The sequence below is a fragment of the Artemia franciscana genome, chromosome 7, assembly GCF_032884065.1.
Source record: "Artemia franciscana chromosome 7, ASM3288406v1, whole genome shotgun sequence".
In the NCBI taxonomy this organism is placed as follows: domain Eukaryota; kingdom Metazoa; phylum Arthropoda; class Branchiopoda; order Anostraca; family Artemiidae; genus Artemia; species Artemia franciscana.
In genome coordinates, this window is record NC_088869.1 from 38,244,646 (window position 1) to 38,316,734 (window position 72,089).

Here is a 72,089-nt window from a genome sequence, read left to right on the forward strand (position 1 = left end):
GGGTCATTCTTAATGAATTGGGATAAAATTTAAGCTTTAGTGTAAAGAGCGAGGTACTGACGATGGGGCGAATCCCCTCATATCTATATATATAAAAATAAGTTGTCTGTGTGTGGATCTGTGGATGGATCAGGTGACGTCATGTTTCGGCTGACGTCATGAAATTAGTTGCCGTCATTTTTGTTATGACGATGCTTAGTATATTGTAAAACACATTAATTTGGTTAATAATATACCATTTAAAACACCAAAATGAACATGCTGGAGTAGTCACTCGGTGAGAGAGGGTGTCAGAACGGAGAATGAAGGTCCCAGGTTCAGATCCTGGTTAGGCTAAAAAAGGTAAAAAACTAAAAACTAAAAAAAAACTGAAAAAACTAAAAAAAGGCAAAAACTACAAAAAAAACTAAAAACTAATAAAAAAATAAAAAAGCCGAAAAACTAAAAAAACTAAAGAAACTAAAAAAAGGAATAAACTTAAAAAACTAAAAACTAAAAAAAAAACTAAAAAAAAGGAAAAATGAAAAATAGAAGAGAAAAAGAATACTAATAAAATTAAAAATAAAAATAAAAAAAAATAAAAAAGATAAAAAGCTAAAAAAAGGTAAAAACCAATAAAAACTAAAAAGAAAAAAAGGTAAAAAACTAAAAAAAAAAATCATCTAAAAAACTAAAAAAAAAACTAAAAAACGTAAAAACTAAAAGAACTAAAAAAGTAAAAAAAAAAACTAAAAAAAGGAAAAAACTGAAAAATAAGCGGGATATAAAACAGGGGGATATAAATGACGACCGGGACACCGGGACATAAGGAATATAAATGAATCAGAAAATACAACTCATGTTTCCAAATGACGTCGTTTGGAGCCCAAATTAAAAATCCAGATCAATTTATGTCTACTTTCAAAGTAAAAGGGCAAATTTATCATAGAGCAGGGTCTCTTCTACCATTCTCAGGCGAGAATCATAAATTTTTACAATTGTACTTCATCAGTGATAGAAATTCTGAATTGAATGCACGTTGCGAAATTTCTCCCAACATTGAAAGGACAATCGTTTCCCAATTACAACACCTTTTCAACGAAAATAATAATTTAGTGCGTCTGTTCAAAACAGCCATCGATTTGATGCCTACTTATACGCATAAAATTGTTATTTCCGCTGACAAAACGCCTCCTGGCCAACACGTGCGTAGATACAATGCTCCAACTATCGACGAAGTGGCCATCGTTATGGTCGGTGATCAGTTTTTACCTCGAGATATTATTCTCAGGGTTTCCACCACACGTGCTACAATTAAAAATAGGCCTACCAATAATACTTTTAAGAAATATAAACCCACCAAAGCTTTGCTATGGCACTCGACCTGCCGTAAAAAAAACAATGGAAAACCTAATAGAGGCCACAATCTTGACAGGGCCTTTTGAGGGTGAGGCTGTTCTTATTCCTCGCATTCCCAAGATTCCAACGGATCTGCCTTTTCAATTTAAAAGATTACAATTCCCAATTCGATTAGCATTTGCAATCACCATTAACAAAGCTCAAGGTCAATCATTAGAAAAATGTGGTATAGATCTTAATACTGATTGTTTTTCCCATTGACAATTGTACGTTGCATGTTCGAGGGTCGGTAAACCTGACAATCTATTTATATGCAGCGACAATTGGACAGCGAAGAATGTTGTATATTCGCAAGTTTTACGCAGTTAATTTGTATTTTATCTATCTATCTATCTATCTATCTATATAAAAACGAGTTGTATGTATGCATGTTTGTTTGTTTGTAAAAAGAGCGTTTGCATATGATGTCATTATTAGTACATACGGCTTTGTATATGCAGAGACAATGGGAAAGCCAAGAATGTTGTATATTCGCAATTTTTACGTAGTTTAACTCCTGCAGACGAAATGAATGCTTGCCTAAAAAATTCTAATTTATAGGCACACGTAAAAATATTAAAATTAACTACAAATATACGTGTCCGATTGCAAAACGATGACTCTGGTCAAACAGTAGACTCAATTTCAGGACGTATACAACTACCTGCTGATTTCTGTAATTTAGTGACGTCCAAAAATGAATTGATTGAAAAAGTATTTCCGAATATTCTAAAAAATTATAAAAATAATAAATGGCTAAGTGAAAGAGCGATTCTCGCACCCAGAAATATAGACGTCCACGAAATCAACAATATTGTTTTGAACAAGATTCGAGACCAGGCAGTCCTTTACAAGTCAGTCGACACAGTTTTGGAACCAAATGAAGCGGTTAATTATCCATCTGAATTTTTAAATTCCATAGATCCTTCAGGGTTTCCACCACACGTGCTACAACTAAAAATAGGCGTACCAATAATACTTTTAAGAAATATCAACCCACCAAAGCTTTGCAATGGCACGCGACTTGCCGTAAAAAAAAAACAATGGAAAACCTAATAGAGGCCACAATCTTGACAGGGCCTTATGAGGGTGAGGCTGTTCTTATTCCTCGCATTCCCATGATTCCAACGGATCTGCTTTTTCAATTTAAAAGATTGCAATTCCCAATTCGATTAGTATTTGCAATCAACATTAACGAAGCTCAAGGTCAATCATTAGAAAAATGTGGTATAGATCTTAATCCTGATTGTTTTTCCCATGGACAATTGTACGTTGCATGTTCGAGGGTCGGTAAACCTGACAATGTATTTATATGCAGCGACAATTGGACAGCGAAGAATGTTGTTTATTCGCAAGTTTTACGCAGTTAATTTGTATTGTATCTATCTATATAAAAACGAGTTATGTGGATGCATGTTTGTTTGTTTGTAAAAAGAGCGTTTGTATATGACGTCATTATTAGTACATACGGCTTTGCATATGCACAGACAATGGGAAAGCCAAGAATGTTGTTTATTCGCAATTTTTGCGTAGTTTGAAACACATATATAAATCTATCTATATTCACAGGTGGGACACAGGGACACAACTACAATGGCGCATAACTAATATGGCACGTAACGACTTACGCGCGCGGGGGGGCTTGGGGGGGCGCGAAGCGCCCCACCAACTAGGTGTCGGGGTGGCGCGAAGCGCCACCCCAACAGCTAGTATGTAATAAAACATGAGAATACAAAAGTTCTTTACGTAAGCTAATTTATAAGTTACGTAAATCTTTTACAAATAAAAAGATTCTTAAAAAATTAAAAGTTCTATTTGCCTTTTTAATTAACAAAAAAATCGGAGGGCAACTTGGCTTCGTCCCCCGCTCTTTTTTTCTCAAAATCATTCGATCAAAATTATAAGAAAGCCATTTAGCCAAAAAAAAAAAAAAAATGCAAATTTCGTTTTGATAATTCCTCTGCGGAGAGCCAAAATCAGAACATGCATTGATTCAAAAACGTTCAGAAATTAAATAAAAAAAACAAGTTGTTTTAACTGAAAGTAAGGAGCGACATTAAAACTTAAAACGCACAGAAATTACTTCGTATATGAAAGAGGCTGCTTCCTCATCAACGCCCCGCTCTTTACGCTAAAGTTTTTTACTGTTTTAAAAAGAAGAATTGAGAGAAAGAGTCAAACTTTAGCGTAAAGAACGGGGCGCTGATGAGGAAGCAGCCTCTTTCATATACGAAGTAATTTCTGTGCGTTTTAAGTTTTAATGTTGCTCCTTACTTTCAGTTAAAAAAACTTGTTTTTTTATTTAATGTAACTTATAATGACTGTATCGATCCTTTATGTATTATTTTTAATTTCTTATAACGCTATAGATATGATCACTTTTGAAGTTAAGCTAAAAAAAAAGTTTCATTTCAGGACAAAATTTAAACTTTAACCCGAGAGCTGAAATAAAATTATTTTATTTAAAATTTTCAGGTATTATTCTAGTTTTGATTGACAAATTAGATTTTTGAAAAAAACCTATAAAAGCTATTGCATTTTATACAAATATATCAACATGCTTTCAATAATGTTAAAAATCCTATTTTGATCTATGTATGCAAGACGATGTTAATAACATTTGCCACTACAGTTTTATAGACAAATGAAGTCTTTGATAGAAAATTGATTCTATTTAAAAAATAATCTTTTAAAAGGCACTAGGTACAAAGGTACTAGATGTGGCAACCATGATTTAGAATTCGAAAGATAAGCGTGTATAAATTTTGCATTCACTTATTACGTCATATATGGTTACAACCTACGATTATGAAGTCACTCATCAAGCTTAAACACGCAAATGTAGTTTTATGTAAAATATTTTATTTTAAATGTACTTTTTATTACAATTTTTTTAAATGTATGTATTATAGTACAAAAGGCACTAGGTGTGGCGATCTTCTTTCAAATGAGCAAATGAGCTCTATGATGTTCCGGTGCCCTACTAGCTGAGGAGGAAGAACGTAAAAAAAGATATCTTTGATGCTGAATATTTGAAGCAAATTTTCTTGTTTTTCAAGCCAGTAGATTTTACTCATTATTCAAGCAAAGGCGCTGTAAGTTTCCTAGATAGGGGTTTCAGATAAAACGATTCTAATAGTATAATTTGTGTTTAGATGACTCCATTTTTTTTTTAGTTATCGACTATTGTATTTCTTTGCATTGGAGGTGATCGTCTCTTACTAGGTTGCTAGCTACCGCTGCAACCCGGACAGTACTTCATTTCCATTAATCGTTACCTTAGACTTTTTTCCCCATTCGCTTAGCTTTATCATCTATTTGGATTCGTTCATCATCTTGTATAGTTTCACAGACGCTCTATATACCAAAAACTTCCTTTCCAACTGTCTTCCATGAATTATTTTTGCTTCAATTACGTTCTTAATTAACTCACTAACAATAAGGTGTTTTTCATTGCTTATACCTCTGAAATATTTATACCCGTGAAATATCTTGTATACGAAAATACAGTTTTTCAAAAAATTCATGTATTTAAATATTATTTTTCGTTAATTACAAAAGGCACTAAATTTAAAATTTTTCATTAAAATGAGCCATTAAACAGCTCTCTTTGATGTTCTGGTGCCCTGCTAACATTGGAGTAATAAGAGGGAGAAGATGGCCGGAGATGTTGCTGTGCTTCATTTTCATTCATCATTAACCATATATTTTTTCCATGCCTTTTGCTTTGTCCTTTCAAATTCATCCGTCATCTTGTATAATTTCGAATGAAGTCATAAATACCAAAAACGATCGATCACCTCTATGAAAAATTTACCTTAATGTATATCAAAGTGACGTCATTCATTTCAATGTTTTTTTCAAACACTAAGGATCTAGCCAAATTTTTCAAAGTCGTTACCTATTTATATAATTTTTTCAAGCCACAAAATGTTAGTTTGTAAAATTTTCAGGAAAAATGTTCGCGCCATTTTCGAGAAAAAATATAGCTATGCTTGTATATAAAATTATTGCTCGCTTAAATGAATTGGAAAATAAAGGAATCCTATAGATGAATAAATGAGTCCTAAAACGAATAGAAATTAGCATAAACAGAAGCATGGCCACCAAATCATCATTTGCGCTTTTCTAACACAGAATATATTCTGCCGATTTTCTGACATTGAAGACGGGAAAATGAAAATCGCTGAGACTGCCAGGAATTCAAATCATTGTACATTAACTAATCAGTCTACTTAGCTTTTATTTTGATAACCATGTCTTTGTGTTTTCCCACTAGTTAACCGTAAATAGATTTGGGTCCTATAGAGGGTTGCAGTGCGAAACTCTAGGTGAATCGTAGAATAAGCAATTTTTAGGCCTTCTCCTACCCCCTCCCTTTCATTTCCAAACGCGAGGTTCACTTGGCTCCACTAGCACCCATTGAAAGTTTTAAAATGATATTCTATGCCAGTCTAGAGATGTTGCAGATACGCTATTCTGGTAATCTCCAACCAAATAGCGTCTCTTGATTTACCTTACTACTTAGACGTGAAGAAATTATAATTTTCATCAGGTCTTATCGTGCAAAATCACAACATTTTCAGCAACTCTCTCCCCCCCCCTCAACAGTGCCTTGAAATTTTAAGTATATTTTCCAAGCCGTTCCTGAGATACAACAGATACCTTATTTTGATATCCTTTGTAAGTACAATTTCTTTAAATTTACTCCTGTCCCCTCCCTCAGGTCAAAATTTAAGGTCCACTCGGCACCCAATATTGTCTGAAAGTCTTAACTCAATCTCCAAGCCCTTGTTGAAATATTCGAAGACCCTTTTTTGTTAAACTAGGCAAGCCTAGTGTCTTTCGATTTTCAGCGCCATTGTAGTTGTGTCCCTGTGTCCCACCTGTGAATATAGATAGATATATATATGTTTTTAACTACGTAAAACTTGCGAATATACAACATTCTTCGCTGTCCCATTGTCTGTGCATATAAATAGATTGTCATGTTTAGCGACTCTTGAACATGCAACATATAATTGTCCTCAGATCTATACCGCATTTTTCTAATGATTGCCCTTGAGCTTTGTTGATGGTGATTGCTAATCGAACATTCCCTGTGTCCCCGTAATCATTTATATATCCCCCTGTGCCCCCCGGCATCCCCGTTGTAGTTGTGTCCCGGTCGTCAATTATATTCCCTGTGTCCCGGTCGTCATTTGTGTCCCAGTGTCCCAGTCTGTAATTTCTCTTTGAGCGTCTTGGTCGTCATTTATATTCCCTATGTCCCGGTCGTCATTCGTGTCCCGGTCTGTAATTTATCTTTGAGTGTCCCAGTCGTCATTTAAATTCCCTGTGTCTCGGTCGTCATTTGTGTCCCGGTGTCCCGGTCTGTAGTGTCATCTTATAATGACGTCATATACAAACCCACAAACAAACATGCATACATAGAACTTATTTATTTATATATATATATATATATATATATATATATATATATATATATATATATATATATATATATATATATATATATATATATATATATATATATATATATATATATATATATATATATATATATATATATATATATATATATATATATATATATATGTGTGTGTAGTTTCTGTTTTAGTTTTTTTTTAAGTTTTGCAGCTTTTTTAGTTTTTTACCTTTTTTTCTTTTTAGTTTTTTACCTTTTTTATTTTTTTCCTTTTTTTAAGTTTTTTCTTTTTAGTTTTTTTTTTTTAGCTTTTTTCGCGCCATATTAGTTACGCGCCATTGTAGTTGTGTCCCTGTGTCCCACCTGTGAATATAGATAGATAGATATATATTTTTAACTACGTAAAACTTGCGAATATACAACATTCTTCGCTGTCCCATTGTCTGTGCATATAAATAGATTGTCATGTTTACCGACTCTTGAACATGCAACACATAATTGTCCATGGGAAAAACAATCCGTATTCAAATCTATACCTCATTATTCTAATTATTGCCCCTTGAGCTTTGTTGATGGTGATTGCTAATCGAACATTCCCTGTGTCCCGGTTGTCATTTATATATCCCCCTGTGCCCCCTGGCGTCCCCGTTGTAGTTGTGTCCCTGTGTCCCGGTCGTCATTTATATTCCCTGTGTCCCGGTCGTTATTTGTGTCCCGGTGTCCCAGTCTGTAATTTCTCTTTGAGTGTCCCTGTCGTCATTTATATTCCCTGTGTCCCGGTTGTCATTTGTGTCCCGGTATCTAATTTCGTCAGTCGACAAACATGACGTGAGTCGACAAACAACTTCATGACGACATAATGCTCAATCCTTATAATGCCGTCAGTCGACAAACATGACGTCAGTCAACACACAAACATGACGTCAGTCGACACACAAACATGACGTCAGTCAACACACAAACAAACAACTTATTTTTATATATATAGATGTCCCGGTCGTCATTTGTGTCCCGGTATGTAATTTCGTCAGTCGACAAACATGACGTCAGTCGACAAACAACTTCATGACGACATAATGCTCAATCCTTATAATGACATCAGTCAACAAACATGACGTCAGTCGACACACAAACATGACGTCAGTCAACACACAAACAAACAACTTATTTTTATAAGTTGTTTGTCCCGGTGTCCCGGTCGTCATTTGTGTCCCAGTCTGTAAATTCGTCAGTCGACAAACAACTTCATGACGACATAATACTCAATCCTTATAATGACGTCAGTCGACAAACATGACGTCAGTCAACACACAAACATGACGTCAGTCAACACACAAACAAACAACTTATTTTTATATATATAGATAGATAGATAAGACCCTTTGTTTTCTTTTGGCACAATGACTACAAAAAAAGGGAGTATTTCTTTAATTGAAAAAATTAACTGAAGATGGCGTTTCAAGCATTAATCACGGTCATCCTATTTTGGTTTCTGACGCATAAAGCACCTAATATTAGGTTTGTTACAGTACAAGCCAATTGGTCCACATATTGAGATTATGGAATCGCAAAATAAATTTCACACAATTTCAAAAGGCTTAAGAATAATGACAGTCAATGCAACTCTTAAAAGAATTTAACTAGAGCGACCAAAAAACTTACAGCTAAACCAAAACAATACAACAGTATTCAACACACTATCCGCTGGACCATGCAAGCTATATACGGGATAAAAAAGCTAATTGGCATTAAAATACTTTTCAAGAAGAATGGCAATTTAAAGAGTCAGGATAAAAAGGAAGGTCTCCAAAGGGATCTTTCACCAGTTGACAATCAAGCAGGTGACATCGAAGATGACGAAAGTTCAGCATCCGGCATCAGTAAATCTATAGAAACCAAATTGATACACAAAAGTACACCAGAAGTAAAGCAAATATTTGAACTGCAGGAGGCTAAAGACACTAAAATGCATGACGATTCAAACAGCCAGGATAAAAAGGTAGGCCTTCAAAGACTTTTTTCAGCAGTTGACATTTCAAGTGACATAGAAGATGACGTAAGTTCAATATCCAGCAGTATTGAATCTGTAGAAGCCGAATCGATGAACAAAAGTACACAAGAAGAAAAGTATATTTTTGAATTGAAAGACGTTTTGGAAAAAACCAGTTGCCAACCTATGTCAGATAGTTTCTTATTTACGTATGGCTATTTTTCCACACCTATGCCTTACAGTTTAGCAAATACAGAAGACTGTTTTTCCACATCTATGTCGGGTGCTCTAGCACTTAGAGCAGACTGTTCTTTCGCAGAACTTGCACAAAAGGCTAAAGATGCCATCAGGAGAGGCATAAGGCCAATAAAAGTTCCCGAGAGGTCTAGTGGTCGCTATTTCTTGAGAGATGAACAGAAAAAATATATTGCTGTTTTTAAACCAAAAGATGAAGAACCATGTCCTTACTTTTTTGGGCGCAAGTGTTTGCTTCGTAATCAAGGGTATCTTTCAGAAGCAGGAGCATATCTAGTAGATCAGAAACTTAAACTTGGTATAGTACCAGAAACAAGAGTAGAGGCATTCGCTTGCAAGAGATTTCATTATTCGAAGGTTACTAAAATTAAATTGGCTGCTAAAAAGGCGGCTAACTCTATGATTCACAACAACTCAGAGGATACGCACAAATTCATCTTTCTTCCAGGTAAAGTGGGGTCAATGCAGCTTTTTATTGAAGGTTGCAAAAATGCAAAACACTGGCTTGGAAAACCCGAGTTCACGACACTTGATGATCCAGTAAAGCAACAGTTTCAGGAGCAGTTTGAACGACTCGTAATTTTAGACTACATTATTCGAAACACAGACAGAACTCTAGAAAGCTGGTTAATACGGTGTGAAAAGGAGGAACTTCAAAAAAATGATGAAGTTTATTTAAATAACTTTAGAATTGTAAAAGTAGAAATTTTTGCAATAGATAATGGACTGGCCTTTCCTTTCAGAGATCCAGATTCACTTGGAGGCTACCACTTCCAATGGGCTGAACTGCCTTATGCTAAAAAACCCTTTACTCAAGCAACCATTGATGCTATTTTACCTTTGGTGTCTAAAGAAAGTTTCATCCAGGAGCTGCGTCAAGATATATTAGACCTTTTCAAACTTGATAAGAACTTTAACATTATATTATACGAGAAACAAATGAGGGTTTTGCGAGGACAAATCTTAAATGTACAAGAAGCTTTAAGTAAAGGAAAGACACCCGAAGAGCTAGCTGAAATGCGCCATTTGGAAAAACGTAAGCGTAGTGGGCATGTGGAAAGTGTCAATACAGAACCTAGACATTTTTAAGACTTTCAAGTCGGATATGTTAAAAAGTCAAAATACAGCTGCTGATAACATGCAATTTTATGTTTAATTGTATTGCTTGTCTTGGGAGGCATTGTCCGATGTTTCAAATTATCTTTCCATTGGCTGTGCAACATCCGATGTGTTTGTTTAATCATAAACAGGCATGTCGTATATTTTCTCATTGAACGGACGAGAGTGATGATTTTACCTATCTCTCACTGTTGCAGGTCAAATGTCTAAAATAATATCATTTTAAGACTGGAACCATAATCAAAGGCTACTTACTCAACATGCATATATAACTATTTAGCAGCCTTCCAAGTTTTTGTCAAACAGTTCGCGAAGCAGCCTTTAAGTAAAGGGCGACCCGTTCCACTAGTAACCAAAACACTAAAAAAAATTGACTTTAGAAACAATGTGCATAAAACAAACCTCTATTCTATATTTATTCCAAATATGTAAAGTGAATTAAGCTTAAATCTACTGATCAAAAGCTATTAGCATAAGTTAATTTATATAATTTCCAAAAGAGTGGGTGGACACCCCTCAAAAGTGATCTGATCTTGATGAAATACATACTACCTAATGTTAATTACTCAAGAACAGCCAAACAAATTTTCAAGGCCCTATTTACAAAGAATAGAAATTCTTTTGTTTTTGTGTCATGGGTTTCCCTAACCAAGGAATGATTGTATTTTGATTATTTTGCGTATCAATAAAACCCATTTTTTTATGATTCTAGATATACACCGTTCCTTAAGTTTAAAAGTTCCCACTGAAAGTTAATAGCTTAGGTAAATTCATAATTTAATCAGAAAAATGGGGCAAATTTAGTTAAGCTAATGCAACTGAAATCATTAAAGTACAGAAACATAACCAAGTGTGGATAGAATGCAGAAATGAGGGGGACTGGCAGCCCTCCTCGTATACAGGACAATTCCTCATCGTTTGTTTTTAATGTTGCTCTTTGCTTTCATTTTTATTCTTTTGCTTTATGTTCGTACATTTTTAACTTAAAATTCAGACCCAACAAAAATAATTAATGTCGCTCTTTAATATTCTTTGAAAAAAAAAACAGATTTTTGAATTTGACCTCAGACAAACCTAGGATTAGGGTTATTGATGCAATTCTGCAAGCTCAGCCATCGTAAGTCTGGGGAGCTTATGGTTAAACAAATTTCCACGTATCACCTGAATTTCAGATGTCAAGTGAGGTGGAAAATGGCTGCTCCTCCTACGTTTACAAGCAAGTCTAGACACTATGCTTTCAGCTTCACAAAACACACCGACTTCTAGCTAGCAAAATGATCAGTTCACGTTATTTTTGCCACCTCACTCGACCCTCACCTTTGATCCTCGCAAGACCTAAGTTGTTCTTTTTTTTTAGTTTTCAGTGATGATTCCGAAAATAGTATACAGTGATTCTAATGATTTCAAGATTGTTTTGCAAACAATGTTGTGGTTCTAACGTGTTACCTGATCTTTCAGTAGGGAGCGAAACAATGTAACAATCTATTTACTATTTCATATAATCTAGAACCATCAGCATGGTTTCATGATTTCCAGAATCAGTATTAGGATTGAGGAAAATTTCCCCACTTCTTAGGATGATTCCACTGTCAAATTTTCATTTTAAAAGAAAGCAACATTTTCCTTGAGGTTCTCATGAAAAGTTCGATATTTGTGTAGCACAGAAAAATTATCACTGCTTTTGAGCATTTTACTACCTCATGATCAGAGGTTCGCAACTATTAAAGTAAAAATTTAATTTTTTCCCCGAAATTGAGATTGCAAAACGAAAAAGAAGTTCAATTGGAGTTTCACAAGGGACGAGGGATGTCACATTTCAACAAAACATCAGAAAAAGTAAGCGTAAGAAACCTTGTTATGCCTTTGGTGGGTCTGACCAATCTAGTGCCTGCGGGGGAGAGAATCCCAAAATGTTCGACATCATGACATCTACCAGAAGGGGTAGTTGAATATAAGCTAAATTTGGTGGAAAATAAGAACAAGTTTCATAGATGAGGCTTTTGAGGGTCCATATTCGGTTTGGCCTCAGTATGTCGAGGAGGGAGGGCGGTTAAGTGACTTTCATTTAGGATAAAAGATTGTCTATTCCAAATTAAAATTGTTTGGTAGTATGAGTTAGTGACCTGTAAGTGTTCCTTTAGGTACAGGCCCCAAAGCTACCTTTGTGGAATCTAGAACCCTAGATTTTATAATTTTAAAAATTTCGAAAACGGTTTATCTGGCCAAAAATGGGCGAAAATGAGACCTAGTTTCCCTGTTATAATTTTTATGAGTTTGCTAAGAGGTTTCTAAAGGCTGTCTCGATTGAAAATCTATATATATAAAAATAAGTTGTCTGTGGATCTGTGGATCGTGGATCAGGTGACGTCATGTTTCTGTGTCGGCTGACGTCATGAAATTAGTTGTCGTCATTTTTGTTATGACGATGCTTAGTATATTGTAAAACACATTAATTTGGTTAATAATATACCATTTAAAACACCAAAATGAACATGCTGGAGTAGTCACTCGGTGAGAGAGGGTGTCAGAACGGAGAATGAAGGTCCCAGGTTCAAATCCTGGTTAGGCTAAAAAAGGTAAAAAACTAAAAACTAAAAAAAAACTGAAAAAACTAAAAAAAGGCAAAAACTACAAAAAAAAATAAAAACTAATAAAAAAATAAAACAGCCGAAAAACTAAAAAAACTAAAGAAACTAAAAAAAGGAAAAAACTTAAAAAACTAAAAACTAAAAAAAACTAAAAAAAAAGGAAAAAACTGAAAAATAGAAGCGAAAAAGAAAACTAATAAAATTAAAAATAAACATAAAAAAAAATAAAAAAGATAAAAACTAAAAATAAAGTAAAAAGAAAAAACGAAAAAAAAATAAAAATGCTAAAAAAAAGGTAAAAACCAATAAAAAACTAAAAAGAAAAAAGGTGAAAAACTAAAAAAAAATTTAATCTAAAAAACTAAAAAAAACTAAAAAGGTAAAAACTAAAAGAACTAAAAAAGAAAAAAAAAACTAAAAAAAGGAAAAAAACTGAAAAATAAAGGAGAAAAAGAAAACTAAAAAAATATAAATAAAAGTAAAAAAACTAAAAAGATAAAAACTTCAAAAAAAAACTAAAAAGAAAAAGAAAGAAACTAAAAAATCTAAAAAAAGGTCAAAACCTATAAAAAAAAACTAAAAGGAAAAAAAGGGAAAAAATTAAAAATTAATTTCATCATATACCAATTCAAAAACGAATGTATACCGGGATGACGACCGGGACACAGGGAATATAAATGACACAACTACAACGGGGACGCCGGGGGCACAGGGGGATATAAATGACGACCGGGACACCGGGACACAAGGAATATAAATGACGCCCGGGACGCTCAAAGAGAAATCACAGACTGGGACACCGGGACACAAATGACGACCGGGACACAGGGAATATAAATGACGACCGGGACACAGGGACATAACTACAAAGGGGACGCCGGGGTGCACAGGGGGATATATAAATGACGATGGCGACTCAGGGAATGGTCGATTAGCAATCACCATCAACAAAGCTCAAGGGCAATCATTAGAATCATGAGGTATAGATCTGAATACGGATTGTTTTCCCATGGACCATTATATGTTGCATGTTCAAGAGTCGGTAAACCTGACAATCTATTTATATGCACAGACAATGGGACAGCAAAGAATGTTGTATATTCGCAAGTTTTACGTAGTTAAAAGCATATATATATATATATATATATATATATATATATATATATATATATATATATATATAAATATATATATCTATATTCACAGGTGGGACATAGGGACACAACTACAATGGCGCGTAACTAATATGGCGCGTAACGACTTACGCGCGCGGGGGGGCTTGGGGGGGCGCGAAGCGCCCCCACCAACTAGGTGTTGGGGTGGCGCGAAGCGCCACCCCAACAGCTAGTAGATATATAAAAATAAGTTGTCTGTCTATGTGTCTGTCTGTCTGTCAGGTGACGTCATGTTTCTGTGTCGACTGACGTCATGAAGTTAGTTGTCGTCATTTTTGCTATGACGGTGACGTCATTAATGGTATTTAAGACATGCGTTCACGGAAAAATGTTTAATTGTAAAATGACTGAAGAACCTACAGTGGAAACAGCCGAGGAAGCTGCTCAAAGAGTCTATACCAAAAAACTTGCTGCTGATAGAGAAAGTAAGAAAAGAAAGCGTGCCGAGGAATCATAGAGAAAGTAAGAAAAGAAAGCGTGCCGAGGAATCACAAGAACAGCAAGAAAACAGGCTTGCGGCTAAAGAACGCAAAACCACACAGTTAGATGAAAATCCACCTGGAAAGCGAGAGTCAAAACATATCAAAACTGAAAATGATAGCGATGATGATTGGGTTTTGGATTTTGACTTGGATAAGGTCATCAATGCCTACCAGAATTAAGTTAAAAAACAAAGGTTCGGCGATATGTACTTCATAGTGACGCTGAAAACCGGGACACCGGGACACAAATGACGACCGGGACACTGGGACACAGGGAATATAAATGACGACCGGGACACTCAAAGAGAAAATACAAACTGGGACACTAGGACACAAATGACGACCGGGACACAGGGAATATAAATGCTATTTATATGCACAGACAATGGGACAGCGAAGAATGTTGTATATTCGCATGTTTTACGTAGTTAAAAATATATATTTATATCTATCTCTATTCACAGGTGGGACACAGGGACACAGCTACAATGGCGCGTAACTAATATGGCGCGTAACGACTTACGCGCGCGGGGGGGCTTGGGGGGGCGCGAAGCGCCCCACCAACTAGGTGTTGGGGTGGCGCGAAGCGCCACCCCAACAGCTTGTTAAGCTATAAAAACAGAAGTATGATGCAAGTATTCACTCCAAAGGGCATTACTAATTTCAAAACTTCTAAGGCTTCAAAATGATCAGAAGTTTCAAGTTCAGGACTCTCTCTATCAATAAATACGAACCCAAAAAGAAAGATCAGGGATGCGTTTTTTTTTATATTAATTGTTGTTTTCTTCTTTTATCGGATTGGTTCGCAGGATTTCGGGAGACGTACAGTATTATACAAAATTGAATTTGAAGTTGACCCAACAGTAATTGGGTAGATTTATGCCGATTTGTCCGTCTACAAATTTGGCCAAATCAAAACTAAAATGATATCGAACAAACAATCCTGAAACGTGCGATCAGTTTTGAACTATCAAAAACCTAATCATTATCCCTACTAGGCTCATAGGCCATACAGTCATGCTGTGTCGCATTCGTCAATAACGACACGTAAAACCTGAAAACATATTTCAAACAAAAGTTTGCGGAAACACAACAAGTAATATTAAAACATGAAAAGAGCAAAATCCTATTTCTGTCCATTCGACACTCCGTTTTCGGTTTCCTGTCTTTTTTTCTACAGCTGCTAAAACTAACAAGCCATCGCTGCAAAAAGCCACTTGATTCTCCTCCAAAAACACATGCTTCTTTTCACGAATTTACATAGAATTAACACATTCAACATCTAGAACTTATGGTAACAAAGAGAAAACTACATATACATAACTTTCCAATAGTAATTAAAACTATAAAGAATGAAATTTTGACAACATATTAAAATAATCTCCTAGCTAAGGAAATTCCAAACAGATAAATATCAATTTTGACAGTAAATTAGGAGATAGCTAATTGGCTTGGGACTTCTGAAAAGCTGAAAATGAATATTGTCCTAGTTAGGAGACGACACAGCCACATGGTATCATTTGCCTCTAAACGTAAAGTTACACAGTCCATAAAAAATGGAGCGACGGTTATCCACTATTATATTATTGCACCCAAGGATAATGAAAGCTGGGAGAGTCAGTGGATCTCCTTTCCGTGGGGAAGGAGTTTGCAAAACTCTCAAAGGTGTGGGTTTTAGGGCCAAATTCTCGTTAGTGGTTCTTCCTATCAATATGGAGAGGGCAGAACGTCTAGCATCTCTTCAGCTGGAGGAGTATATTTGGACAATTCATGCGAGTAGGCTGCTAAATTAATTTAGTATGCGATTAATTTTCATTAATTCTGTATTTTGCCCTTGCCCAATGGGTTCCAGCACTAGGAGTCCTGCTTAAAAAACACTTAATTTACTTACGGTCTGGTCCTTTGAGCCTTGTCTTAGTACATATCGTTTTGATATTGTCAAAGTAGTATTGACAGTGAAAACATAAGTGTGGTATTATAATCACAGTGTTCCAGTATTAACTAGCACCAGCTCTGGATAGTTCTAGAGAATTACGGCTTATTCTACTAATTGTGAAAAAAAAAACTGTAAAAAGGAAATATAGATTGACTGAGTCGATTCTTTCAAAATATTCGGTTGATAAGTTAATCAGACTATCAGGCCATGACATTGGCTCAGTAATTATATTAATTAAAAAATTAATTTTCAACTGAAACTAAGGAACAACATTAAACTCAAAGCGAACAGAAATTATTACGTATATGAAGGGATTACCTCCTCCTCAACACCTCACTCTTTACGGCTAAAGTGTTTTAGTACCTTCGAAAAAGGCTTCTTATTGTTCCAATTAAATGACCCTTGTGTCTCAAGAGTCGTTCTCAAAGAATTAGGACCGATTTCAAACTTGAGTGTAAAGAGCGAGGTGTTGAGGAGGAGACAACGTCCTTCATATGCAAAGTGATTTCTGCTCGTTTTTAGTTTTAATGTTGCTCCTTACTTTCTGTTGAAAATACTTTTTTTAAATTCAATTTCTGATCATTTTTTAAATAATCCCAGGAAATCAGGCCCCACCTCCACGGAGACTTACCCTCTCAGTCGATATATCATCTAGACAATTGAATCCCGGTGAAAATTTACCCAGGACAATTACCTGGCACAATTACAATTACCAGGATAATTATCTTAACAACTCCAAGCGTAAAATTGAGACGGAAAAGAGAAGGCAAGAAATATAAAAAAAAGTTTTGTGTAAGAATTCTGGCAACTTCCCCTAGTGTATAATTTCCTCTGACAAGTTCACCTCCTGGAAACTTTGCTCCCCATGGAAAGTTCCCCCGTGAAAAAAAAAAAACCAGCATGCTGCCACATAGCAAATACTATGTGTTAACATTGGGCAATTTTCCCTTTCCCCAGGGACTGTGGGGGGTATGTTATATCCTAAGGCATAGTTATTGGGCCTTCCAACTATGATTAACAAAATGGCTATCTCAAAGTTTTAATCGGACGAATTTTGGGAAAAAAGGGGCGGGGGAGGGGGCCTAGTTACCCTCCAATCTTTTTGGTCACTTGAAAAGAGTACTAAAACTTTCAATTCCCATTCGAATGAGCCCTCTCACGATATTCTAGGACCACTGGGTCGACACTATCACTCCTTGGAAAAAGAAAAACAAATAAACACGCATCCGTGATCTGTCTTCTGGCAAAAAATACAAAATTTCACACTTTTGCAGATAGATTCTACAATAGGGTTCTTTGATTCACTGAATCTGGCGATGTGATTTTCATTAAGATTCTGCGACTTTTAGGGGATATTTCCCCCTTTTTTCGAAAATATGGCAAACATTCTCAGGCTTGTAACCTTCGATGGGTGAGACTAAACTTAATGAGACCTGTATATTTGAAATCAACATAAAAATACGATTCTTTTGATATATCTATTGGTATCAAAACTCCGTGTTTCAGAGTTTTCGTTAGTATTAAGCCGGGACGCTCCTTACTTATAGTTCGTTACCACGAAGTGTTTGATTCTATTGAAAGTACTACATTTGAAATCCGGCGGCGGTGTTTATTTATTTACTATTTTTATTTTGTTAATCTCACCAGCGTAATTTTTATTACCGCTACTGTGGATATAATACTTGTGTTAACCGTAAAGCTTGAAGAAGTGAATGCGTACTTTATATATTTTCTATAGAGTACATAATTTGTTATGACATAGTAAAACACTTTTAGGGAATGCATCTTGCTATTTACCTTGGGTAACTTCTCTGCGTTTTAATTCTGAGTTTCTGTATTTGCTTCATTAAAGAAGTTAGCTTTTTTATGAAGTCTTCAACTTTTATAAGGTCCGGCTATAAAATGTGGCAGCTAGTTTTCGTTGTGCTAGAAGAAATATAGATTGTACTTGTCTTGAACAACTTTTGGTGAACTATGAATCGAGATATTGTAGTGGCGCCATTTGGGGGGGGGGGCATGGCCCCCCTTATTTCTGGAGGGGCCCAATTTCAACCACGTAATTCTTTGTTTATTCGTCCTTGTTCTACTTTTTTCTCTTTTTTTACCGTATTTCTACTGTGAATTATTACTAAATAGCAAATTCAAGATACTCGACGATTATTGCATTTCAAGAAAGTATCCTGTTTTTGCCGTTCTCCCTAATTAATTTATGGTCACCCTTTTGGCAGGGGTTTGTAAAGTCCTTTCTGGGCTCGGAGTACTTCTGTGACATTGAAGTCTCTCCAGTGATTAATGAATCCCGTCAGTCGGCACATTTATGTGTAGGCTAACATCTGGAAAAGAGGGTATCCAGACCAGGGTGTCATTCCAGTTTTGTATTTAGTTTCTCGTTACCCTTCATCAAATAAAGAACCGTGAAACAGTGTTGAGTTGTGTTCAAGTTCAAATCGGATTATTGAAACATGAGTTCATCCGGTGCGAGTGGTGCAAAAAAAAGGAAAATAAAAGCCCAAAGGAAAGAAGAAGAAATAAAGATGCAACGACGATTGGCTTCGTTTTTCAAACCGACTGTAAGTAAATCTACCACATTTTAAATTTTGTTTCGTCGACCAATCTTACTGAACGAACCAGAACAAGAGCTACGAGCTCATATGGCACTTGTTACGAGTAGGCAGTACAACAAAGGAGATGAGCCCGTCACAAACCACACCCGCCACCCCAAAAATGCGGTTCGGAGCTAGAAATAGGATATGCAGTTTCACTCAAGTCGGTGCATTTCTGGCATCGCCTCGGATCATCTGGAGCAGATGACTGTTGTAACTTCCAAGTTTCAGCACAATAAACATATTCGTTTAATCCCTAGACGTTCAAGTCCATTTATTTATTAATCGCACATACATGTATATATAAATGACATAGGCCCATGGGGAGACAAGCTCGAAAAACTAGGCCTAGACAAAGATAAAATAATAACACACTACAATACAAAGATAAACATGACGACAAAGATACAATAACACAACAATAATATGAAAGTAGCAGCTAGCCCAGGATCATTCAATACTATTGAAGAAATTAAAAATGTCCATATTATTAAATATAAATTAATACTGGAAGATAGCTGAGAGGCCCATAATCACCCAGAGCAACGAACCATACAAAAACTTTGCCTTACTAAAAAGATACTTAATTAAAAATAATCCTGAACTAAATGAAATTTAAGTTTCCTTTTTATTAAATGAATAGAGGAAAAATTATCAATAAGAGTCTTGTGAGCATCCCAGCACCGAGCTATTGACACAAACGGAGCGAATTTAGATCTCTCAGTATTATACTTGTCAATGTAGATATCCTTTTTTTGTCGAGTGTTATAATTATGTAAATCTTGTGATTGGGAGAACAAACTTTGATGGAGGTAATATGGCGGTAATTTCTTAATATCATAATTGATTTTGAAAAGAATTGCTCCAAAAGCAAATTGTTGAGAGACTGGAAGTATATCTAGATATGTATATAAAGATGCAGTAGAAGACTTATTTGGAAGTTCAATAGGTGATGGAATAAAAAGTTTAAGGATTCTTAGGGCTTTATTTTGTAAAATCTGTATTGGTTTAATATGGCTTTTAAATGTAGTTAAATATACTAGAGAACAATAATTAATTGTTCTAGCCGGTACCTCCTTCCAGCTGCCCCTTTCGCGGCCGAATCTGGCTCGGACACTCGTGAACGGATCATCTAGAGCATCTTGTCTCACCACCTATCAAGTTTCACTCGAATCTCAGCATTTTTCAATAAATCCCCCCCCTCCCCGACCGTGGTCGGATCTGGTTCGGACAGTAAAATATGTCATCTAGGGCATATGCTTACTTTACATTCCAAGTCTCATTTAAATCGCTGCACTCATTTGACCCATATGCGAGCCACACAATTTCCTGGCCCCCTACTGTGGCCGAACACGACTTGAAAAAATAAAAGTCACATCTTTGACATCTCCGGTTCCCGTCCATCAAGTTCGACTGGAATCGGAGCGTACCCTATCCAATCCCTCGACTACAAGTATTTCACGAGTTTCCCGGTGGGCGCCTCCACCCCCCCCCCACAAATATCGGATCAGATCCAGACTTGACATGGAACATCTGAGACGATATTTCTTTCCACTTGCCAAGTTTCATTGAAATCCGATCACCCGTTTAAAAGTTATGCATGCCACTAGTTTCCGGATTCCCATCCCTCCACTCCCCCCACGATGGTCGGATCGGGGAAACGACTAATCTCAAGTTAGTCTGTTCGAGTCCCTGATATGCCTGCCAAGTTTCATCGTCCTATTGCATCAGGAAGTACCGATCTCGCGGAATTGCCAGAAATCCGGACCCCCCCCCCCAAGTCCCCCACAGTGCCCGGATCCGGTCCAGTTATATTAATGACGTATCTAGGACTTATGACTCTTCTTCCGACCAAGTTTCACCCCGATCCCTCCAGTCTATAAGCGTTTCCCAATATTTCCGGTCCCCCCTCTAACTCCCCCGAAAGTCACCGGATCCAGTCCGGATTTGAAGTGGGATGTCTGAGACACGAGGTCTAAATATCAAGTTTCATTAAGATCCGATTACCCGTTCAAAAGTTGCAAATACCTCAAGATTCCGGATTCCCCCTCCCTCCACTCCCCCCACGATGCTCGGATCGGGGAAGTGACTATTTCCAACTTAATCATTTCATCGTCCTAGCGTATGTGGAAGTGCCCGAACTAGCAAAACCTGGACAGACCGACGGAAGGACAGAAATTGCGATCGCTATATGGCACTTGGCCGAAGGGCAAGTGCCATAAAAAAAGAATACTCAGCGACCTATTCTTTGATACTTCGAATAACTATCCCATCTGGATGAAACTTAATAATTTACAAGAGGACACATCCAAGTTGCAAATTTTGTCGAGTATTTAGTAAACTAGAAATATAACTATCGGTGAAGTACTGGTAAAAGAAGTAACTGGGACATCACTTTTAATTTGTTTTTAATTAAAACTTGATTACTCTGTAGGATAGTGATGCTGGGACGTCAAGGGACAACCCATCGGCAACCCAAGTTTTACCGACAAACGAGCAGACCCTGGACGTGAGACACATTTCTGAGGAGACAAACCTGCACGAACCACAAACGGAGGAAATGGCTTCCAGAACGATCAGTACCGATTTGTCCGTGAACCCGTATGATAACCCCTGCCAACCAGTTTTGACTGACTATCCCGCCACTACCATCGGGAATCGCACACGAAAATTTAACAGCTCCTATTTCTTGGCATACCCATGGCTCGAATATTCGAAAGAACAGGACTCGGTGTTCTGTTTCAATTGCCGACATTTCAGTGGATCCTCGCTAAGATCAGGCGAAAGGTATGGAGCTAGAGCATTCATTGACGTAGGATTTAGAAAGTGGAAAGACATTTCTGAACTGATACGGCAGCACGAAAACAGCGACCGACACAAAGCATGTACCATTTCTTTGACTCAGTTTAAAGCTATTGAGACGGAGGCGGCCGAATCTGTTGCGTCATGCCTCTCCAAAGAACGCGAAAAGGAAATACTAGAGAATAGACAGTACGTAAAAGCTCTACTAAAAACTACAGCATTACTTGGACGGCAAGGTCTTGCGTTTCGTGCCAATCAAGGGAATTTCGTAGAGACAGTACATCTTTTAACAGAAATCAACCCGGACTTGATGAAAAACTCTCGTAAGGCCTATGGCCATTACATGTCACACAAAACGACTACATTGAGGTCATAGGAAATGAAATCAAAAGTTCTATCGCGAAAGAAGTCAGAGAAGCAAAATATTTTGCCGTTCTTGCTGACGAGACAAAAGACCTCTCGAAAAAGGAACAACTCGCGATCTTAGTGCGCTATGTTCATGACCTGAAAATCAAAGAAAGGGCCATAGGTTGCTACCACATGCGCAAGGTTGACGCTGAGAGTTTGGCCGACTTCATTTACAACGAAATAAAGGGTATCGGCCTTGACTGGTCAAAGTGTGTTGGACAGTGCTATGACGGGGCCAGTGTAATGAGCGGACACTTTTCAGGAGTACAGGCCCGTCTCCGGGAAAAAGCACCACAAGCGGTGTACACACACTGTCATTCCCATAGACTTAACCTTGTCATTGGCGATTGTATGCAGAAAATACGAAGAATTTCATCAGTATTTTCAGTTTTGCAAACAGTTTACAGTTTCGTCTCCAACAGCAACACTCGATACCAGTTGTTCGTCGAAGCCCAGAAAACTGCCAATGTGCCTGTGCTAACGCTTGAAAGGACAGTAGTGACACGTTGGTCTTACTGGTATAGATCAGTGGCTAAGATCCTGGTTAGATATGACTGCATACTCGCAGTTCTGTCAGTAGTTCAAGAATCTTCTGACAGGGAGGCAGCGGCAGAAGCTACGGGCCTTAAGAACCAGCTAGAGTCGTTTCCCTTCATATTCAGTTTGCATGTCATTCACGAAGTTCTTGCAGTGATAAACCCTCTTTCTGAACAACTACAGGCAGCAGATCTGGTCATCTCAGAAGCTTGCACTTTAATCAGTGCAACAAAGAACGAACTGAGGAAAATGCGTGATGACGAGTATTTTCGTGTCCTATACGGCAAGTCTAAAGAGATGGCCATTAATGTCGGAGCTGATCTGTCGGAAACAAGTGCTCTCTCTTCAGCCATACCTGTTAAATCAAAACGAGTTCAGAAGATATCCGGAAGACTAAGAGACTATTTGACGACAACAACAATTGGAAAGCACAACATTGACTCCGAAAGCACAACAACGGAAGACAAAATGCGGAGAGAGTTCTACGAGGTTTTGGACAGAGTGTTAAATGAGTTTGAAGAGCGTTTTTCTGTCCAGCTGCCAGTGCTAGAAGCCACACGTTGCCTTAACCCCAAATCCAAAGATTTTATGGACTCAGATTTACTTCTTGTGATCGCAACATACTTCGATCAGGCGGGAATCGATACTATGCAGCTGAAGTGTCAAGCTTTAATAGCTCGTGCATTTGTGTCGCAGCTTCCACAGAAACCGGCAAACGCTTTAGATGTCTTCGAACGCCTCGGAGGATTGAAAGAAGCTTATTCTGAGCTTCTTAAGGTCGTTAGGGTAGTCCTCACACTCCCGCTCACAACGTGCTCAAATGAACGTTTTTTCTCTGTGTTGACGTTTGTGAAGGACTACCTCCGGACAACGATGGAAAACGAGCGACTTTCGCATTTGCTGCTTATATTCTCTGAGAAAGCTGCAGTGAAGGAGCTCAATTTTGAGAAGCTTGTCGACGACTTCGCAAAAATGAAGCAAAGGAGATATCCATTGCTGAAGTAACTGTACGTAAGTTTCTGATTTATACAGTAAATGTTCTATTTTGGTACTGTTTTTGGTCCCTAAATAAGCTGCAAAATGCGAACCCCAAAGGTAGTACGGTACCTAAAGGCATGTTCGAAAATTTTAAAATTTTTAAGGCTGGATGGGGGCCCAAAATCGATTTTTGGCCCCCCCCCTAAGGTTTTCTGAAATGGCACCACTGAGATATTGGTAATTCTTACTTCTATTAATTACAGCTCTGAAATGCAAAAAAGTGGCTTAGTACAATTTTGAGCCATCCTAGCCGAGTGGCTAGCACGCTAGACTTGAGATCCTTTGCCTGTGAGGACAGGGGTTCAAATACTGGTGTCGTTTGTTATTTGGTTTGGAACGGAGGTTAGTGGCGTGATTCTCTATGATTAGCTAGAGTCAACCCGCCTCTAAATGAGTACCCAGAAAAAATCTGGGGATGGTAAACAGGAAGGATGTGTGAAAGCAAAGGATGACTAGCCCTGAACTCCCATTGCCTTTCCTGACTGAAGGATCCTGAAACAGAGATCAAAACCACCATTAGGAACTATCAAGTCCAAAGCCGCACTCTTTACCTTTACCTTCAGTTTTCGTTGCGAGGCTATTGAAGGAAAAACAATGGTAAAGTAATATACAACAATGCAATATAATATAAAAACAATTTACATTGCTTTTTCTGAGTATTGTTAATAAGGGAGGAGAACTTAGATAATTGCAAAATAAGTATAAGGTAGTCAAAGTAGTGGAATGTATGTTGCAAGACAAGGAAATCCAGACATTGAGGAAGATATACAAATCAGATTCCCTTGAGGATTCTTGCACCAGACATGGTGCAAATAAATTCGTTTTAGTTCAAGTTTTGAGCTTAATTTAAATTTTAAATTTCCAATTTTGTCAGATTTATTTGATTTCAAGGCAGTTTGAGGTGTAACTGTCGATCATTTGGAATAAAAAGTGTTTAGGAGAAGTTAAGATTCATGTCTCGTTCTTATTTTGTCTGAAGTTCGGTCATGGTGAGGCTGAAAAGGAATTGTGGACCCCAAAAACTCTTGCTTAGAAGGAATTCCGAAAAGAACTGATACAAATTTAGTTTTAAAACGTTTTAAAAACAAGCAAAAAAAAATCAAACTCCAATCAATTGACGGCACAACAATCAGCATCCGGCGGCGCGCCACCGCAGAGCATAATCGCTTCCACCACCGAATTTTGTTTCAGCGTGGCTTCGGTGACTGCTTGATAGGCTGTATTTTTTTTTCAAGAGGCCCCAACCAAGGTCACTTAACAATGCTGTTCAAACTCACCCTTCTGGTTAGGCAAACTCGTAAAATGTTCACCCTTTCATCGTTAGGAGTTTATAAAGGCAGGATTTCCCTTCCAGTGAGATAAATGAGCAAATGACAGAGTAGACACACACCATCTCAGAGATCTAGCCTACCCCCGTCTTGCCATTTACATGATATCGTTAATTATGAGAGAGTGACACAAAATTCAGTCCTTTATCATGCTGCTTCCAGTTTAAAATTTATCAGCCATCCCAATGTAAAATTATATAAATCTGTTTTTGTTTCAAGAGATTGTGATTCAAAGCCTACTAGAGTTTACGGTTTGCTGAGCAACAAGACGATTTTATTCCTAGAATTTGCTTTGAAAGGAACTTTTCATTTCTAGGACCCAAGCACTCTAAGCGTGTTAAGGAATGCTTGCACAGGAATATTGAGAAAACTTATCAATGGTATTTTCCTACAGGAATAGTTAAAGCGGTTAAAACAGGTGGAGAGTGGCCTATGGTGGTTTGTTAATCTCCTCTCTTTTTGCATTTATTTACTGACAATAAAACTATAGGTTCTATGACTTCTATGACATTCTATGACGATCTTAGCTCTATGACTATCGAACCTTAGTTCCACTGCCCTAATACATAGACATATAGATAGACATATCTATTAAAAAATGAACTAACATCATGTTTATACAATCCTAATAAGGGGGGGATTAATGCCAGGATTGCCTCTCATTCAATTGGACTATCCGTCTTGGCTTTTTCTACAATTAGCCATGACTTGATGCCCACAACTATTTTATTTTAATTCAAAAATCAAAAAGCCAGAAGAAAAAGCCAGCTTTCCCGTCTTTTTGCTACTTCCCTCCAATCGATCAGGGCATTTAGCCTTTGCAAATGATGATCTAATTTCTTCTGCCCTCAATCACTTGTTATCATAACGTCATAATTAGGTGTTTTTTTGTTTCTTCTTAGTGTAAATTATCAGATTTTTAAATCTATGTACATTAACTTAGTTCCATAATTACTCTGCATAAATTTTCATACGTTTAGCTTGTTTAGTTTAGCTAATTTTTCAGTCCAAAGAGGAATATTCAGTGCTCCTATACTAATAGATTAAATATTATAGATTTTCGTACATATACCGTAGTTAGAACCATACGAAACAAGGGTTGATCTGTGTTTTTGTAAAAAGAGTAGAAAGGAAAAACTTTAAATTTCTCCATCAAAAAGCCTCTAAAGTGGCCTTTTGCTAGAAAAAGAGCCCGTGAAGCAAGCTCTTTATCTAGTATATATATGTACATACTTGACAAATGCTTTTTACTTGGGTAAGATCATTAGTAGCTCTGGCCTTCATCCCTCGCAAATGGCCCACTTTTCACTCGAGCCTCGGACCATTTAAGAGATACATATTTAGCTCCATTACTCATAACTTAAAGACGTACTAATAACAGTACTGAAAATAGATTTATTTGAAGTGGCAATATTATTTGAAGCGACAAACATTATTACTTACCGTTTGATGTATTAATAAATAAATACAAAAAAAGGGAAAAAACTAAAGTATATCAGTTTCTTTGTCGCAAAATTTTTGGCATTATTCGCAAAACCTCAAATTCAATACTTTCGTCATCGTACCAAGCCGTGACATGCATATTATCAACCATGACAAAATATAACCTATCTACGCACTTTTTTTTCCTATAAATAGATCTTGGATCTTCACCAAGTATATGAGAAATGGCATTTTTAGCTTCATTGATGTCTTTCAAGTAACGAAGCATATAACAACCCGACCCACTCGAGAACCGATGCAGCTGGGTTGTAGCATTGTTACTAAACTTAACCGGAATTCTCTTCTTGTTTTTATTACTAAGCCAATTGGCAACCCGAACATCAGAATTATCATTTGATACAGAATCAAGGTTCAAATCAACACAACTATTGATATTACTACTATTCAAGTCAGTTTGAACATTTGCACCATTCTCATTTGTGACTGAAGGATCACTATCATCTTCCAAGGCACAATTAGAACTTGAAACAAAGCAACGATCAGGGATGGAAATATTCTCCTGCCTATTTAAATCATACTGACTATCCTTATCTTTCACTTGAATCTCTGATGAATGATCGCTTATCAAATCCTTTGAAATAGATAAATGACTATTTTGACAGTCAATTGCATCGTCATTTAAAGAGACCTTTTCACACGCACTGTCAAAATCTTTTACCTCGCTGACAGGTTCTAAACCTTCAGAGTTCACGTTTGACAGTTCACTTTCAAAGAGTAGATTTCTTTTCCTCAAACCCTCTGCAGTGTCATATTCAGGTATAAATGGCTTTATATCTAGGACAGGGGTTCCATCAAGAAGATCCAAACCACTTAGATGAAGCACCGAACCTTTAAAAGTCAAGTAAAAATTAAATAATACATTAAACAAAGGAACAAACAAACAAAATTGTTAAAGTAAACGCATGCTTCGTGGTTCAATATCGAACACAAACTTATTTATGCTGTATCATTAGTTTACTGTGTACAAGATACTCTTTAAATTGATACAAGTCAAGGTCTTGAAAACCATTAAAAGCAAATAAAAGGCTTATCTTTAAAGCCAATTGGCCTTAGGGAAAAAGATGACGTGACCTGTTTGTGGTATATATACTCCTTTGAGGGGGCATAGAGGGTAGCTACCGATATCCAAACTGTAAGACCTACAATATATCATATATTTCAAAAATGTACTTAAAAACAAAATAGGTTTTGCTTAAAAAAAAAACTATTTTTGGAGTCTCCCTCTTTTCCGTCCAAAAGGCTGAGGTTAATTGATTATAACACAAAAATACTTCCAAATTATTGAAGGAGAAATTTCCAAATTGGTAAAATTCTTAAAAGTGATGCTACTTGCAACTTCAGGATTTCCCACCAAAGCCCTCAACGAAAGGGGTGTGTGTGCCCGTGTGGCTTGCTTTGAACTCTTACAGAAACCTATTCAGACATATAAAAGCCTAGAGCCTTTGATGTAGGGCTTTAAAAAAAAGGAAAGAATCAACCTTACAAAACTTGATTGTGTTGTTACAATTTATGTAATACAAAGTATTTAATCACTACCTCTATCTTTCTGTAAACAGTTTTATAGTTTTCACAAATCCCAAGAAGAATGATTTCCCTCTTAAATCTCAACAAGGGAATTAGGATAAACTTGTAAATTTTTAAAACCATGGGAACTTATTTAACAATTAAGAGCAAGATTTACATAGTAGGAGAACCCAAGTCAGACACCAGGGAAAGAAATGAATCACAAAAAAGGAAAATTTTAACAATCAGATGTATTTTTGTCACAACTACTGAAGTACTTAGACAAGAGATCAGTTTATTTGAAAATTTCAACCACAAGGTAAAGTATTCAAATGAAACACTTCTGTGACATCCTATCACATATAGCTTTTTCAGAAAATAAATTCAAAACAAATATGCTTTTTTTTTACAACAAACTGAGCATATTTGTTTTCTTACAATTTATATTGTTCCGACACTTCAACAGTTTTATGTTGCTCTTTTATTTTGATTAAATAAAAAAAAGTAGTTTTTTTAACTGAAAGTAAAGAGCGACATTAAAACTTAAAACGAACAGAAATTACCCCGTATATGAAAGGGACTGCTCCCTATTCAACACCTTGCTCTTTGCACTAAAGTTTGACTCTTTCTCTCAACTCTACTTTTTAAAACAGTAAAAAGTTTAGCGTAAAGAGCAGGGCGTTGAATAGGGAGCAGCCCCTTTCATATACGGGGTAATTTATGTTCGTTTTAAGTTTTAATCTCGCTCCTTACTTTCAGTTAAAAAAAACTTGTTTTTTTTATATATAATTTCTGAACGTTTTTTAGTTAATCCATGTATTGATTTCGGCTCTCCGCAGATGAATAATTAAAGCAAAATTTGCATATTTATTTATTTGGCTAAAGATTTCCCATAGTTTTGATCGAATGATTTTGAGAAAAAAGGAGGGGGAGGAGGCCCAGTTGCCCTCCAATTTCTTGGGTACTTAAAAAGGCAACAAGAACTTTTAGTTTTTACGAACGTTTTCATTAGTAAAAGATATACGTAACTTACGAATTAGCTTACGTAACAAACTTCTATATTCGTATTTTATTACGTATGTGAGAGGGTTCGCCCACTCGTCAATACATCGTCAATAACTCTTTACATTAAAGCTTAAATTTTGTCCCCTGAATCACAAAGCCCGTAGAATAAATAGTTGAAATTACTAAAATCCTTTAGCGTAAAGAGTGAGGTATTAGGAGGAGGTGTACCCCTTATATGCGTAATATTTTCTGTTCGTTTTAAGTTTTAATGCTACTCCTTACTTCCAGTTGAAGAAAACTTTTTCATATTTATTTTCTCATTGTTTTTTTTAAATAATGCTAGAAAATACTGCGCCCCCTTTATGGAAATCTTCCTGCCCCATGACAAATTCCTCCATGAAAAATTTCCCCCACATAAACCCCTCTTCTCACCCCCCCTCCAAACCAAAAAATCCCCCTGAAAACGTCTCTACACTTCCCAATAACCATTACTATATGCAAACACTGGTCAAAATTTGTAACTTGCAGCCCCTCCCACGGGGACTGTGGGGGAGTAAGTCGTCCCCAAAGACATAGTTATAAGATTTTTCGACTATGCTGAATAAAATGGCTATCTATGAATTTTCATCCGACGACTTTGAGAAAAAATGAGCGTAGGAGGGGGCCTAGCTGCCCTCCAATTTTTTTGGTCACTTAAAAAGGGCACTAGAACTTTTCATTTCCGTTCCAATGAGCCCTCTTGCAAAATTCTAGGACCACTGGGTCAATACGATCACCCCTGGAAAAAAACAAAAAAACAAACAAATAAACACGCATCCGTGATTTGTCTTCTGGCAAAAAATACATAATTCCACATTTTTGTAGATAGAAGCTTGGAACTTGCACACTAAGGTTTTCTGATACGCTGAATGCGACAGTGTGGTTTTCGTTAAGATTCTATGACTTTTACGGGGTGTTTCCCCCTATTTTCCAAAATAAGCCAAATTTTCTCAGGCTCATAACTTTTGATGACAAAGACTAAATTTGATGAAATTTATATATTTAAAATCAGCATGAAAATCCAATTCTTTTGATGGATCTTTTAGCATCAAAATTCCGTTTTTTAGAGTTTCGTTTACTATTGAGCCGGGTCGCTCCTTTCTACAGTTTATTACCACGAACTGTTTGATAGCTTTCCTTTTTGTCTCTGATGCTTCTCAAAACTGGTTTCAGATTTCCTTCTTTAGCTTCTCGATTGATCATTCAACTGTAGTCAGAGAACATACTGACATCGCATTTTCCATGGAGACGTCTGGGACATCCTGGCAAAATCTTTTACCTTATTTTTCACTTTTGACTCTTAAGTATTCAAGAGAATACGCGAATACGAGAGTGTAAGAGATACGCTTTTCAGTTCCTCTTGTAATCTCGAGATTTTAAATTTCCACCATATGTTGCACAATGGTTTTGTAGTTGGAGTCCTTAGCATTTACCGAAAATTTATGCACTATATCCATAAGAAAATTCTATACTTATATTTCCTTGTCTCCTATCAAACAGTTCGTGGTAACGAACTGTAGTAAGGAGCAACCCGGCTCAATAGTAACCAAAACTCTAAAAAATGGAATTTTGATACCAATAGCTACATCAAAAGAATCGCATTTTGATGATGATTTTAAATATATAAGTTTCATCAAGTTTAGTCTTACCCATCAAAAGTTACGAGCCTGAGAAAATTTGCTTTATTTTAGAAAATAGGGGGAAACACCCCCAAAAAGTAATAGAATCTCAACAAAAATCATACCATCAGATTCAGCGTATCAGAGAACCTTACTGAAGAAGGTTCAAGCTCCTATCTACAAAAATGTGGAATTTTGTATTTTTTGCCAGAAGGCAGATCACGGATGCCCAGTTGTCCTAGAATGTTGCGAAAGGGCTCATTCTAACGGAAATACTAAGTTCTAGTGCCCTTTTTAAGTGACCAAAAAAATTGGAGGGCACATAGGCCCCCTCCCACGCTAAGTATTTTCGCAAAGTCAACAGATCAAAATTCTGAGATAGCCATTTTATTCAGCGTAGTCGAAAAACCTTATAACTATGTCTTTGGGGACGACTTACTCCCCCACAGTCCCCGTGGGAGGGACTACAAGTTACGAACTTTGACTAGTGCTTACATATAGTAATGGTTATTGGGAAGTGTACAGGCGTTTTCAGGAGGATTTTTTGGTTGGAGGCAGGGGTTGAGAAGAGGGGGATATGCTAGGGGAACTTTCCATCGAGGAATTTGTCATGGGGGAAGAAAATTTCCATGACGGGAGCGCAGGATTTACTAGCATTACTTAAAAAAAAAAACAATAAAAAATAAATATGAAAAAGTTTTTTTTTTCAGCTGGAAGTAAACAGCAGCATTAAAACTTAAAACGAACAGAAATTATTACCCATATGAGGGGCTCAGCTCCTCCTAATACCTCGCTCTTTACGCTAAAGTATTTTTAGTAATTTCAACTATTTACTCTGGGGCTTTTGTGACTCAGGGGTCATTCTTAATGAATTGGGACAAAATTTAAGCTTTAGTGTAAAGAGCAAGGTACTGACAGGGGGGGGCAAAACCCCTCATATATGTAATAAAAACATGAGAATACAAAAGTTCTTTACGTAAGCTAATTTATAAGTTACATATATCTTTTACTAATAAAAAGATTCGTAAAAAATTAAAAGTTCTATTTGCCTTTTTAATTTACCGAAAATCGGAGGGCAACTAGGCTTCCTCCTCGCTCTTTTTTTCTCAAAATCATTCGAACAAAATTATGAGAAACCCATTTAGCAAAAAAAATAAATATGCAAATTTCGTTTTAATTATTCCTCTGCGGAGAGCAAAAATCGAAACATGCATTTATTCAAAAACGTTCAGAAATTAATTTAAAAAAAACAAGTTTTTTTAACTGAAAGTAAGGAGCGACATTAAAACTTAAAACGAACAGAAATTACTTTGTATATGAAAGGGGCTGCTTCCTCATCAACGCCCCGCTCTTTACGCTAAAGTTTTTTACTGTTTTAAAAAGAAGAATTGAGAGAAAGAATCAAACTTTAGCGTAAAAAGCGGGGTGTTGATGAGGAAGCAGCCCTTTCATATACGAAGTAATTTCTGTTCGTTTTAAGTTTTAATGTCGCTCCTTACTTTCAGTTAAAAAAACTTGTTTTTTTTTTTTATTTAATTGATTCTAAAAAGCGAAGAATGGTTAAGATAAATTTATATCTTATATTTCTGCAAAACTCCAAACGTAAGTTTTCTTAAGTCCAGATATTCTTGTGTTCCGTTTTCTCACCATTGTAAAAAAAAAACCACGTCTCCGGTTTCTTTCCCCACAATGCAAAAACTGGAAAAGAAATATCATTCTTAATTAGAAGGCAATTGGCCTTCACCCGTTCCAGTTTTGCTAACACTGCCAAATAAAGACCGGTCTTTAGATTCAGGCCAACCTCTTCAATACTGGCTTCAGAAAGTTTCGGGCATAGTTGTCTCAAATTATCCTAATCTTTTTCAGGTACTTGACGAATTGTTTTATAAGTCTCAATTTAACACGATGAGGTGGTAATGACACTTTCTGGCAGAGCCAAGGTAGCAGTGATAACGCTTTTCCGAACAAGAATTAAACTGTCTCAGTTTCAGTCCAGTCCTCAGTCCAGTGTAGATTCAGTTGTCTCAGTCCAGTGTAGATACAGGACATTGTTGAGTGTCAGTTTTGTCAAGTGCCAATGCCTGGTTCTACCGTCCCATCGAGGAAGAATGAAGGATATCTTAAATAGCTTCCCCGGTCACCTGATAACATGGTTAGGATTTTGACATCTCCACAATTTTTTCCTTAATCACAGGTTTTTCATCATAACTTTCATTAATTTGAACATGAATATCCCTTAGGAAGGAATGCAAATACATTACCATTATGTAGCAAGACTGCCTTGAATCCAGTTTTTAATAGTTAATAGATATGCGTCGTTCTAATGAATCATTTTTTTTTTGAAGCACTTCATGAGCCCATGTACACCATTACAGTCAACTAGAATCCATTCTTTAGATAAATTCTGAGTAAATTCTCTCTACTGGAGCCTATGAAACAAAGACTAGGTCCAGATAATGGCAGGTTTCCGTTTTTTAGCCTTGATCTGATTAATTCGGTTGTATTTTTGACAATCATAAGTCTTACACTAGGTCCCCGAAATATACCAGAGAAAAGCTTAAGAGTCCCTGTCAACACAAAGATTCAAACTAGACATATTTTGTGTAGCTAATGCGTCTGAGTTTTCTGAATTACTCAGGATGCCATTTAAATTAGAAGGTGGCTCAAAAACTGGTATTTCTGGATCAGGAAATTTTTCTGGATTGGAAGCACACTTGAGTCAAGGTTGGACAAGTTATTTTCTTTTCTGTATTAAATGTCATATCATAGAAATACCCAAGTACGGAATGAGTTATTCTTGCATTCAAACCACAAATGAAGAGCTTCCTTGCACCTTTTGCATGATTTATACAGTGCCCATGTTTATTCCTGATTTCCAAGTTTCAATTTTAAATGAAGAAAATAAAGCTCCACCTAAGTCCTACCCAAACCCCTTTCCACTCCGATTATTTTTTTGCTTTAAGATTGCGTTCCTTTAAAGATAACAAGGAATCAAACATTGGACAGGATTCTGCAAATCAGCGACATAGTTCATGGCAATTAAAAGCTTCATAGATATTATTCATAATAATAATAAAACATACACAAGAGCACTGTAAAATAAACCTGATATCATTGAATTTTCTAATTTCAATGGGCAAAAATATTTAAAAAAAAAGATTAGGGACTCTTATACAGCTTCATTATCATTTTCATTCCATGAAGGCGTAATTAGTTGCTGTGAGTGGAATTCTAAATGCTATTTTTCTGTGCATTATTTATTTGTTTAAATTCTTGATTCAGCAACCTGCCTAAAACTGTGTTTCAAATCTGTATCTTGAAAATTAAAGTCGTTTTATTAAACGTAAAAACTGTACGAAACCTTTTTTTGTAGTTTGATTTTGTCAGCGATTCAAAGCAGGGCTACATTAAATGTCAGGGCCAACAGATAATGGAATAAGACAAGTTAGAAGAGTTCTTTGAATTTATCTTCATTTCCAGTATCTAAAATATATTCTTCATTAAAAAACAAAAAAGGAAATATTTTATCTGAGTGATAACTCGTAAAGGATGAAAAAAAGAAAACAAAGAGGAAAAAAGGGAAAAGTGGCAACCCTGGTCTGAGAAGAGAGACTGGACGCTGCGTGGAGATTTTAAAGGAATAGACTCTAGATCTCATTTCGATGCAAAATTCACACAATGCCCTCTCAACTATAATGACCAAATATTTTGAGGTGAGTCTCAACATACCTTCAACACGTTCTAACTTGGCCAGGGTGAGACCAATTGGATTCATACGATGGGGCGTCCTAGTTGAGAAAACACCGATCCTTTTTCCTCCAAGGCGTGGCGGAGCAATTTTTGCTTTTTTATATTCTCCTTTGTTTTCATGGAAAACCCAAATAAGCCTGTAAAAAGAAAATCACTTTAAAATAGGGGGGCCTTCAAACAATAAGGTAGAGTACTTAAAATGCAAAGGTTAGGTTCAAAGCGCTTATTTCTTTGAACTGTAATACAGGTATTCAATTACTTAAGTAAATCCAAGAGTTGTTCTGATGAAAACACTGCTGAAAATTGTGAGACAAAAGAACTGAGACACATTAATTTTTTCCTTTTTTGGCATTGTTACTTAAAATAAATATATTTTCAGCAGTTTTATTTATTCGTTTATTGTGTATCGTAACACTGAAGTTGCCATACCCTCCAAAGTTTTTAGATAGTATACCGTACGAAAAAAATTTAATACGAAAAAGCGGATTTCATATACTTTCATAAGGCATAAAGAACCATTAACCAGCGTTAAAAAAAAAAGGAAGAAAAATATATATACAAATTTAAACATTGGACCGCCCATTCCATCAAGAATCTGTACTATGGACCGCCCCCGGACACCATGAAGACGAATTCAGATCGCCCCCGGAAACGATTTTTGAAAGCGATTTATCCAATGAAACTTGGCTTTTGGAACGTGAAGACCATGGCCCAACTTTCAAAATCAGAACAAGTTGTTAATGAGATGGAAAGATATGGCCTCGACATCCTTGCTCTGTTGGAAGTCTGTTCGACAGGTGTAGGCAGTCAAACCCTAGAAAAGGGATTCACAATCCTACACAGTGGCACCCAAAAAAGAAAAAAGCAGGTGTTGCCATAATCCTGTCCAAATCTGCATTCAGAGCTCTATGCAAATGGACACCCATAAATGAGAGGATCATCGAGGCACGGCTCACAGGTCGACAAGCCAAAATAACAGTAGTCGCATGTTACGGACCAACTAACGACGCAGATGATAGAACAAAAGACAGTTTCTACAACACCCCACAAGCTGTCGCCAAAGATATCCCCAGCCATGATCTCGTCTGCTTTGTTGGCGGCTTCAATACCAAAGTGGGGATGGACAAGTTCTACTGTCCTGAAGTACTTGGCAGTCAAGGCCTCGGCAAAGTCAACGAGAATGGATCACTGTTAGTTGACTTTGCCCTAACAAATGACTTCATCATCGCTGGAACTCAGTTTCAACATAAAACCATCCACAAATACTCATGGAATTCATCGGATGGTCGAACCCATAATAAGATAGACTATATCCTGATAAACAGTCGAAGTCGTGAACAGTCGAAAAGTAGAAGTCGAGTCTCCAGGATGTTAGGGCCCACAGAGGAGCCGAAGTCGACTCAGACCATGCCTTGATGATCGCAAAACTGTCCCTCAAGCTGGAATCTACACAGAAGTCATAATCCAATGAAAAGCCCGCCAACGATTCAGAAAAACTCTCAAACGCAACAGTTCACCACAACTTTAATATCCAGCTCACAAACAGGTTTGAGAGCTTGGCCCAATAGTTTAAAATTGAAGGCAGTGTGGAGTCATTCTGGAACAGCCTAAAAGAAGCCTATAACCAGACAGAACTAGAAACGCTTGGATAAAAAAAAAACAAATATGAATGGTTATCTGATAAGACATGGATCCTCATTGAAGAACGTCGGAAATTAAAACAACGTCTTCTAAACGGTGGAAATGACTGCGATAAAGTCTTGAGAAATCATTTATACCAACATCAAGACAAGCTAGTGAAGAAGAGCACAAGGGGAGATACAACAGATAATCTAGAAAAGAAGGCAGCTATGACAGAAGAAGCAGCCAAATATGGCGATTCCAGAGCTGTTTATATAATTACCATTGAAATCATCGGGAAACGATGTAACCTAAAAGGGTCAGTTAAAGATGAAAATGGCAAGATGGCCACAGCCCCCGATGAAATCTCTGAAGTTTGGGTCGTACATTTTGGGAAAGTCCTCAACAAAACTAGTCCTCCAAAAACAGCAGACATCCCCACAACCCCTTTCCTGGACCTTCAAATCAATACAGAAGAGCCATCGACCGATGAAGTAGTTCAAGCCGCTCGCAAGATGAAGAATGGAAGAGCACCAGGAAGCGACAAGATATCAGCAGAAATGATCAAAACCCCTTTAGGTGCTTACATAACGGTGTGGATCACATTCTTTGCTTGCATCGGGAAATCGGAAAAAGTCCCTGAAGAATGGAGAAAAAGCACAATCATCAAGCTTTTCAAAAAAGGAGATGCATCGAAGAGCGATAACTGGAGGGAAAACAGCCTCCTTTTTATCCCGGGGAGACTGTTCTCACAGATAATCCTCCGCCACATCCAGACAGCGTTCGATAAGCACTTTAGAAACGAACAACATCTCGCTCCTGCTCAGACCTTATATATGTCCTGCGCATGTTGATTGAGGAATGCAACGAATGGAGGCAAAAGATGTACCTTGTCTTTGTGGATTTCAAAAAAGCCTTTGACTCAATACTCCGAGAGTCACTGTGGAAAATCCTCCGACACTGCGGCGTTCCAGATAAACTGGTATTCCTGATCGTTGCGCTGTATGAAAACACGGAATGCTCCGTTCGGACCCACGAAATAAATAAAGGAATTTCAGTATCATGTTTGGGGTCAAACAGGGAAGTGTCCTCTCCCCCCTGCTTTTTGTCCTTGTTATCCATTATGTACTCCGAGATTGCACAGGGTTTGGGATCCAAATATACGATAATAAACGACTAGCAGATCTTGATTTTGCCGACAGCATCACACTGACTGAGGCAAACAAGGTAAGGCTCCAGAAGCTTCTCGATGTCATAAAAGAGAAAGCAAGTCTTTTGGGACTAAAGATTAGTTCGGACAAGACAAAAAGCATGGCAACAAGCCATGCTTGACATAAAGTGCGGGGACAATTCAATAGAGCAGGTAGTGGAATTCAGATACCTCGGAAGTACAGTCGAAATAGGTGGATCAAGCGAAAAAGAGGTACAATCTACGATTGGACTAGCCAGAGGAGCTTTTAATCAACTAAAGCAAGTTTGACGATCGAAAAAGTACTCCCTGAAACTGAAATTGAGGCTGTTCAACAGTAACGTCATCTCTGCACTCCTCTATAGCTGTGAATGCTGGGAACTGAACCAACAGCAAGAAAAGAGGATTCTCGCTTTTAAGAACAACTGTCTTTGCAGAATACTGAACATTAACTGGAGGGACCACATAACTAACCAGACAGTTCACTCTATCATTGATTAAATATAAAAAAACTAGTTTTTTTCAACTGTAAGTAAGGAGTGACACTAAAACTTAACGCGAACAGAAATTACTCCGTATATGAAATGGGTTGTCCCCTCCTCAACGCCTCGCTCTTTACGCTAAAGTTTGACTCTTTGCCCTTCTACTTTTTAAAGCAATTAAAAGCTTTAGCGTAAAGAGCGAGGCATTGAGGAGGGGACAACCCATTTCATATACGGAGTAATTTCTGTTCGCTTTAAGTTTTAATGTCGCTCCTTACTTACAGTTAAAAAAAACTAGTTTTTTTTTTATTTCTGAACGTTTTTGAATTAATGCATGTTTGATTTTGGCTCTCCACACATAAATTATTAAAATGAAATTTGCATATTAATTCCTTTTTTGGCTAAATGGCTTTCTCTCAGTTTTGATCAGACGATTTTGAGAAATAAGGGGTGGGGAAGGAGGCCTAGTTGCCCTCCAATTTTTCGGTTACATAAAAAGGCAACTATAACTTTTAATTTTTAACGAACGTTTCTATTAGTAAAAAATATACGTAACTTAAGAATTAACTTACGTAACAAACTTTTATATTCTTATATTTTTATTATGTATATAAGGGGGTTTGTACCCTTGTTAATGATTCGCTCTTTACACTAAATCGTAAGTTTTGTCTCAATTCTTTAAGAATGACCCTTGAATCAGAAAGGCCATGGAGTAAATAGTTGAAATTACTAAAAATACTTTAGCATAAAAAGAGAGGTATTTATCTCCTCCTAAATACCTCGCTCTTTATGCCAAAGTATTTTTTAGAACCCCTCACATACGTAATAATCTCTGTTCGTTTTAAGTTTCAATGCTACTCCTTACTTTCAATTGAAAAAACTTTTCCTATTGACTGTACACTTGCCAATAACCATTAATATATGTAAACACTGGTCAAAGTTTGTAACTTGCAGCCCCTCCCCCAGGGACTGTGGGGAAGTAAGTCATTCCCAAAGACATATTTATTATGCTTTTTGACTATGCGGAACAAAATGGCTATCTCAAAATTTTGATCTGTTGACTTTGGAGAAAAATGAGCGTGGGAGGGGGCCTAGGTGCCCTCCAATTTTTGGTCACTTAAAAACGGCACTAGAACTTTTCATTTCCGTTAGAATGAGCCCTCTTGCGACATTCTAGGACCACTTGGTCGATACGATGACCCCTGGGAAAAAATAAAACAAAAATAAACAAATAAACACGCACCCGTGATTTGTCTTCTGGCAAAAAATACAAAATTCCACATTTTTGTAGATAGGAGCTTGAAATTTTGCTGTAGGGTTCTCTGATACGCCGAATGCGATGGTGTGATTTTCGTTAAGATTCTATGACTTTTACGGGGAGTTTCCCTCCATTTTCCAAAATCAGGCAAATTTTCTCAGGCTCGTAACTTTTGATGACAGACTAAATTTGATGAAACTTATATGTTTAAAATCAGCATAAAAATCTGATTCTTTTGATGTATATTTTAGCATCAAAATTCCGTTTTTTAGAGTTTCGTTTACTATTGAGCCGGGTCGCTCCTTACTACAGTTCGTTACCACGAACTGTTTGATCAGCCCCTGGTAACAGATGTCACATGCCAACGAAGATGGCACTACTTGGGACAAGTTATTCGTATGGCGGAAGATAGACTCCCCAGAACGGTAATCGAGTGGCAACCAGAGGGAACCCGAAGAAGAGGAAAGCCAAAAATATACTTTGTCGTACACCAACGGGACCTGAAGTTTATCAATTCGACAGTCCAACCCCAATGGGAAGACGTCTGGGTAGCAGCACATATGAGGAATGATTGGCGGCATCACTAGTATCGTAACGGTACAAAACTTACCATACCATCTTAGAGCCTAATTAGTACTATGCATACATCCCTGAGTTTTCAGGATCATATTGCTACAAAGACTCTTTAATACAACAATTGCCAAGCTACGTTATTATGATGCATTTTTCATTATAATCGCTACGTAATCATATGGAGACAAATTTCCGTACCCTGAAATGTACCAGAAACAAAGCATCGAAAAGATGACCACGATCTAATAGCCGAATATAATGTTCAAGTCTTTAAACTTTATCAGACTTTTAATCCGAGTCCCTTCTTCCAATGTTACGTTAAAACTCAAGTTGTTGACCCTTCGAAATCTTTTAGATGGTATATTTCATGAAAGAGTTTTTCGTAGTTTTTCATAATTTTGTCGTAGTTGCCAAACAGTTCGTGCTAACGAACTGTAATTAAGGAGTGATGAAGCTCAATAGAAACCGGAACTGTAGGAAACAAGAGTCTTAATAATAATAGATATATTAAAAGAATCGGATTTTGATGCTTATTCGAAATATATAAAATTCAGGAAATTTAATCAGTACTTGTGTCTTATAGCCACCACACTCAAGTTCTGTCAAGAAGTGAAGTTTAGTTAATGCTAATGAAATAAAACAAATATGATGAAAATATAATACTTTATCAACGAAAGTGATGAAAGCTACAACATAGAAATATACGCCCACAACGCATTAGAAATACCTAGCTCTGGTTTGCATCAGACAACAGACGACGATTCGTAAACCCACAAGTAAATGAAACGAATTGCTGCAACAAGTGGTATTCTACTATGAGAAAACCCCGTGTTGACACGCAAACTGACTTGTTTCATACATGGCCTAGTTGTACTATTTCAAAAAGGTTCTTGATCGAAAAAGTATGAAGTCATGTTGTTTCCATTGACGTACTGTTTTGTTTTGGGCAACATCTCCTTATCCTGGAAAAGTCTAATTGCCTCTTCTTCAGTTCTTGGCAAATTCCAAATTGTCATTTTAACATCCATGGTCATAGACTATTTCCTATCAACACTGACCGCAAACTGAATGAATTTCACCCCATGGTCTGAAAAACCGGCATTTTGTTTTATTCCATTAGGATTAATAAAAATTCACTTCTCAACAGAACTTGAGTGTGGTATTGACGAGTGGGCGAACCCCCTCATATACGTAACAAAAATATACGAATATAAAAGTTGGTTACGTGAGTTAATTCGCAAGTTACATATTTTTATTACTAACTATACGTTACTATTATTTTTATTACTCATCTAATACGCTTCTGAAATCATAAAATTCTTTTTCAACAAATTCCATGAATTTGTTATTCAACAGATTCGTAAATTTGGTATTCTACCAAGTTTTTTCAAATACTTTTCAAATTAAAAAATAGTATTGTTATTTTACATGCAGAGAATGTTCTGCAGGGGGGAATTGTCGGTGGAGTCTCTACCAAGGATTTTTCTCGCAGACATTTTCCTAGAATCTCCTTCCTCTTGAGATCACAGCAACGGGCGACGGGTAGGCTTAAAAAAAAAACTGTTATAAACAGTAAAAGTGTTAAAAACTGTTATACCCAAAACTGAATAATGCATCTTTCACTTACTGATCCAGATGGCCTGTTAAGACACTAGCTATCTTTTTTTTAAACTGGCATTTATATGGGTGTGTTTTTCATTCTCTCACTAAAGAAGAAATAGCTATAACAAAAGGACCCATGCCCCCTCCCCTTCTCAAATACAAGAGATGATTACTCTTATGCCAAATCTATTTTTTTTTCAAAGTTAAGGAAGGAGTAGAATCTTTTCCGCATAACCTTCAAAAGTAGGAAACAAAATAGGCTTCAAAACACCTTCTCGAGCTGTAATTTGGGTTGTAGATTTATTCGTGAAAGTTTCAATTATCCTATTCAACACTTTTTGCAAGTTAGTAAAAAAGCCACAAAATTACAGTTTTATAATGATCCTTTCGCTTAATTCCTTAAGCTAAAGAATACAGACCGAATTTAACCTTTTTGAAGTTTAACGTGGCAATGCCATTTTTTCAACAGGCGTGGGGAAGTGGATTTTTTTCAATCTACTTGTTAGTATATTTATTTGTAAGATAACTATCGAGGCAAACGGTTCGAAGACGAAAGGAAGAGTACAGGTCTTTGCTCTTTGCCTTAATCTTTTAGAAAGCTGAGATAAAAATTCTTCCAAGCCTCAAGAATAGGAAAGGAGTATAGGTTACCAAACCTGTGCATTCATTCTTGAAAACTTTGCTTATACAACAGCTTCCAGATAAAAAAAAGCTGTTGTTCTGCAGTTTTACCGGAATTTAGATGAGTGATAGCAACACCAACCCTGACAAAGAATTTCAAACGGTTTTTCCGTCCAAGAAAGCAAAAACAAGACTCACATTTGGGCTGCGATTCTTCTGGGATCGGGTTCCTATGAATGGTCTCAAGAGGAGGTACCCTTCTCCTCCCTCCAACCATGCACAAGGGTGATTATTTGTTTCATAGGATGCAGTGAAGACACATTGGGATTGGTCAAGAATCTTTTTTAGGATATCTTGCTTAATGACTAACATAACTTCAGGGCATATAAATATATGTTAAACAGAGCTAAATTGTTAGCAATACTCTGTAATTTATATCAATTATTCTTCGAAAAATCATAGAAAGAAAACTGGTCTGACTATACTAGAAACTATTAGTTTCTAATGTAATTTCAAAAATAGGGAATATACCTAATGTTTTAGGGAAAAGTAAAAAGGAGCACAAGCAGCACTTTCCTATAATTTTATACTCCTTTTTTTGAGTTAAAAAGCTACTGAGACAAGCTTTCCAAAGCAAATAGCAACCCCAGATGTCTAGCAAATCATGTGCTTGCAACAAATCAAGAAATACAAGTCGTTCTTTGACAAGGGTGAGAAAAGTATATTTTAGAAGCAAAATTTGGAAAATATTTACAGCATTCCAAACAATGGCCAAATACATTTTTTTACAGGCCAAATACAAGTTTTTTTTGAAGATACTGACACGACTTTAAGAAAAAGAAAAAGGCTGCTGGGGTGACATTTGAAAGGCAACTAATTTCTATGTCACAAAAATTAACATTACCCAACTTCTAGCTTACATTTTTCTTATTGCAGGCAAAATATATATCTAATAATAAACAGATTGAAAATAACTTTTTATTCTGCCCATTTCCGTATTTGGTATAAGGTACAAGTAGTTTTTTTTTTCTTTAGATCTGTCAAAAGTCCAATTTTTTAGAGTACTTTCTTTGCAGCAAGCCCAATAGAGGCTTTACAGCTAAACCAGACAGTTCAACTCATAGTTTGATACACAGGCCTAAGCTGCACTTACGCCCAGTAGCTATAACAAAAACAATTCATACCACACGTGGGAGTATTCTAATAGACCTTCAAGAGAATGTTCTGGATTGTTGTATATTGTGTCCAAAATCTTCACACTCCCTCGAGTAAGATTAGAAAGACCCCCCTGTCGTGGTGTTCCATTTTTCACTTTGAACCAAGTGGAGACATATCCTAAAACAAAAACAAAAATATAAAGTGAAATCCAGTATAAACAAGCAAAAGATTCAAGCAATATTATATCTATTGTATATATCTTTTTTACAAAAAAGGCACTCTTCAAAGAAAAGTAAAGAGCCATATTAAAACCTAAACGGACAATTGTTTAAACGTATATTTACGATTGAAAAGGGGGCTTGCTTAATGTTGGGTATGTAGTTGGCTAGAAACCTTCGTGGATCAATATCATGGTCAAAAGGATCAAAGCGGCAAAATGAACGAATTTTTACGGTTTTGAGAATTCAGGTTGCAAAAAATTGGTCAGAAAATTATCGTTAAGAAGACCAAGTCACTAAGAAATTGAATAAGTGAATAAGAAGAGGTGATCCAATCAAGTAGACAGCTTCACTTACCTCCATAGTACTACTAGTAAAAACATTGGGTGGAAGCAAGTTGTTTAAAGTAGAATACCCAAGCTCCAGAGCATTTTTTCAGAGTAAAAAACGGTTAGATGAATAGAAAAATAAGTCTGCAAACCAAGTTTAGAATATTGGGAGCTGCAGTGATGACAGAGGTGAAGCCTGGTTCTGAAGTCTGAGTGCTTCGAAAGACAGGGGAGGATTTGCTATATGTTTTTTAGATAAATTTTCTATGAATTGTTTTGGGCACCCATCTAACTGACCGCAATTTAAACAGAGAACTATGAAAAATATGCTTCGATACCCCTTTTAGGGCTACAATGAGAGAAAGTTTGAGATGGTTAGGACACGTCCTGTGGATGAAAGATTACCAAAGATCATCCTTGTTGGCCAACCATCTAGGACCAAACAAAAAGCAGGTTGTCACAGAATGGGTGGAAGGATGTCCTAAGGAGGGATTCAAGGGAAATTGGAACATCTGAGTAGAGGAAGGCTTTAAATAGATTGGGATTGAGGAGTAACGTACGTAGCTGCGTTGGTCTCAGACAGCTTGGCGCTGTAGTGAGTTTGTCAGTGGTAGTAGCATTATTTTTATTGTGGGAGGGTAGAAGGACTAGGTAGCCTGGAAATAAATTATTTTTTTTTATCCTGATCAATTTAAAATTTGCAATTATGTTTTTGAGCCTAAAGCAACGTACTTTACAAATTTAAAATCCAAAACGAGAATACACTTTTTAATAAAAGAGCCCGAAAAATATTTTTCTTGATCAGCTCAAAACTTCTATTCTCAAGTCCCCAGACTAAGAGAGCCTCAACACGGAAAAAAATTAAAGAAAATACTGGTTTCCTCTACAAAAGGCTCAACTAAAGGCCAGGAAAAGGCTAAATGGCTTTTTTCCCAGATACTTCTCACATAATAAAAACTTAAGATGGGGTTCAATTAAGATAATTATTTTGTTCAAAATAGTTATAAGGTGAAATAAATAAACCTCCAAGGATGGCATGATCCCTAAAGTTCGTATTGCTATAATAATAAAAATTTCCATTTATTTACGCATAGGTTTTGCAATGGAAAAGGGGATGCTTGTGTAATCAGATTACTATTATATTATTATCAGATTACTAAGATAATTATTTTGTTCAAAATAGTTACAAGGGGAAATAAATAAATCTCCAAGGATGTCATGATCCCTGAAGTTCGTATTGCTATAATAATAAAAATTTCCAGTTATTTACGCATAGGTTTTGTAATGGAAAAGGGGATGCTTGTGTAATTGTAGCTTTCAGGTACTGATCTACAGCTAAAAAGGACCTAATTTTTGTCGTGGGAGGGGGCAAGGGTCTTGAAGATAGTTAAAAACAAATTATTCCTGATCAAATTGAAACTTAAAGCTGTAATCCTACAGGTCAAGACGAACTTGTAATACAAGTAGTATTTCAGAGCACTGTCCCCCAAAAAGGCATGGGGGACAGCATATTGCACGCGCCTTTGGTGTTATTTTGTTCATTACTATTATGATACATGTTAATATAATGAATGTGTTCTTGCCAATGACAATATTAATATTACTTGGACACAATAATTATGCCATACATACGAATCATTTTCTGTAATAGTTAACTACACCTTTTTGCACCATGTTGGCAAAACTCCCACCATGCCACACTTTTTATGACATAAGGGCAAACGTCTACCAGTCCATCCCTCTTTAAACAACATTAGTACATTTACACACATTTGGCACACCTTCATATTGCCAAACAAATTCGGGCATGTCCTGCCCTTTGTACCAAACTTTCGATGCATGGCACAAATCCTTCGTCCTTGTTACACTTCTGTCATATGTACCCCACATTTGCCATGGATGAAACACTTATCCATGTAAGCTACGCTTCCACCATGCCTGGTATGCACCAAGGAGTGTACATGATTTTTGAAAGTGGATAAACTCTTGGGTTTGTCAATTTCATGCCACCTAGATGATATCTTGAAGTGGATCTTGTAGAACATCTCATTTGGTACAGTTCCACCCACCTTTGTACAATTCCAAAAGGTCTAACACAGTTCTCATGTACTTGGTGTATTTCTACCAGATGGACATATATGACGTACCACACAGTGTACAAAATCTTTAAAAGTGAGCGCCCCCTCATCAGAAAGATGCCTTTGACTTTAATAAAGATCGTTTGACCTTGATCCCGCCAAAATCAAAGAAACGTTATTATAAAGCTTGCACATTGGCAATTTCAAAACATTTGCTGGCCATAGGGTGGAGGCTATGGTCGTCTGCTGGTGGTATCTATGTCACCCTAGTTGTTTTGTTCATTGTTGATCTTAATAAATTTTTACTTTTGAAAAATTGTGCATTTCAACCCGCCTCAAAAACTACTGGAACTTGAATAGAACGAGAATGCGACTTGTGAATTTATTCAATAGGCCTACAACTTTGCTGATAAGAACAATTTTATTATAATGCTAAGTTCAAAACAAGTATCCAAATGGAATCTATTATTCCCCTTTGAAGAAAGCGTTAAAGTTCAGAACTATTGGCTTGCTTGCTCTATGCCCTTTCCATTTAAATTATAATATAGCAGCTTTCCATATAACAAGACGATATTGGATATTCACAACTGAGACCCTCCCCAACTTGGACACAATAAAGGAAACCATTTAGAAGAAAAAAGAAAACATGTAGAAATTAAACAAAATTTAAATACAATACTCATTACAAGAATCACAAAAAGTACCAAAATAAACAGAGAAACCTTATCAGAAAGGTGGTAAAAGAACGTGAAGAGTTGACTACTGCTGAATCCACAACACATCCAAAATAATTTTGGCACTATGTCTCCTCAGCCAATCCTTCAAGGCAGTGGATCCATCATTTCAACAAAGAGTACAGCACAAGGTAACTAATCCTAAAGACATTACTAATAAGCTGAAGCACTAATTTTGCTACTAATTTATTGCTGAATTCACCACCTGCAATGCCATCAACTATGACTCTTATGTAAGCTGATCAAGTAAGTCAGAAATAAATTTTACTGGAATAAAATATAAGACATGAATGAAATTACGAAGTTATGAAATTACAACTTTTTATTATGATAAGAGTTAGGAAATTAAAGATCCACAAATTTTGGCAAACAAGGATATATGTGGGCATTGGAGAAAATTGGGAAATATCCAGATCCTTGCTTATGCATGGGAGTTGTATAGTAAATGTATGTTCTGGACCACTCAACAAATCAATTAAATAAACCTCCTTTTTGATCGAATTTGCACTATTTAACACAAAAATTTCCAGCTTTTTTTTACAATTTTCAATTCCTACATTCAAAATGAAAACAGGTCCTTGGAAATCAAGGTTGGTCTTATTTTTATACTTTTTTGTAATGTGAACACAGGTTCTAGGCCCGACCTAGATCACCCCATCAATTTATCCCATTTTCAATTGAATTCACATCATTTTAAATTAAGATTTACAACATTTTTGCAATTTCCCATCATGAGCTTTAAGATCAAAACAGGTCTTGTGATATAAGAATTTGATGAATTTGTGAAATAAGAATTTGATGAATTTGTGAAATAAGAGTTTAATTATATTCCATTTTTCCTATACTACTGATAAAATGTAATAATTTAATATGATTTAATATTTAAGAGATAAGATAAGATAATATTTATTTTCAAAAGACTATCACAAGCTCTATAGAGCCGAATTCACTTTATATGTCAGTATTAAATAAAAAAAACAAGTTTTTTTTAACTAAAAGTAAGGAGCGACATTAAAACTTAAAACGACCAGAAATTACTTCGTATATGAAAGAGGCTGCTTCCTCATCAACGCCTCGCTCTTTACGCTAAAGTTTGACTCTTTCTCTCAATTCTTCTTTTTAAAACAGTAAAAAACTTTAGCGTAAAGAGCGGGGCGTTGATGAGGAAGCAGCCTCTTTCATATACGAAGTAATTTCTGGTCGTTTTAAGTTTTAATGTCGCTACTTACTTTTAGTTAAAAAAACTCGTTTTTTTTTTATTTAATCTCTGGACGTTTTTGAATCAATGCATGTTTTGATTTTGGCTCTCCGCAGAGGAATAATTAAAACAAAATTTGCATTTTTTTTTTTTTTGGTTAAATGGCTTTCTCATAATTTTGATCGAATGATTTTGAGAAAAAAAAGAGCGGGGGAGGAAGCCTAGTTGCCCTCCAATTTTTTGGTTAATTAAAAAGGCAACTAGAATTTTTAATTTTTTACGAATATTTTTATTAGTAAAAGATCTACGTAACTTATAAATTAGCTTACGTAAAGAACTTTTGTATTCTCATATTTTTATTACATATATGAGGGGGTTCGCCCCCTTGTCAGATCCTCGCTCTTTACACTAAAGCTTAAATTTTGTACCAATTCATTAAGAATGACCCCAGAATTACAAAAGCCGTAGAATAAATAGTTGAAATTACTAAAAATACTTTAGCGTAAAGAGCGAGGTATTAGGAGGAGGTGAGCCCCTCAAATGGGTAATAATTTCTGTTTGTTTTAAGTTTTAATGCTGCTCTTTACTTCCAGCTGAAAGAACTTTTTCATATTTATTTTTTTATTGTTTTTTTTTTAAATAATGCTAGTAAATCCTGCGCTCCCTTCATGGAGATTTTCTTCCCCCATGACAAACTATCGATGGAAAGTTCCCCCAGAATATCCCTCTCTTCTCAACCCCTCCCCCAACCAAAAAAAAAATCCTCCTGAAAACGCCTGTACACTTCCCAATAACCATTACTATATGTAAGCACTGGTCAAAGTTTGTAACTTGTTGCCCCTCCCACGGGGACTGTGGGGGAGTAAGTCGTCCCCAAAGACATAGTTATAAGGTTTTTCGACTACGCTGAATAAAATGGCTATCTCAGAATTTTGATCCGTTGACTTTGGTAAAATAATTAGCGTGGGAGGGGGCCTAGGTGCCCTCCAATTTCTTTGGCCACTTAAAAAGGGCACTAGAACTTCTCATTTCCGTTAGAATGAGCCCTCTTGCAACATTCTAGGACAACTGGGTCAATACGATCACCCCTGGAAAAAAAAAAATAAATAAACACGTATCCGTGATCTGCCTTCTGGCAAAAAATACAAAATTCCACATTTTTGTAGATAGGAGCTCGAAAATTCTACAGTAGGGTTCTCTGATACGCTGAATCTGATGGTGTGATTTTCGTCAAGATTCTATGACTTCTAGGGGGCGTTTCCCCCTATTTTCTAAAATAGCACAAATTTTCTCAGGCTCGTAACTTTTGATGGGTAAGACTAAAGTTGATGAAACTTATATATTTAAAATCAGCATTAAAATGCGATTCTTTTGATGTAGGTATTGGTATCAAAATTCGATTTTTTAGAGTTTTGGTTACTATTGAGCCGGGTCGCTCCTTACTACAGTTCGTTACCACGAACTGTTTGAAAAGCTAAGAAAAAAAAAATTCAAAACAGTACATTAAGTCAAACACTTAAAATTCAAAGGAATTAAAAAAGCAAAATCATCAAAGATAAAGGGCAAATCAGTAAACTTAACAATTAAATTACAAAAACATTGCAGTAAATCAAAAAAGAATAAAAACGACAATAGAGGAAAAGGGGAATTTGGCAAGTACATAATCACGAATTATTGCTAAGGTGTTCCAGAATAAAGGGTATAAAACTTTCGCGAAACCTTTCTGTAACAGCATGGATCGGAGAGTAAGTTGGGATTGCTAAGGAGGCTGACCGGGGGAGTCGGAGTCTAATGGGATTGTGAAAATCAGGGAGTAAGTCCTCAGTATGGGGATTGGAAATGACTGATTTAGCGAAAAGCAGGCAAATTTTTTCCCTCCTTTCTTTTAAGGTGATAATGCGTGCAGCTTTAAGGAGGAAGGAGTATGGAATTTTGCCTTCTTTGTAAATGATCCTGAGCAAACGCTTTTGGACCGACTCGATTTTGTCACTAAGTTCATTTGAAAGTTGCGAATGCCAGACCTGACATGCATATTCCAATAGCGGCCTCATAAAGGATAAGTAAACACGGAGGGAATGTATCTTAGGACAATTAAATTTGTTTAGCTGCTTAAAAATGGATAGTGAAACATTTGCTTGTTTAACAATGTTGGAAACATGTGTGTCCCACTTAAGATCATTAGAAATTGTGACACCAAGAAGCTTAACATGTTTCACTAGCGTTTCGCTTGGGATCGGGTCGCAAAAAGCAGGAGTAGATTTCAAGAAGTTGATCGTCATTATCTGTGATTTAGTGGGATTTACTGTCATATTTAGATTCTTAGATTCATCCGAACATTGGGATAGGATTTCAACGGGGTTACTTTTAATATTCCTATGACATACTTCAAGGATCAATAAGTCATCCACATATTTCCATCTTTGGGGGAATTCCTTGCCAATTTCGTTAATCATGACAAGAAATAATAGTGGTCCCAATAAGGTTCCTTGAGGTATTCCACAGTACCTAGGCAGGGGGTTAGAGAAGGTATTTTTGTATTTTACAACTTGTGATCTGTCTGAAAAGAACAATAAAACAATATTTACTAAAAGTGTGTCAATTTCAAAGTTATCATGTAGTAAATGAATTAGGATAGTGTGGTCAACTAAGTCAAACGCTTTTTGGAAATCGACTAAAACCAGGTTTAGCCAAACATTTGGTTTCTCTAGTTCACTTAGGATTGTGTGAATCAAGTGTACAAGGTAATGGCTGGTGGATGTTTTTCTTAAATTACCAAACTGTCGGATGTCAATGCTTGGTATAATTTTAATTTTAAGCCAGTCACAAAGGAACCCTTCGTAAAGCTTAGAAAAAACTGGAGTGAGTGTAATAGGACGCATGTTGGTTATAGTCAGACTGGAAGATTTCTTTGGGATGGGTGTTATAAAACCTAGTTTCCAGCAACTTGGTAATTTACCAGATTTTGTAATTTGGTTAAAAATATCAGATAAAGGTCCAGCAATTGTGTCTGAAAAGGCTTTAATCAAGTCAATTGGGATGTCTAATGGGCAAGTACTTGATTTTTTGAGCTTTCGGATTTTATTTATAACATCAGAGGGAGAAATTTGGGGGAAAGAGGTGGAGGGAGGAATAGTTTGACCTGAGCCAGTGAAAGGGGGGAGACTTTGTACTATGGATGCAAGATGCAGGTTCAAATCGTTGGCTATCTTGTAAGGGGGCTCAGGGAGATGAAAACTGACTTCAACAGGGTTTTTTCCGCAAATCTCTTTAATTTTCCTGTACCATTGTTTGGGTTTGTTAGAATACAAATCCTTAACCTTACTATTGTAATACTCAGAAGCTTCCTTTCTCAATTTTCTCTTCGGGAACTTTCTTAGATCATTAGCCTGTGTGATATGTCCTTGCTTGAACAAATTGATTTTTTTCCTTATTAGTTTTTTAAAAGCCGCAGTAATGTAAGGTTTATCGGTAGAGCATATCTTAATTTTTTTTTTCACCGGAAATCACTATCTAAATAATTGATATTATCTTTATTTGTTCTTTCAATAGCCTTTAAAATCACATCTTTGTCTTATTTTTTTAATTTCTTTTCAAGATCAGCTGCTCTAGAATCAAAACCCTTAGGTGCAAATAGATCAACCATTTCCCCTTTAAATCAATAGTAATAACGACTTTATTTCTATATTTAGTTGCAATACATTTCATTTCTGTAATCGTGCAATTCATTCCAATGTCTAAATCTTCTTTCTTAATGGTTCAATTATATTTATTTTCCATTTTCAAATGGCTTTCCTCTGGACAATTTTTATTCTCAATGAAATTTCTCACTGGAAAATAGGGCTAGATGAAGAACCATCAAAGAGAAGGAGGATGGGGTGTATTGCAAAGAAAAACAACCATCAAATTTGAAATTGGCATAAATAAGGAATATAGTCATACAACTTTTACATTATTTTCATGTTCTTTTCAGAAGAGCCCTAACTCTTCAGTGTTACCTAAGTAAATATTATTGTTTTTTTTCAAATAGTTTTTATTTCAGCTTTAAAATGGACTTATAAAGTGATATCCAGTCTTTAATTATTGGCCAGTAGTAAATGGCAACAACAAAAATATAAAAACTGTTTGAAAAAAAATCTTAATATTTACTTAGGTAACACTGAAGAGTTAGGGCTCTTCTGAAGGGAACATGAAAATAATGTAAAAGTTGCATGACTATATTCCTTATTTATGCCAATTTCAAATTTGATGGTTGCTTTTCTTTGCAATACATCCCATCCTCCTTCTCTTTGATGGTCCTTCATCTAGCCATATTTTCCAATGAGAAATTTCAGTGAGAATGAAATTGTCCAAGATGGGAGGGGAGGATGGGAGGGGGATATATGTGGGAGGAACTATCCATGGAGGGAATTTCTGTGTTGAAAGGTAATTTTCCATGGAAGAGGGGCCAGTTCTCCCGGAATTATTTAAAAACAGTCCAAAATTAAATAAGAAAAAATATTACATTAAAAAACAATAAAACAAGTGTTTTCAACTAAAAGTAAGGAGCAGCATTAAAAGTTATAACAAACAGAAATTATTACATATGTAAGGAGAATTTTCCCCCTCCTTAATACCTCACTCTTTACACTAAAGTTTGACTTCCGTCAAAATTCTTTAAGAGCAACACCTGAAACACAAGAGCCATTTAACTGGAATGAGAAACTTTTGTAAAAGTACTGTACTAAAAGACTTTACAACTATATACTTGTCCAGTATTCAACTAAGTTTGATGAGATTGAAAACAAAGTAAGGGCTCTCTAAAACACGAACCTAGCTGTAAAACAGAGTTAAACAGCTTGAAACCCATCTCAATGATATGGAGCAGGAAATATGGCTGAATCAGCTTGTATTTCATGGTGTTGACCGAAGTAGGGGTCTTCCCATCTCTGGGCGTGTGTTGAATGTGATTATGGATGAAATGCAAATTTCTGATTTTCTTTGATGGCATTAGTTTCTGTGTTTAAATTTTAAGCAAATTCCACTGATTTGGGCACCATTGTAAATGGAAAAAAGCGTCCTTTGCTTATGTTGGTTGTGTTCAAGTCTGCTGAAACTGGAAGAAAAGTGTTTGCATGTAAGGCAAAGATTGCTCAGTTGGGATTTTTTTTTGTTACCAAGCACCTAACATCAAAAAACAAGCAGATTCTTGACTTGGCTAAGAATAAGCTCGGAAACAGAGATGTTTGGTTGAACAATGGGACTATTTTTGGAAAATACTCTACAGGAGAGGCCTGTAAAATGCAAGCTATGGCTGAAGTGGTCTGTTTGCCAAATCCAACCACATAATTTTGAGTTGTGTAAATTATGTTGTTCTATTACTTGTATGCTTGTTTTCCCCTTTGTATTTTATAGTCAAAATTTCAATTCCTTTTGCGTTTCTCTCTTTCTTTTCCCTTCTTCTTTCTGCCTATCAGTATGTTTTAAGAAAATTTTCTGACCAGAATATATGTGATTGAATTTCATTTTTCAAGTCAAATGAAACTTGTATTTTATGGGGTTTACTGATGTATCATGTATTGCTTATGTAGATGATATTCTCCTTATCAGTAGATACAAATCTTCCCTGTCTTGCACAGTTCAAAGGGCTAAAAAACAGTTTCCTTGATATTTGACTAAATCTGGATCTTGAAAAATGTGAGTATGTTTGTTTTAACAGTACCTTGCCCAATACTCATCTTCAAATTAAAAATACATCCATTCCCTCTGTTGGAAATCTTTGGTGGCTTGGTTTAAAATTTTTTTTAATATTTTGTCCTTCTGCCAGACTGCAATATCTGAAGCTTGTAAAAAAGTCAGATTTGGATACTCTGGTGAAAATTTCAAAGTGGGATCTCTAAGGTTTTTTTTTTGTTATGATTTTTTTGAATGGCCACCCATGGTACTGGGACATGTCCCACTACATACCACTTCTGGTATGTCAACACTTTGAAATTTTCACCAGTTGTTTAGAACAATGAGAGCTTTGTATGGAAAAAAGCACATAAAATTCTGTTTGGACAAACTGACCCAGGGGAGGGTTATTAGATTACATTTGCTCATATTTTGCTGGTTAATTAAAATAACTATTTCTAGATGCTTTATTCAGAAAGAGCTTCCAAATAGCTTTTATTTGGTATTTGACTTTTGTTTCTAGGTGCAATAGGAGCTGAGATACAGCAGTTTAATCATTGGCCGGTTGGCGTAAATTGGGCAGTTTGGGTCAATGTTCAATGACCCATATCTTGGACACCAGTTCAGCAAAAAAATCTAAAATTTTGGTTTTAGGAGTTTCTCATAGGGGTCTATCACTGTGCCAAATTTCATCAAAATCAAAGATTATTATGCATTATTTTATTATAAAGTGTGTTGATTTGATACAGAATGCCCCATAGACCCATCCCTGAAAGTTTCAGTTTCATAATCTAAACCCTTTCCAAGATAGCCAAAAGTAGTTAAAAGTAGAATTTTATCATATCTGCATGTAATATTACAAAAACACTCATTCAATCAATTAGCAATCTCCTTTGTATCAGATATAGTGCTGACATCAAGTTTTCTCATGTTAGGTAGGGTTAGATGGGATGGGTCAGCTTTAGACAAATACTGCCATAATTTTTTAAGATTTTACCTTAAAATACCTTAAATTGCATTTGCCAGCAAGATAAGGTGGTAGATCCTCCTGTAGGTTCTTGCTGGTGGTGAGTGATGTAATTATGTTGGCTTAGCTTCCCAGTCCAGCCTCCACTCAGCCCTCTCCCAGTCCCTGTTTACTCCAGCCTTGAAGGAGTGGGGAGTCTCAGCTTGGATGGTAGACTTGGATAGGCTATTCCAGAGGGGGGTTTAGAATCAGGGGTAATTCCTTCTTTGTAATTGTAAACAATCTTCTGGGTTATATAGTGCAACTGATATTGGCATTTGGCAAATTTTCCATAATGTTTGTAACACTTGCATTTTGCATATTTATGCACAGCCCAATCTCTGTTTTTTCTTGCTTTTTTTACACTTTTAGGGATGTAAGGGATCATTTTTGGTCTTTCTGATCAATAAATCTTGGTGTGTTTGGTTTCTGGATCAAGCAGAGTTGATATGAAAATATTCCCATTAGGCTATGTTCAATATCTCTATCCTCAGTTATATGCTCAAAAGCCTGTTTCTAACTCTAGTGGGCTGATCAATATCTTGGGTTTTGCTATTATCTTCAATCCAAGATATTGGGATAGCAAGGGTTCAAGTACTGTAAAGGAGGGGTGGTAAGCAGGGGAATACCCTAAACCATGAGACCAACTAACCTCAGGCATGTCAAAATAACCATAGATCTATACCAATAGAGGTTTCTTTTGGGTACTCTGCTTAAATATTAGATTAGACAAAACCAGGGGAGAATCAATTTGATTAGAGCAGGCAGACTCCTGGTTCTTAAATGGCTCTTGCCCAAGTATAATTTGGAAGAAGAGTAGAAAGCTCTAAAATTTTGGTAAAATTCTAGTTAATTGACTCCTTGCTATCTCAGAAAGGGTTAGGTTAGGAAAATGAAACTTTCAGGGATGAATCTACAGACTAAAGTATGTCCTGAGAAGGTATTTTGAAGCAACTACCTCCACTCCTTTTCCCTCTAGAGGGCCCTGACCTTTGATGACCTTAAAAATATGTGTGTTATAAAAGTGAAACCATGCAAAATAAATCTTCTGCTTAATTGAAGTACAGCAAAATTGTTTTCAGCTTCATACCTTTGCTCAATCCCATTTTATAAGGTTTTAAAGATATGCAAATACATTTCCTAAATTTTGAAAAAAAAAACATTGATATGGCTCAAAATTCTACTCAATTAGCAGGAATTGCATTTTCAGAACTAAAGGTAGAGAAAAAGCAACAAGTAACTGAAAATTAAGGTAAAATGTTGTTTTGTCAAAATTTCAATAGGTATATCAATACCTGTCATGTAGGCAAATTTCATGGCCCTCTAGAGGGAGAAGGAGTGGAGGTGGGTATTTTAAAATACTTTTCTGGGACATACTTTAGCCTGAAGACCCATCCCTGAAAGTTTCATTTTCCTAACCTAAACCCTTTCCAAGATAGCAAGAAGCCAATTAACTAGAATTTTACCAAAAATTCTAATTTTAGTCCAAGTTTAATCTAGATTTAACAGCAGACAGTAAACAAGAAGCTTGCTAGGAAGAAATGAGTAGCACTATTGAAAATACAAAGCTTCAGTAGGCTAATTTTAGGCTATATATTTGTCCATTAGGGGAAGGGAGGGGTAAAGTGGTGTAAGAACCACTAAATAACTGTCAACTCAAGTATTCTGTAGATTTTCAAGCCTTATACACTAGCCTAGGCCTATTTAGAAAGAATTATTAACTAGCCTACTTTCTAGGACAGACAAAAACCTAGAATCTAGAATTTTGCCAAAATACGATGGAACTACTATTAAATATCCTACAAAGTAAAAATAGCTTTAGCCTACCAATAGGTTGGAACTTGATATCACTCATTCTTGAAATTGTTTCCCGCTATTTATTTTTAAATATTCTGCTAGCAAATATAGGAAAGATGCCGCTGTTGTTTGTAGTTCTACTTATGTAGGGTCTGTTCTATGTCTCATCGCGGGTTTCTCATTCCAGTCATGATTTCATTTAGTATAGCATTATGGGTGAAAACTAAAAGGAGTATTTTTTAAACACATTATGCTACATGCACATGCTCAAGCTAAGTCTCTAAGTCAAAAGCAATTCTCGCCAACCATCTTCCTCTTTTCTGTTCGTTGTATACAAGGCATTATTTGTGCTGCCAAACAACTGGTGGTTGTTAATAAGAGCCAAAACCTCAAACTTTCACGAGCTCAAAATCTGATATGTTTTTCTCTTTCAAGAATACCTACTCAATTTTGCTCAACAGCACACGAAAAACCGATTGGTACCACAGGGAAACTAGAAAAAATTCCTAGCCCCAGAATTGGTTGGCCTTCCGTTCAGAATTGATCTTCCATGCTTCTGAACGGGCTATCATTATAGAAGAGGAGTATACTTTATTTATACGCTGATTTTTGGCCGTTTTGTCCGTCAAATACCTATTGGAGACAAAACTGATGGATGGTTCCGCATTGTTGTTCCATTATAATAAGCTATTACAATAAAAGGATGTAATAACAGCCTCTAAAAGTAGCTCTTTTACATTAACTAAGTAAAATTTGGTACAGATTCACAAAAATTTAAGTAGGGGAAGTGAAAAATGTATTTTTTAAGATCAAACATAAGCAAGTGTGTTGTTTTCAATATTTCGCTTTGTCAGTGAAAATACAAAATAGCATGTTTTTACAATGTTTTGATAAAAAGGGAATTTTTCTAAATTTAACGGGGGGGGGGGGAACTTAAAACCTCGTCCTACACCAGACTCTTAGTCTACCATTGTAAATAGGTCTCTTAAACAGCAATGTACATGCTTCATTTCAATTCAAGCTTGTCTCTGATTTGTGGATTTATCGCTGAAGAAGGTGAGGGTACCTTATGGCAAGTTTATGACCAAGATCCAAGGATGGCTGATAACTTCGTTAGTACCGGAAATGAAAAATGTCATCACTTCAGCTCTGCTTTGGGCCGAATCAAGAGGCTTCGTTTTCACGTGACCAATCATAGACGGTAGTTAAAGTAGCATATATTTTAGAATGGCAAGATGGAATCACTCTTCACCCAAGCTTAGAAGGCAAACATTTCAGAAACTGTGGGTCGAAAGGTTTGAGTTTGGTTGTGGATTTAATCAACCCTATTCATTTTGCATCTGACTTGGAACTAAATATACGACACATAAAATCTGTAAATGGATGGAAGTATGCAAATCAGTCAGAGAGCCACAAGAGAGACATATTCTTATTTAAGCTCTTGGGTAACCAGCAGGCTGAAGAAGGTTTGTGAATGGAATCTGACGTAATTGATCGTTCAGAATACGAAAATCAATGTTACGTAGTCGACAAATGGGTACTACATCCCTATTTCATCAAATTTCCTAGGAATCGATCTCAAATAACAAAATTCACTTAAAATGGATAAAAATTTCGAAACTGCTCCAAAATTGCTGGCTCATTCGTCAATGAAAAGGATATTGAATAACTATTCAGTATTCTTTTTCCAAGTTTTTTCACCCATTTCCGTTTAATTGTAATCCTTAAGAACTGACGAAAATAATTTAAGGAATAATCTTAATCCATTTTGAAAATGTTCCTGCATAAGTTGTATTTTTATTGATCGAATCGGTAGAAAGTTAATTTGTTCTACAAAATAAGTGATTGAGGAAGTATCTCACCATTTTTGTTTTTCAACTATTGGTGAAAAAGTGAATTGATCAAATTTTTTTCTCAGATAAACCCTAGGCATATATTTAGCACGAATGCGCCTGTTCTGATAGATCTCCGTAACCTAGATGAATAGAAAAACTTCATAATAGAATAGCAATAGTGTCTATGGATGACCATGTTGGAGCTACTTCAACGGAGTGATACAAGAAATATAATTACTGATAGTAATTTTTGCTTGCAAATTTCTGAAAAAAATTGAATTTTTTTCATATGTGAAAAAAAGAAAGTTTGGTAAGATGTGCCTAAAGCAAAAAAAAAAAAAAAAAAAAAAAAAAAAAAAAAAAATTAAATGCTGGTAAAACCCAGAATCCAGATATCTTATTAGTTTGTCAACTGTTTGCCTATTTTAGACTTTTTACGAACTGACTTCTTTGTAGAGTCTTGCCGATTTAACTCATGAATGTGTGGAATGAGTCACTAGAAATTCAAACATATTTTGATTTCAAATGTTTATCAGGCTTATAACAATAAGGCTGATATTCCTACTATCAGGATCAGGTACCTGTCAATGGTTCCCCATTCTCCTTCTCATCCAGAAGTTATGGAAAAATCCATTAAGGCTTTGCAGAAGGCTGCGAGAGAACTAGGACTGAGTTACACTGTTGTTACATACAACTGGGCTTTATTTGAAATTGTACATGCCTTACGAGTGGAAAATCCAACAACATATTCTAACGTTGTCATAAGAATGGGTGATCTTCATATTTTAATGAATTTGGTGAATGCAATGGGTAAGAAAGTCCTAGCTGAACTTTCCAGAAGTGTGAGGTTATATCTGTTGTATACACCATTAAGGCATGCCCAGATCGTACGAAATCCTGAGTACTACTCATGCAAGTGATGTATTAAAATTGCTCATGTGCGGCAAATAGACCATGTGATTTACTTTGTGGCTGTAATGGGATATGTTCGAATGCTTCTTTTATGCTCTATAATTAGTTTTTCTACTTCTACAATTTTCAAAGTTTCTTCCAGCAATTCAGACTCAGGTGGGAAAATTGGACATGCTGAGGTAGTATCTCGAAAGTATGTTTGTTAAATTAATTGCACGAAAGAGCTATCAGTTGCTATTAGAAGTTGTCAAAGTATATCATCTGTTACTTTTCAAATATTTGAATACTAAAGTGATTTTTTTTTTGACGAATTAAACAATGAAATTGCAAGTTTCAAGGCCTTTAGCATTACGAGGTACTCGTAATGAGTAGAATCGATTTTCCTATGGTGTGTGATGATCGTGAAATTTTTTTTTGCGAAACATATTTTTAAGAACAAATTTTTTTTTTTCTAATCTGAAAACTAGCGACCCCAATCGAGTCTTAACGCTCATACTAATAATCAGCGCTTTTGGTTACTCCCATATATGTCATGCCTTCCGCTACTCACTGATCTTACTAAGAATAAACAGTTCGACCCAGAAGATGTGAAAAGGCTTTTATACTGACCTAGCCATCTTTATTTCTAATCTGAATAAGATTTGACCGAAGACGTGCGAAAAAAGTAAACTGACGTAAACCCACATGGAGGTGAACAATCAAAAGTAAGGCGTTTGGCTGCGCTATTGGACTAAATTGACCAGGCTCTTTTTAAATCTTCATAGGGTTTTAGCACCAAACTGGTATCAAAACAAATGTAGTCATAAATATGTAAGAATGCAAATAGTTTTAAGTAGACCGGTAAAATCTATTTAAAAAAACGACCACGATGATTAAAGTTGCAGTGTAATCATTTACATTTGAAAATATGTAAGTTGGCTAAGATTATTTGATGAGGTTTGTTGCATAAGACAACATGGCCTTTTGGTCTTGTAGTGAGGCTGTGGGTTTGATCTCAGCTTTGTAATACGGGGCCCAGAGTGTGAACCCGGGTCTATACATGCAAACATTACACTAGTGGATCCATGGGGCCGGGGGCTGCCTCCCTTAAAGATTTTTTTTGGCACCCTCTTTCCCGGTTTGTTTTCTTTTTCATTCTTTTCTAGAATAAGTTTGTAAATTAGGTCAATTATTGACACCCTTGTCAAAATAGACCCCAAGATTTTGCTCATTGGTGCCCTTGTGACATTGCCCCGTCCCCAAATATTTTGCTCTAGATCTGCCCCAGATAAAGTGGCCTTTGACCCTAAAAATATGACTGCTTTCAGATGCAGTCACTAAGGCTAAGAATAAGTGAAGATGAAAACGTAATGTTGGGTACCGACAAGATTGATCAGGTGGGCAGCTTCACTTACCTTGGTAGTCTTGTTAGTAAAGACGGTCGGAGCTGTGAAGATGTTAAAAGTAGAATAGCCACGACTCAGGGTATTTATTTCACAGCTAAAAAAAAGTTCAGAAGAATAGGAAGATAGGTCTGCAAACCAAGATTAGAATACTGGAAGGTACAGTGATGTCAGTGGTCAAATATGGCTGTAAAGAATGGGCGCTCCGAAAAGCGGATGAAGATTTACTAGATATTTTCCAGAGAATTGCCTGCGGATTGTTCTGGGTACCCGTCTGACTGACCGTATTTCAAACTGTAGGCTGTACGAAAATGTGGTTCAGTCCCACTTTCCAGGGCTATGATGAAAGAAAGGTTGAGATAACTAGGGCACGTTCTGCGGATGAAGGAAGATAGATTGCCGATAAATTAGGATGGAGGAAGAACGTGCGTAGCCGTGTTGACCTTAAGCGGCTTGGTGCTGTGGTGAATTGTTAGCAGTAGTAGTAGTTTCAGATACAGGACTAATGTAGGGCACAATTACTGTGGAACCTTTCTAGGGCCAAGGATCTATTAACATTCAATAAATCTACTTTACCATGGTAGATTTGGTATGATAAGCTGGAAGAATCAAAAAATTCGCTGAGTGTATTCATACACAGAATTTAAGAGAGAAAAATTGGGTTTAAATAAAACAATGGAACAACGAAAGACAAAAAAAAACAAAACAAAAACAACAAAACACCAAACTTAGATAATGAAAACCCGAATATTTCGACTCCTCATCTGGGAAACTCTATCAACAGGGAAAAAAAAAAGTTAAATTAAACTAAACACAACATATAAAGAAAAAACACATAAAAAATAACCAACAAACAACTCAAATCTAAATAACCTCCCAAATATTGCAATGACTGTAAATAGTCCAAACAAGCACACTGAAATAACAACAGATGGTCTCTCATATATTTTCAGCTTGGGAATGAGATCTAGAAAAAATATAATACTATATTTGTTTCAAAAAATTTACAGGAGGTCCAGGTTACCTGTGATTAAAATTACAAGATTAAGATTCTTTGAACTATACAGACAATCTAAGGATATATATGGCATTACATAATTTAATAAATATGTTTTTCTGATCTGTAGCCACATATAACCTTAGATTGCCTAAATAGTTAAAAAGCCTTAACCTTGTAATTTAAATAATGAATGATGACCTGGTATTTAAGTAAATTCTTTCACCGCGTACGTATATATATATATATATATATATATATATATATATATATATATATATATATATATATATATATATATATATATATATATATATATATATATATATATATATATATATATATATATATGTATATATATATATTTATATATACATGTATATATATATATATATATATATATATATATATATATATATATATATATATTGGGGGTGTTACCTAGCGTGGGGATACCATGGAGAATTTGTGGTGGGCACACCACTTGCCTGGGTGGAGAATTTAAAGTGCCGAAACCCTATAGGCGAGTGTGTATTCTCCTGATGAGCCCTTGTATTGGGTTGTTGCCTCTGAATTATTTGTCTTTACAGTTTTTATTGTTTGGTAAATGACGACTTATACTTATTGACGAAATGACTGCCTGCCCATGGATTATTCTTTATGGTTGATTGTCTATGGCTATGCTGTTTGACCTATGTGATTGTATGGATGAGTAGGGTTAAGGCCTCACTCAAGTGCTGATCTATATTAATCACTAATGTAGGAAGTCTTCCTTTTCTCCTTCTGTCTTTTTTTTTTAATATATATATATATATATATATATATATATATATATATATATATATATATATATATATATATATATATATATATGTATATATATATCTTATGTCTTTAGAGTATACACTTTTCTTCTAACAGCAGATTTCTTCGCCCATCATTTAGATTTTGGAATCGTTGTGATGATTGTTGCTGCATGTCTTCTAGCCGCAGATGTTTTCGTACTTCATTTTGTCTCAGAACTTGTAACGGAAGTGCTATTTATATTACTGTTTTTTGACTTAGGAGATTTATTAAATTTAGGCAAACATTTGGAAACCCAATAGTTGCTATTATATTTTGGTTCACTTCAGTCCTGAAGCGGCAGCGATAGGGAATCGAAGTAAGCTTGTTTTCTTAGGAGTAAAGCATTGTTTGAATTTCGTGCCTGACTAAAAAAGCAGGAAGTAGAACAACCAATAAAAGCCTAAGACAAATAGTGTTGATCAAAATTGCATTTTCTTGCGTTGATCCAGAAAATTGAATTTTCTGGTTGATCCAGACTGTCTTGACAGTAGTTTTGTCATCAAGTAATGGTGCGTGTTTACTAAAAATTCAAATACCAGAACAGAGTCAAAACTAATATTAAACAATTGTTTTATCAAATATAAGATAGAATAAAAATTTAGAATAATTTAGAATAGAAATCCCGGGTTTCTTCTTAGTAGCCTGGTTTTGTTCCAGAAACACCAGGCACAGAAGGGACATAAGTTGGAATGTAGTTTGGCTCATATTTTGAAGGATAGGTAATATAATGCGGAAGTCTGTAGTCACCATAAGGATCATGATCTACGGGTTTTGATGCTTTTCTTCCTTTGCTCTTGATTTTCATCAATTTACTCCGGTTAGCTGCACTTAATGGCACTGTTTGAGACTGTTTGACTGGGTATGGCATTGGAATTTCTTTTGGCAAGTAAACTCCAATGGACGGTAAAGCGTTCGGTGCTGGTGGATGAACAATCGGAAGATTTATGTACTGTGCAGACAGATCCATAGGGACCTCGTTTGTATGCTGGACAGAGTTTTTTTCAGCTTTCTTTGCCTGCACGAGAGGAGCAAGACCTAAAAGAAAGACAAATTTATAATATATCACTGAATGTGTTAAATTGACTGTTGAATTTGAGTAAGGAGCAACATTAAAACTTAAGAAGGACAGAAATTATTACGTATATGAGGGGGTATCTCCCTCCTCAATACTTTATGCTACGTTTTTTACGCTTAAGTTTGAACTTTGTCCCAATTCTTTAAGAATGACTCCTGAATCACAAAGGCGGTTTAATTAGAATTGAAAGTGCCTTTTAAAGCACTAAGAAACTTTTCCGTAAAAAGCGAGGTATTGAGGAGAGAGTGATCCTCCTCATATACGAAATAATTTCTGTTTGTTTTAAGTTTTGATGTTGCTCCTTACTTTCAGTTGAAAAATCTTGTTTTTTATATTTAATTTCTGATTCTTTTGTAAACAATGATGGGAAATCCGGCTCTCCCTCTGTGAAAAATGGCCTCCCCCCATGAAAACTGCTCCATGGAAAGATCCTCCAACGTCACCCTCCCCCACCCTTTACTAGAAAAATCCCCTGAAATTATACTTCCAAATAACCAATACTACATGTAAAGAATGAGCGAAGTTCATAACTTACAGCCATTCCCCTTGGGAATATGGGGGATTAACTCATCCTCAAACCCATAGCTATTATATTTTTTGACTATGCTGAAAAAATAGCCATCTAAAAATTTTGATCGGGTGACTTTTGGGGAAAAATGAGGGTTAGAGGGGGGCTAGCTTCCCTCCAATATTTTTGTCACTTAAAAATGGCACTAGAACTTTTGATTTCCGATTAAATGAGCCTTTCCCGATCTTCGAAGAAAACTGGTTCGATACGATCACCCCAGCAGAAAAAACACACACATAAAAAAAAGCACGCATCCGTGATCTTTCCTTTGGCAAAAAATACAAAATTGCACATTTTTGTGCGTTGGAATTTGAAACCTCTATAGTAGGGTTCTCTAGTGTGCTGAATCTGTTTTGGGCTGTTCCCCCCTTTTTTCAAAAAGTGGGCAAATTTTCACAGGCTCGTAACTTCCGACGGGTACCACTAAACTTGATGAGTTTTACACATTTTGAAAATGCATCAAATCTTGATTATTTTGACGTATCTATTGTCATTATGACTCTGTTTCTTAGAGTTTCGGTTACTATTGAGCCATATCGCTCCTTATTTACAGTTCGTTACAACGAACTGCTTAATAGTTAATCCTAGAATGATAAAGTTGTCCTTCACCCTAAATTTGAGTAAATTACCTAATTAATTTCTTTTGCTTACAGATACCAAGAGTCATAAAAAGATATACAAATTTATCAATCAAATTCAAGCAAATAAATCAAATTTATTTTAATATATAGAGCCCCCCCCCCCCCTGAAATCCCACCAGCAAGGTCATGGATTTAGCTGATAGAAGAGCTTTAGGAAAGGTTCTATCTTTGAATGATATTCCAGACAAACACATTCAAATGATTAATGCTATGTACGAGAAGAACATAGGTGCAGTTAAAATAGGAAATGACGTTAGTAGCTGGTTTCGTATTCAATCAGGAGTTAAGCAGGGTGGCGTCCTATCCCCATTTACATGGATTACTTTGATGGATTTTTTTCCTAGGAAAAACAGCAAAGGCAATTGGAAAACAAGGAATCAATAAACTATAGTAATCAATAAACTATAGTAGGGAAGTAAAACTCTCTTAGACTTATATTATGCTAATGATTTAAGCATCCTAGATAAAAATGTTGGTAAAATGAATGGATTTTTATATGTTTTGCGAGTTCAGGGCGCAAGAAAAGGTTTAAAATAAATGTTAAGAAGACAAGTCGCTAAGATTAGGAATAAGTGAAGGCGAAGAGGTAATGTTGGGTAATGTGAAGATCGATTAAGAGGAGAGCTTCACTCCCCACGTAAAACACCTCCCCCTCCTACCAGGAAAATTCCCCCCATACAATTCCAATCTAGTTGATATTTTTATTGTGGAAGATTCCGGGGGAAAATGTTTCTTATCGCACTTTTATTTGAAAAAGACTCATGTCTGATTGTTTTTAAAATCCTGCCAGGAATCCCCTCTTCAGTGGAAAAGTTTTCCCACAAATACATAAAATTACTATAAAAATACTATACGTAAACAATGGACAAATTTCATGAATTAAATACCTTTTCCTATGGGCTTTGGGGGGTAAGCTTATCCCCAAAGTCATAGTTACTGGACTTTTCAACTGTGCAGAACAAAACGGTCTTCTCAAAATTTTGATTGGACTACTTTGAGGAACAAAGGGGATGGAAGGGGGTTAGCTGCCCTCCAGTCTTTTTGGTCACTTAAAAAGGACACTAGAACTTTTGATTTTTGTTCGAATGAGCCCTTTCACAATATTCTAGGGCTATTGCTTCGATGTAATAACCCTTGGAAAAACAAAAAACAAACCAATAAACACGCATCTGCGATCTTTTTCCTGGGAAAAAAAGAACAAAAAATGCAAAATTCCACATTTTTGCAGATGGGACCTTGAAATTTCTATAATAGAATTCTCGAATACGCTGAGTCTGACTGTGTGGTTCTTATTACCAGTTTTTAACTTTTAGGGGGCAATTCCCCCCTTTGTCGAAAATTAATCCAATTTTCTCAGGCTCGTAGTTTTTAATGGGTAACACTAAATTTAATGAATCTTACATATTTGTAATCAGCATAATAAGCCAGTTCTTTCGGTATATCTATTGATATCACAATTCTGTTTTTTAGAGTTTCGATTACTATCGAGCTGCGTCACTCTTTACTTGCAGTTCGATACGACGAACTATTTGATTACGTCAATATTGCATGGATATGACCTATAGGTTGCACATTGTCATTGTCAAAGTTTATCAGGTACAGCAATTGGAATGATTGACGTTTCTTACATCTTATTTTTTGTAGTGATGGTCCTGATCGGGATTCAAAAGCTCAATTGAGTAATTTATCATGACCATTTTGGGTATAATTTTAATAGTAAACTTAAATTTATGTTGTTGTGAGGTTTGTGCTGCCAATGAGGGATGTGTGATTTGTATTAGTTGTTTTATTATTTATTTAGTCCTGTATTATTTTTCGTGTATTTTCGCCATTCCCTTGGACAAGTGTTTTACTTCTCGGGGTGGCTGTTAACACTTTTTATTAATTCAAAAAAAATTATTTTAGAATTTTCACACATTTTCAATGGTATAAATGCTTTTCGAGTTAAGCTTTCAAATTCTAAGTTATCGGGATGTTTCTTTCAATTTTGACAGACTATCACAAGAAAAGTTCAATAGCCAGGCCTCAAGCAAGATTTCCAAAATTACCACAATTTTAATATCCTCGTCAAAAGTATCTCAGTCTTAGCTTTTGTTCCATTCCAAGATATTGAAAGAGTGTTTGATGAACTCTGTGGCCATATCCCCCAAGGTGATAATTACGATTCTGTCTTGAGTTCCTTCAATGATACCTTCGTACTTGGCATTCAATTTCCAAACGAGGGGGTTGTATTGCCAAGATTTTTACTAGTCTTCTGGAACCACACTGAAAGTGCGTTGAATTTTGTGGCGAAAATTACAAATACCACGGAGAGTTTTCACAATGCCCTTAATGGTATGCTCATCTGCACCCATCCTATTCTTCGGAAGCTCTCTGATGGATCAAATAGTGACATTGCTATTTAACGTCTGGTGGCATCACAGGTTGCTCAACAGCAGAGTCAGAAAGATTCAAAATATAAAATACTTTCTTAGTGACTTTCAAGACGTACCCTCAGAAGGAAAAAAATGAGATACCTGAAAGGAATTGTTCATATGCAAGGGTAAAAAGATGCTTTGAATGTAAAACTACCTACAAAGACGTGCTTTTTGTATATTTCCCCCCAAGGAGAGTATTGTTAACCTTAGGAATATATCACCCTTGTATCCCAGTGTCTATGTGTCCCCCAGTGCTTTTGGTCAGACTGAAGCTTAAATAAATTTAGAAAATAAAAATATTTATAGTTTTTAAGAATTAAAAAAAATAGCAAAAAAAAAATTCGAAGTGCCCAAACACATTTTGCTCTCTGAATTCGAGTTTTTCTCTCTTTGAACAGCGTTTTTCTCTTCAGAAAACTAGCACTAATTTCAATTGTTCATTTTTTGCTCCTTTTTTTTTAAAGAATCAATTAAAAAATTCCTAACCAGACAAAAGTTGAAACAGATCTAAGCCATTTGGTGGTTGAGTTGATGGTTGTTGAGAAATGTGGTGGTTGAAATATGCAGTGGTTGAGTTATTTTAGTGGTTGAATTTTAGGTAGTTGAGTAGAGGGTGGCTGAGATATTTAGTGGTTGAGTTGATTGCGGTTGAGCTGTTTGGTGATTGAATTTAAGGTATTTGGGTTATGAGGTAGTTGAGTTGAGGGGGTTGATGTGTTTGATGGTCAATTTATGGCGGTTGAAATGATAATGATTGAGTTATGTGGGAGTAAATCAAGATTATACATTAAATGTAGAAAAAATTACTCAGTTCATAGATTTCTTGGAAGCTTTGGAGACTTCTCTCCTACTCCGTGTTTGGTATGGACATGGACTAAACCTTTAAACTGTACCAGACAGATATATACATTTTTGACCCTATAGGTGGTGGAGAGGGGTTTTAAAGACTTTTTTCTATGTGAATAAGGCTTATTAATTAAACAGGCAAAGGAGACATTTAAAGATGTTACTTCTCAATCTTTAATAGGGCTTCCCAAAGAAACATCAGAAAAAATTATCCTTCACTATCCTACCGTTCTTGCTAGTACAATACAGAATTACAGCCCTAATGAAATAAGGCATTACAATACCTGCGAGTCCTGCGAGCCCGGCAAGACCTGCTAATCCTTTCTTCTTATAGAGGTGAGCCTTTACCAGCTGAAGGAAAGATAGAGGAGAGGCTGTAGCACACTGATGTAGTGCTATTCCAAGTATCACAAAAACCTGGACGTATATAGTTAAGGTAATAAGCAAGTTCTATAGTAACCAGTGAGTTACAAGTTAAAATACCTAAACTATTTGATGTGGAATGCGTAACTGGGCATGTACCCACCTCTGGTATTGCCCCATTTCCCAAAACAAACAATAATATTTTAAGGCCTTATTTCCCTGACATAGACAAATAGCTTTAATTTTCAAAAATGTTTACTTCATAATCTTATCAGGTTAGATTAGGAGAAGAAAAAAGACGACGTTTCTTGTCTTCTTTTCACTTAAAACTAGTACGGTTTAGGCTTATAGGAATTGTTTAAGCATGCTATTCACCCCAAGAGCCTTTCAATTGGACTATAATAATTTTCAATTTCACACCAGCAGCTTAATCATATTTCGGAGTCAAAAGTGGTTTTTACGAGTCAAAAGTGATTGGAAGGCAACAAGCCACCCGTCCCACTATTTTTCCCCAAACGCATCTGATCAAACTTTTGGGATATACATTTTGTTCTAAGCAGTCCTAAGGCCGATTATCTATGCCCCTCGATTTAAAAACCCAACTTCCAACCCCGGGCCAAGGGTGGTAAGCTATGCCAGTTACCCATTGTTAGGATATAAGGCCCTTATGGGAATGCTGGTCGAATAACTCTAAAGGGGTTAAGATTTTAACATACTAACCGGGACAATGGTGGAAAATGCAAAGCGAGTCACCATGAGTTCTCACAGGAAATTTGCTGGGGTGGGTGGCAAGTGGATTTTGGTTCTCAGCAATTTTAAATGGTAATATTTCCCTTTTCCTATCTACCTACAATGTTTCAATGTATTTAAATAGATGAATACAATGTGGCTCTAAGCGTTTACTCCCTCAGAAAATAACCCATCCCCTCGAAAAATACTTCCCCATGGAAACACCTCCTCCCCAGGATATGGCCCACGGGAAAACCCTCAATCAGAAAATTCCCCCCACAGAAAATCCCCCTGGAAAATTCCCTCTCCCCTCGCCGAAAATAGTGTTTTCCAAATTTAAGAATCTTATTTGAGTTGTATTTTAAAGTTTAGTTGAGGAAAGCTTAGTCTAGTTAGAAGTAATAAGGAAAGTGAAAAAAGAGAAATTTATACACCTTAAGGATCTTAAACATTAAAAAAAAAAAAAACACAACTCGACTTTTGTACACAATTTCATCTAACACAGCCTGAATAAACTTGGTCAGTACTAGGACATTAGTATTCCCCCCCCCCTCTGTCTTAGCACCAATAATAAAGGTGTAGACTGAAAATATTCGTGGGAACTAAGAAGAACTAACTAAGAAGTCCCAAACCATTATTAAGTTTTCATCTGAAGAATCAGTGAGGCTTAGAGGATTAAGTCATTGAAACATAAAAGATCATGAAAGATCATGAAAGGGGAGATTTTACGTGCTTTGGTTCGGGGAAGCCTAGCGTGATTGATTATATTATGGTTGATAGGAGGTTATGGGAAAATTGTTTGGATTTTTATGTTATGGATGTTGTAGGATCAGACCACCAGCCAATAGAGGTAGTCATGAAGTCAGGACAGGCGAAGAAATGGATGAATGAGATAGAGGGTGAGAGATATAGTTGGAGGAATGAGGGAAAGATGGAAGATAAGGGTAGGAAGGTAATGAAACATCAGATTAGGGTAGATTGTATGGAGGAAAACCGTTTGAAAAAATTGTTGGAAAGTGAACAGATGCAGAAAAGGGCGGAGGAATGCATATATATACTGGGAGAAGGGAAGTTAGAAGAAGCCGTGCAAGAAATATCAGAGGAAGTATATCAGAAATGCAGTGGAATATCAAATAACAAGGAGATGGTGAGAAATACAAACGAATTCTTTGATGAGGATTGTCGGAGGCTGAAAGTAAACCTTATTCAACTTCTCAGGAAAGTGAAAGGAGCACTAAATGACCAGGAAATGAATAAACACTTATCGGAGTACCGAACAGAGAGAAAAATCTACAAGAGGTTAATAAAAATGGGAAAAAAACAAGTAGAAGAGATTAGGGCTATAAAGATCAGCGAGGAATACTTGTCAAAAGACCCAAAACAGTTTTGGAGTGAAGTAAGGCGGGAATTCAAGGCCAACGACAAACACATACCTCCAGCTGAGTCGTGGAAAACATACCTGGAGCAGGACACTAGCAAAAGGGAGCAATATGGAGACGGTATAGGGAGTTTAGCAGAGGAGCTACGAGAGCAGAATGGTTTCCCCTTAAGACAAGAGGATTATAGTCTATTAGAACCGATCAAGGTAGAGGAAGTTTGTGCAAGCCTAAAAGGAATGAAGGGCTCTTCGGCGCCGGGGGTGGATGGAATACCAGCAAAGATTTGGAAAATGGGAAAAACAGTTCTAGTACCAGTTTTAGCAGCAGTTTTCAGTTTTGTGACTGAAAAAAGGAAATGGCCTGATCAGTGGAATTTGTCAGTAGGAATACCAATTTTCAAAAAAGGTAACAGACAGGATCATAGTAATTATAGAATAATTAGTTTAGGAAATGTGGTGAGTAAGATTTTCTGCAAGGTTATAAACTCAAGATTAGGGAAGTGGTTGGAGGTAAAGGAACTGCTATCCCCTTTTCAGGTAGGGTTTAGAAAAAATCATAGTGCATTATATCGTATTTTTACTTTGAGAATTATGGTAGAGAAGTATAGGAAAGGAAAAGGGGGGAGGTTATATGCAGCTTTTTTAGACCTGAAAGGAGCATATGATAATGTCAATAGGAACCTGTTAATGTTAAACCTGTTATCTTTAGGACTGCCTCACTATTTCGTATTGTTGCTGTGCAAAATGTATAAGTACGTGAAGTTAGTAGTGAAAGTGGCGGGAAAGTGCTCAACTCCGGTGCAATCTTTATTGGGACTAAAGCAGGGATGTGTGCTGTCACCAAAATTGTTTAGCCTTTATTTAAATGATGCCAATGAATTTTTCGTTAAGAATAATGCACCAATGTTATCGATAGATTTGCTTAAACTGTGCTTGCTACTATTTGCTGACGACATCGTATTACTGGCTGAAACAAGGAGAAACTGCAGCAATTATTAGAGATTACGGAGGTTTATTTGGAAGAGAAGAAGTTAATCCTGAACACATCGAAGTCAGTGGTGATGGTATTTGGTCGTAAAGCCATGGAAAGTGAAGATGTGAATTTTTTCTTTAAAGGTGAAACTATACCAGTGAATAATGAATTTGTTTATCTTGGGGTAAAGTTTACTAGTAATGGGCAATTCAGTGGGCATCTGGATCTAGCGAATGCAAGGGGGAGGTATATTAGCGGTGAAATAGCGAGGAGTAGTCTTAGACGGGTGAGAGATATTAGAGTACATACTCCTTTGGGTATCTTACCCCCCTCCCTAAGCAAAAATCTGCCAATTCTCCTTAATAATAGATTACTGCATCATGAAAAAAACCACTTCAGTTAAATAAATGATTAGAATAAACGCCAAAAACATTTTTGTGCAATAAGAAGAGAAGTGTCACCTTGCAGCGCCCTTGTGGATATTGCCCACATTTTTCCACGGGGAAAAATGTGGACAGACAATTTGATCTTCGCTGGAAATTGTTCCCAAAAAATTCCTCCCTGCTGAAAATTCTCATAGACCCCCCCCCTCCCTTGCAGAACACTCCTCCATGAAAAATGTCTGTATGTTTCTCAATAACAAATGTTATCTGTAAGTATCAGACAAATTACAAAACTTAAAATAGCACTCAAACTTCTACAATAGGGTTCTCTGATTTTTGTGCAGTTATGAAGGGAGGGATATATCTCAAAGGGTGCATTGTAATCCCAAAATATGCCAGCTCTCGTTAAGCCATCAAATAAATAAAAATTTAGTTCTAAAATAGAAACGAGAGGAGGATGAAGTAGAAATTGGTTTATATTTGATGTATATTAGCGAAAAGCAGTATTGATTACCGTTTGATATATTGATGGTAATAATAATAATAATATTAATAATAATAATAATAATAATAATCCCTAGGTCCATTACCAGGATTTTTGCTTAGGAAGGGGACAAAATAGCCTTTAAAAACGCATCAGAAATGTGAAATAATATTTACTCCAGTGGCAGATCCAGGGGGCACGCCCCCCTGACTTAGTGGTAGATTGGTGATTGGGGCCACTTGCTCTGGTTTGGGTTAGGACGA

At 36.2% G+C, this 72,089-nt stretch overlaps 4 protein-coding genes across 4 annotated transcripts in view; 2 read left to right on the forward strand and 2 right to left on the reverse strand.

Annotated features, from left to right (window-relative positions):
- The first annotated feature begins 8,516 nt into the window (after positions 1-8,516).
- Positions 8,517-10,139, forward strand: LOC136029685 (phosphatidylinositol 4-kinase type 2-beta-like). Its single transcript, XM_065708188.1, has one exon. The coding sequence runs from the start codon at positions 8,517-8,519 to the stop codon at positions 10,137-10,139; it is 1,623 nt and encodes a 540-aa protein (XP_065564260.1).
- Positions 10,140-22,295: 12,156 nt separating this feature from the next.
- Positions 22,296-25,466, forward strand: LOC136029686 (zinc finger MYM-type protein 1-like). Its single transcript, XM_065708189.1, has 2 exons — positions 22,296-23,486; positions 25,383-25,466. The coding sequence occupies exons 1-2, from the start codon at positions 22,296-22,298 to the stop codon at positions 25,464-25,466; spliced, it is 1,275 nt and encodes a 424-aa protein (XP_065564261.1).
- A 318-nt stretch (positions 25,467-25,784) lies between these two features.
- LOC136029247 (tRNA (adenine(37)-N6)-methyltransferase-like) lies at positions 25,785-56,136 on the reverse strand. Its single transcript, XM_065707478.1, has 4 exons — positions 56,028-56,136; positions 43,015-43,165; positions 34,465-34,622; positions 25,785-27,397 (listed from the first exon to the last, which is right to left on the reverse strand). The coding sequence occupies exons 1-4, from the start codon at positions 56,053-56,055 to the stop codon at positions 26,562-26,564; spliced, it is 1,173 nt and encodes a 390-aa protein (XP_065563550.1). The 5' UTR covers positions 56,056-56,136; the 3' UTR covers positions 25,785-26,561.
- Positions 56,137-62,568: 6,432 nt separating this feature from the next.
- The window catches only part of LOC136028623 (uncharacterized), a 20,504-nt gene continuing 10,983 nt past the window's right edge, over positions 62,569-72,089 (reverse strand). Inside the window, exons 2-3 of the mRNA XM_065706455.1 lie at positions 67,801-67,933; positions 62,569-63,004 (exon numbers count right to left, since the gene is read on the reverse strand). Of these exons, the coding sequence (XP_065562527.1) occupies positions 62,604-63,004; positions 67,801-67,933 (534 nt within the window). The 3' untranslated portion in view covers positions 62,569-62,603. The remainder of the gene's footprint in view (positions 63,005-67,800; positions 67,934-72,089) is intronic.

Bases quoted from the DNA above. Each gene is read 5' to 3' on its own strand.
- LOC136029685 (XM_065708188.1), top strand. From the start codon at position 8,517: ATGCAAGCTATATACGGGATAAAAAAGCTAATTGGCATTAAAATACTT.
- LOC136029686 (XM_065708189.1), top strand. From the start codon at position 22,296: ATGCGCAAGGTTGACGCTGAGAGTTTGGCCGACTTCATTTACAACGAA. The intron at 23,487-25,382 runs GTAGTCCTCACA...TTTCATTTCTAG, and splicing joins AGCTTCTTAAGGTCGTTAGG to GACCCAAGCACTCTAAGCGT.
- LOC136029247 (XM_065707478.1), bottom strand. From the start codon at position 56,055: ATGAGTGATATCAAGTTCCAACCTATTG. The intron at 34,623-43,014 runs GTATGAATTGTT...TTCTTTTTACAG, and splicing joins TTAGAATACTCCCACGTGTG to GCTTATTTGGGTTTTCCATG. The intron at 27,398-34,464 runs GTATGTTGAGAC...TGACTTTTAAAG, and splicing joins CAAGTTAGAACGTGTTGAAG to GTTCGGTGCTTCATCTAAGT.